Below are 72089 nucleotides of genomic sequence, written 5' to 3' on the forward strand. Positions count from 1 at the left end.
AATTAATTCTATTGTAATCTATATAGGTATACATTTTGTGGGAATTAATTAGGACAAAGGAGCATATTTTAATTAATTGATTGAAGTAAGAAGGGATGAGAAAATAATTCATCTACCTAAAATTTGGGCCAAATCCTATTCCTATCCAGACAAAAATACGTGGCCCAAAAACGCCCCCCAAAATCCCCAACCCGGCCCAACACCTAAACTACCTAAACTAAGACCCCGAACTTTTTCACTTCTAATCATCTAACCAAACGGCCCCCTGCTTCAACCAAAAAATTTCTAACCAAATAATGCTCTCTCTCCTCTCTCTCTTCCACTCGCCGCCACCCCCTTTTACCCATCGACCATCGGCTAAAGCCGATTTCGGCGACACCGACGCCGCCTCCCATCAACCGTCCCTTTCTCCGCTTTTCTTCAAGTGACAAGAGCTTCGAACGGCTCGTCAAAGTCAAATCGCCAAATCAAAAAGCACGCGAACATCTTTGGGATTCCAGACCGTTCTTCTAACAATCCATTGGGTAAAGGTTTGTTTCGGTCCGTGGAGCCTAAAACCATGAAGAATCCACTAAATTCGGAGTCCCAACGAATTTGTAGCCTTCAAATCACTGCGGCGAGAATCATCATTTTTTTCATCATTTCATCCTTTCAAAATTGCAGAGATTTTCCCCCTCTTTTAATTCGAAATTCCAAGGCAAAAAGCTTCTTAAAGAAGTTGTTGAAACGCCCCAATCTTCGACTATAAATACCGGCCTTTCGAGGGTCGTTTTAGAACAAAGTTGAACAACGAGAAAAATCCCTTTTATTATTCACAAGCTTCCCTCATAAAATTCCTTTTGTTAAAAACTTGATTACGTGAAAATCTTATTTTTTTACTCTAAGTTTTTAATTGTCGAAATCCGTTCTTTTAGTTCTCGGCTGAGGAAGGACCACTTCGAGCGGATTCGGAGATTCGACAACTAGCCTCAGTTTGCTGTCTCGAAGAAGGTAATCACACTCGTCTTTTCTTCGTCTTTAATTTCGTAGAAGTAGAAGTGTAGTTGTTCAAGTATCTCTTGTCGTTTGTTTGGTTTAGCGGATCGAAATGCAATCGGTCAATGGTTGTGGTACGCTGTTGATTGGTGGACACCAACTCGTTTATTGCCATGTTTGTTCTAAATTTTAGCCTAAAAAACGCTTAAGGAAATTGCCTACGCTTGAAGGAATTACTAACTACTTTGTCGACTACGTGTAGTGGTATTCATTTCATTTCATTTCAAAATATTGAGATCACGTTTCATAGAGAGTCAACGTATGGTCATATAAATGGTAGAATATGGATTGTGGAAGGTTGTTTGCCACAGCAATATAAAAAAATAAGCATGTGATGGTTTTGAATATAGGATAAAGATGAATCCGATTGAGTATTGTTCATGTTCATGCTATGAAGGGTATGGTTAGTTACTGTTAAGTCATTTATAGAGGATCCATCACACCAATAATAAAAACTGTTTGAGCATAGTTAACAGTAGTCACTGGTAACCTATCAAGAGGACTGCATTTTTAATTTTGAATCATTGTTTCAACTATGCTTCATATAAAATATGGCTGAAATCCCTAACTAAATCAACTTACTTATTCATTTATTTGCTTATGGAAATGAGATGTCAATATATGGGACTGTTCCCCAATGTGTTCCTAACAGCATGAGCTTATAAAGTGTGCTAGAAAAATTGTTAAGAACATGTTCAAATTAAGATTATTCGTACTTTTCTTAAACAATGTCTTTAGTCAGGTCCCTGACTAAATCTACCTCTTAGAAGGATAATAAGTGTCCTGTTGTTGGTAAAAAATTGGACTTTAAAAAAAAAAAAATCTGTGGCCTATAGTATTTTGTGAATATCAGAAATCGAGAAATAAGGTTGTTGTAGTTGTTTCTTGAGTATGTTGTACATGATATAAGGTTCTTATTTTAACCATAAGTTGCTACATGTGGTTTAATGGTAAATCTGATGGCATTTTGAGTATCCTATTTATATACTGAGAAAGGCATTTTGTGGATTTACACTCTATGATGGCTTGTATAGTATACTTGAGCTTTAGGTATAAAACTTTGCTTCCTTTAAGATCTATAATGATCAAGTTTGAGATTTTATAACATGAAAACATAATTGAAATTACAGGGTAGAGTAGGCTGCCCTATTTATCTTAGGTCCGTCATGTTATTCCAGGAAATGGCCGATACAAATTTAGAAGTGACTTTATTTTGTTGCTCTTAGAGAAGGATCTGGATACAAATGTATGTTTAAATCTCATGGTCGTGTGATTTTATTTCTCTGCCTCTGCTTTGAGACTAAGTCATTAGGAACCTGTTTTATAGCAGGTTTAATAATTATATAAGAACATCTTGTCGATTCTATTGTTTGGATGGCCTGTGTGTTAGTTGTACTCGACGGCTCGTAACTTCACTAACATTAGTGAAGACGGATAGCAGTACTAATTTATGGGCATGTTTATTAGATTTCATGTTAAGAAATAATCCAAGAATCACCCCTTATGTTAAAGTCTTCTTTCGTTTGAATGAATGTTAGAATCCAGACATTAGTGAAAAGTTCCTTGTTATTTTCTGTCCTGCACTTACTATATTTTTTACTCAGAGTTAGAAGGCCTTAGAGTAGTTGAGTTAGCATAAAAATCAGAATTTGCTTGAAGTTGTTGTATCCTGCATCACAGGTGACATCTCCTAATACCTCATGTCTGTATAAAACCAACTCAAATCTACCTCTTGTTTTCCACGGTTGTTTGATCCCTGCATTTTCACTTTGTCATGTCTTTGGAATTAAGTAAAATGGGCAAGTGCACAAACTGAACCTTCTTAGATAGAAACCATGTTGTGTGAATTCATGACCAAGTGGTACTTCTTCTATATTCTGGGTAAGTTTATTTCTGGGCATTGTTGGGACTGGAGCATGTTTAGCGCTATAAGAGTTATAGTCCAAAACAGATATTTCTTGTTTCCTTTGTGTGTCCCTAAGACGTTGCTAGCAGGAACTAGTAGAGCATATTGGGTTTGCTAATGTTTATTTTCTATCTCGTCACTAGTTATGTTTTGGTATTGCTCCTGCCCCCCTTCTTAAGTTTTGAAATAAACCGAGATTCTGAATGATAACTTTGTGCAATCTTTGAGTTCAAACAGCTTTATCATGTTTTCTTAGTATTTGTGTTCTTTTTCCCGGATGCAAACTATGGGTATTTTAAGTTATTGAATATACTCGGTTTATTTCAAATTTTTAACAACTGTGAATAGCATAAATCATTCTTTTTCGTAAATTAAATGGACTCCGTGTTGGAAAATTTCTAGAAATCTGTTTAGTCTTGGCGTATAATTGTATTTGTCTTGCTATTTAATTCGAGCTCTCATATAATAGTCATAAGCTACTAATCCTTATCGTTTTTTTTTTATTACATGGAATACTTGGAGCACGTTGGGAGTTTACTAGCAAAACTCCACGAGCAGTCCAATTGGGATGAGCTACAAGCTGCGTCTGCCCCGCTCCATTTTTGTCTGGTCACTATTTCTTACTTCTTGCGTCAGAGTCTCCTAGTTCGGCGTTGGATTCTTAAAGAAGTTGTCCAGCCTCTTCTCCCTTCTTTTGGCCTCGCATTTCATTGTTATCATATTTATTGTATTGCTTGAACTAACACTTGCCTATTGAGTTTTGGTGTTGATACACTTTTTGTTTGTGTGACTCATTTTTTTAGAACTTTCAGATGTAATTTGGCAGAGCTTAGTCTTTACTTCCCTTTCCTCTTTGGATATTGGATTGGGTATAATCACAGATTATAGGCCTATTTAGAATTTTAGTTTGTCTTCAGCCAATTTTCTAGGCTACAATTGTTTTTTTCCACAAAGAGATAAAATGTGAGTTTTTCGTACAAACTAATGGTCGTTGATCAGTTTTCTCTAGGGGATTTCAGCAAGAAATGAAAAATACTGATTTCCTTTTCCGCAAAGAAATAAAAGTGTGAGCTTTTACGAGTCCAAACGCAGATATTGAAGGATAAAATGAGACTTCTACAACGTGTTCCAGAGTTGAAAAGAAAAAAAGAAAAAAAAAGACGCAGATTTTCATGAGAAAAAATAGCGGCTGAATTCGAGCTTGGTCTTTAACAAGAACAGGTTTTCAATGTCTTTTTTTAGAAATTGTTTATTTTGATAAGCTAACATGAGCAGGCCTAAGTTCTGCAAATTTAATACAAGGAAATCACATTAGGGCTCAAGTATAGTGGTCTAAGTATTTTCGAGAACTACAAGGTATATACTCTACTTTATATACAAAGATACTATTTTACATGCATTCCTTTAATCATTTTCCTCATCACATGTATACATACATCCCGCGTTAATTATTTTCCTTTACCATGAGTATACCTATATACTATTTTCATAAACACGAATCATACATACACTATCTTATTTTCATCAATTCCCTTAGTCGTATTTTCGTAATATGCACATATATCAGTATTATCATGTCATCGATTTTAAGTATTCACCTAGGATATACATGTCACACTTATAACAATATTCTTATAATATATATATATATATATATATATCTTCTTATTCTATATTATACGTACTATTCTTATATAAAATAATTGTCATACATATTTTTCTCACGCACACATTAGCATTAACTACTTCCTTTATATATATGCATTTACTCACATAGTTATAATTACTTCAAAAACCCCTTTCGTACAAATAGTTTTGAGAGAGAGTAGTTTCTTTCCCGCAATTCTTTAAATAATAAATAAGAAATAATTAAATAATCCCCCTAGTGTTAATTAAGCTAAGTTTAAAGACTATCTTCGGATAGGCTCGAGGATGCTTAACACCTTCCCTCTCGGGAGTAAATAAAACCCTTACCTAGAATCTCACAGGTTTCAAAGACTAAAAATGGAGTTTACTTTTATATAAATGATTTCCTAATGTTTCCTAAAATTAGGTGGCGACTGCAAAATTTGCAAAACCAGAGGAAATATAGTCATAAGTTGTGAACTATTTCTAATCCGTTAAAAATAGGGCATGACAGAATGGCGACTCTGCTGGGGACCATACCTTAGGTTTTGACTTTAGTAGACTTAGTTTAAGAAGTAGATACTCGAGGGATGTTTGTTTATTTATGAGTTGCTACATTTCTATATTTGAAAGGACGCAAGCCAAACTTGGTTCTTTATTTGTTCGAGAAAACACTATTTATTCTCTTGCTTTCCTTATAATGTCATTGCACTTTCTATCGAGTCTTTGGCCGTACACTTACACACATTGTGGTTCACGCGAGGTGTTGTCTGACACACCTCCACCCCTTCTTTGGATTCTCTAGTGTCAGAGTCGGTACGGTAGTTTACTACGTACCTTCTCTACATGACATTCGATCCCGCTCGAAAGTCTTAGGAAAAAATCTTATTATAGAAAAATAAGTCATGCCGCATACACCTTAGGCGAGACAATCCAAGGTATTGTCGGCCGCAAATTGCAATCGCCCTTTGTCAAAGGTTTGAAACCTGAATGACATAACCATTTATGTGAATTGATGGAATGATCATTAAGAGACACAAGATGATTTTTTTTTAACAAACAATACTTATCATAACCTTTACCCTTCTTTTTCAGATGGAAATTAACCAAAACCTACCAAATATCCAAATGATAGTCTCGTCTCCTCACGACCTGCAAACTTGGTGGAGGAACATAAAAGTGGCACACGGAGAGGAAATCCGAGACGACATGCGAGATTCGTTAATGTCATTAATGAGTATCCGAGCTAACAAAACTCTCGCCAAGTGGCGGTAAATTTTGGGATCCCGCTGATGTAACCTTCAATTTTTAGATTTGAGATAACCCACACTTTAGAGGAAGTTGTGGATTCGCCAGAGCTTACCGTTTAAAGAATGCCGGTGTTACCATCATCGCTAGCGGGAGAAAATTCTTGCGTATTTTGGGATTTAATGTCTACCCGGTCTTGAGGAACGTGGAAAATGATCGAGTGAAGTTTGACTTTCTTTTTCAGAGATTTGGGCGCCAAGAAAGCTTTAATCGATATCGAGATGAGTTTGCGTGTGACCGCGGAAGGTGGGATAGTGCTTACAGTTTGTCAGAAGGTCTTCCAAAGAGAGCCTCCCTCGCCAATCATTAACCTTTATTTTCACTTCTGTCATGAATATCTCTCCGGGATCGATGAATTGACATTGGTCCCTATGATTCTCGCTTTAGGATGCCGAGTTTACCGGCTTGTTGGGCAGGCATAACTTTTCGTGGGGCGCAGGCCGGCATGCCCCTATACAAGCGTCTCATCACCGCATAGAGACGCCAGAGCACTCCGGGAGCCATACGGAAAAAGAATGAGTATACCGGCCCGGACTCCAGGGAGGAGGAGCGGACGCGCATTCTGCTCCAGCCTGGTGAGCATCCAACGGAAATACGCCGGTGGGAGAGCCTCGGTGAGAACCGCAAATTGAGACGCGCATTAAGTTGGACTGGCTGGGACGCTCCGTCTCATACGCGCCTTGAAAACTCCGAGGTGCTTTGGAGTTACACAAGATGTCCCCGGTCACTGTCCCATATGGCTCGCATAAAGATAACTATGATAGGGTGGTTCCAGTAATGCAGTGAGAATGCACCCAAAGAGAATGGTTGAACATGATCACGGTGGTATGGGTAATGAGGATTGGTGCCACCCGTAAAGTATTAGCACAGTATAATGTGGGAGGCTGGGGTCCCCGCCAACCGAAGACGGATTCGACGGCCCGCGTACTACGATGTAGCCGCTTGGCTTATAGTCAGATATTGTTTTCTCATGAACGTCAATAACCTATACGTACAGTGTGTAGTTCCGGGTTCAATAAACCATATGATACAATAGTTGAGATATTGCCCCTCATTGTTGACGTTCGCGAGGGCAGATCTCCAATCAGAAGCTGCTGGGGCCACATCGTAGTCTCCAGGCCCGTCGAATCCGTCTTCGGTTGGCAGGTTCCAAGCCTCCCACATTATACCAAAGTTAATACTCGGGGCGTGCACCAACTCTCGTCACCCATACCAATTGTGATCATGTTCTGCCCATTCTCTTTGGCACACCTACTCGTGCTATCGGAACCACCCTATCATAGTGCTATCTTCTACGCAGAGCTATACGGGGACCAGATCGGGACATCTTTGTAACTCCAAACCGCCCAGACTGAGAGGCGCATTTGGCTGAATCTCGTCCAACCCCGATCAACTCAATGCCGTATAGATTTGCGCTCTCCACCAAAGGTCTCCCCGACAACGAGTATTTCCGACCGATAGCATCTCCCGTGACCTCGAACCAAGAATGTGCGCCACCCTCCTCTCCTATAGGTCCGGAGGTGCAAGACCTCATTCTTTCCGTATGGCTCGAATTCGCTACGAGCATCTATGCGGTAATCCATGACGGGGAGTATAGAGAAGTGTTCCATGGCCCATAACCCAGCAAAGAGATTACACCCTCGAAAAAGGTATGCCCTCTTAAACAAGGTCGATGAGGCTCGGAGCATTTCCGCGAGGATCATAGGGACCAATGTCAATTCATCCGGTTCGAGAAGATATTCATAACAAGTGGCAAAAGGTTAATATTATTTCGGTAGGCTCTCACTTGGAAGCCCAAGACTCCCAGACAAGGTTATGGCGAAGACTCGTGGCCGCATTTTCTCCCACCTTCCGCGGTCACACGCAAACTCATCCCGATATCGATCAAAGCTTTCTCGGCGCCCAAATCTCTGAAAAAGAAAGTCAAACTTCGCTCGATTATTTTTCACGTTCCTCAAGATCGGGTAGACATTAAATCCCAAAATGAGCAAGAATTTCTCTCCCGATATGAAGGATGGTAACACTGGCATTTTTCCCTTAAATAGTAAGTCGGTGAATCCACAAACTTAAAAAATAAAAGTAGGGGGTTATCTCAAAATCTAAAAATTGAAGGTTACACCGGCGGGATCCCAAAATTCTATCAATGACTTGGTGAGAGTTTTGTTAGCTTGGATACCGTTAGTGACATTAACGACCCCAGATGTTGTCGATTTCCTCTCCTTGTGCCACTTTTATGTTCCTCCACCAAGTTTGCGGTCGTGAGTGAGATGAGACTATCATTTGGATATTTGGTAGGTTTTGGTTAATTTCCATCTGAAAAAGAAGGGTAAAGGTTATGATAAGTATTGTTTGTTAAAAAAAATCATCTTGTGTCTCTTAAGGATCATTTCATCAATTCACATAAAGGGTTATGTCATTCGGGCTTCAAACCTTTGACAAAGGGTGGATTTCTAATTTGCAGCGATAATACCTTGGATTGTCCTGCCTAAGGTATATGCAGCATGACTTATTTTTTCTAGAATAAGATTTTTCCTAAGAATTTCGGAGTGGGACTGAATATCTGCGAGAAGATATGTAGTAAACTACCATACCGACTCTGAAACTAGAGTGTGTGTAAGTGTACGGCCAAAGACTCGATAGAAAGTGCAATGACATTATGAGAGAACAAAATAGTGTTTTTCTCAAACAAAAGGAGCACAAGTTTGGCTTTGGTCATTTTCAAATATAGCAATGTAGCAACTCATAAATAACAAGTGATAAAATAAATAAACAAACATCCCTCGAGTATCTACTTCTTTAACTAAGTCTACTAAAGTCAAAATCTAAGGTATGATCCCCAGCAGAGTCGCCATTCTGTTATGCCCTATTTTTAACTGATTAAAACTAGTTCACAACTTATGACTATGTTTCCTCTGATTTTGCAAATTTTCAGAGTCGCCACCTAATTTTAGGAAATATTAGGAAACCATTTGTAAAAAAGTAAACTCCATTTTTTAGTCTTTGAAACCTGTAAGATTCTAGGTAAGTGTTTTATTTACCCCGAGGGGAAGGTGTTAAGCATCCCTTAGAGCCTATCCGAAGATAGTCTTTAAACTTAGCTTAACTGACACTAGAGGGGGAATTATTTATTATTTATTATTACCTATTTAAAGAATTGCGGAAAATAAACTACTCTCTCAAAACTATGTGTATGCAAAAGGGGTTTTTAAAGTAATTATAACTATGTGAGTAAATGCATATTCATAAGGGAAGTAGTTAATGCATGTATGCGTGAGAAAAATATGTATGGCATTTATTTCATGTAAGAATAGTATGTATAATATAGAATAAGAAGATATATGTGATATGTATATCATGGGTAACTAAAAAATAGTAATTGAAGACATGATAGTACTATATGGATGTATATAATGTAAAGACGACCAAGGGAATTAATGGAAATAAGGTAGTATATGTATGGTACGTGTTAAAAAAAATAATAGTATGTAGGCATACTCATTGTAAAGGAAAGTAATTAATATGAGTTGTAAAATTATATGTACTAGGAATGTATATTGTTTAAAAAAGTACATGTGCATTCTTTGAAGATTAGGTATAAATATGGTAATTGTATATAAAGACAGTATATATAATATAGAGTATGAAAATACATATTTTTTATGAGAAAATAATATATACATGGAGTATGTATATCATATGTAAAAATAGTATAAAGAGGTATACTTTTAGAAATAGCCATGGAAAATATCATAATATGTATAAGTATCGTGATATAGATAAGTACACACATAATGAAAAGATGATTGAAAAATAAGATAGTATAAGTGTGTTAAAATAAATTACGTACCTTGTAGTTCTTGTAAAATAGCTTTGGCCAATATATATAAGCCTAATATGATTTTTTTTTTTCATTTTCATACTTGAAAAATAAAGCCCGTTGGACGTTAGTTATCGAAATAGACAAATTTCTGGAAAAAATAATGATAATAATAATTGGTCTTGTTCCTGTTGAAAAAACAAACTTAAAATTCAGCCATTGTTTGTCCCATAAAAAAAATCTGCACTTTTCAACTCCAAAACACCTACATTTAGAGGTTTTAAAAGCCTCATTTTTATTCCTTCAATATCTACATTTGGACTCTTAAAAAGCTCACACTTTTCTCCTTTGCGAAAAATTCATACTTTCGAGCCTTTCATTTTATTTCAAGCCTTTCATTTTATTCATTTTTTGCTAAAATCTCTCGATGTTATACTTAACCATTTCCCCGCAAGTTCATACATAAGCCAGAAGCAAATATGCTACAAACATGATCCAAAAGAAATGTTAGTCTAGAATATATGTATGTGAATGTGTTAATGTGGAGACACAAATTTTGAAGAGAGGAAGAAGGATGTGGACTCTTTCGACATGAAAATAAGGGACGGCTATACACGAGAACGACTTTGCTGCTACTGCTTTTCGGCCTGGGCTGAAATCGGAGTTGCCATAACTCCAACATTCTCCCGAATGTGTTCATGCAATAAAAAAAAATAGGAGTTAGGAGCAATCTCAATAAAGGAAACACAATGAATAGGACATGGAATTTATACAACTTTTAATTCCTACTCAACATGTATTCAATCTTAATCCTTCCTCCATACGTGACTTCATTACAACAAGACTAGCAGCAAACATATCCTACATTCAAACCCTTCTCTTACAGAGAACTTCTTAAGGAAGAGGACAACTCTCTACTTTTTAAGGAAAGAAAACTGAATGTCCAGTTTGGACATTACCAATTAAGCACAAACAAACACATGATCTTAAATATTCAAACATATGGAGTAAAGTTTTATAAGCATCATAACAATATTAATCAACTATCGTACAAAACACTTACTTAATAAAGATGAAGAACAAAAGGAGATATTGTAAGAAGAGTCATGTCATTAGTTATCATAGTTATTAAGTTCAGGAAATAACCAAGTGGTAAATGATAGTATAAAAGGATATTTAGCTAATGAGTGATGGGGCTTGCATAAATGAAGTGGCTTGATTAAAACCATGAGAGGAAGTATTGCAATTACAGATTTACACAACGATTTAATTTTACCAGTTTCAAAGCTTTTAAAAGAAAGAAAAAAAAATGGATAGTTCAACTGGACAGCAAGTTCAGCTGACTTATACTCTTCAGAAAATATATGAAATGCAGGCTATAAACTAAGACTGATTCAATCACGATTCTAACAGTTCTTGTCTTAATTTTATACTCATTTTTGAGGTCTTGATTTCTCAACTTCTTGATGACATAATTGCACGCTTACAAGATAGACATTGTTCAGCCAAGACCGATGAGAAATTATATTGACAGATAACACTAAGAGAAGACTCATCAGCTTGTCTCTAAATCCACCTATGCCTTTCTTAGTACAAAAATAGGATATTCGAGATGCCATCAGATTTGCCATTAAACCACATGTGGTAACTTATGGTTAAAACAAGAACCTTATACAACATACTCAGGAGACAACTACAACAACCATCATTTCTCGACTTCTAATGTTCACAAAATACCACAGGTCACTACTTTTATTTTTTATCGAATTTTACCTACAAGCAGAACCTTTTAACCACAAAGCATAACTAGGATGCCATAAATGCTGTCGCAATAATAAAGGGGCCCGGATATACAACTTCCAGTAATCAAATTTCAAATTCTCAACAAAAGACAACTCAAATAGCACATTTTTTTTTTTAGAATCCTAAAAGAAAATGACAAAACAACCCCTAAACTTTAATAAATTAGACACATTATACCATCATTTCAAGGACACACTGCCTATGGTAAGAACAGCCACTGGATTCATATATGTGTTCAACATTCATGAAAGGGATAGAAGGAGAAGCAAATGGTTTAGAAAAAAAAAAAAAAGAAATTGAAGCAGTTGATTAAAAGAGAAAAGACTTGCTTGTTCAAACTAAATTTTCATATCAGTCAAAGAATGGACAAAAAGATTCAAACTTTTAGAATGAGGAGGAAAACAATAGCTTCAATCTAAGTGCTTAATCATCCTACTTAATAGTTTTAGTCATCATGTACTTAGCCCCTTCTTATTACCCTCGACTACAAATACTAGTTTCTAGTAAAGTCCCGATCTTCACACAGGCCACTAGTTATGCGAGTTGAAAGACTATATGAACACTTAATCACATAATGGTTTTCCAACAATGTTATATCAATAGTAAAACTGGAGATTTTGTAGTCATATGAAATGGGGAGAACGGTTTAAAATAAAAACCATTGATCACATTCTTAATACCAAACTCTAACCAATGTCATTTCACAACCTTTAGCATCTCATTCTGTTCCTTTTAAAAATAAAAAAAATGATTAACTACGGGGATGATCGCTCATAAAAAACAGAGATTTAACAGAGAGTTACATGTTAAGCTTAAACAACATTTTCAACCAATGCCAAAGTCTCCCGCAATCAGTTTTTCGGGGGTCGTTATTGTTAAACGACTTAGTGGAATCTTACCCTTAAGCTCTAGATATCCTTGAAGTCACTCACAATCTTAATTTTAGCCATGGCAGTAAGCAAATTCAAGCTTTTGGAGACAGAATTCAGACAATGCAAAAACAAGTTCTTCAAACAGCCATATACTTAGTTGATTAGGACAGAATTTCAACTAGTCGTATGCATATTCAACAGGTTGCTAAATGCTTCCTTTAAGCATTGTTAATTCATGATGGTTATGTGCATATTGACTCTTAATGAGAGCAACCAGACAAATAATCCTTCGAGGAAGATAAAAAGAATATTTAAAGTGAGCGACGAAGTTGATCACATATTCGACGGATTTAATCAACAAATTTTCCCTAATCAAAATAGTAACCTCTTTTTTTTTTAAATCAAAAGAGTAACCCCTTTTCTCTAATCAAAATGGTAACCCTTTTCTCCAATCAAACTAGTAACTTTTTAACCGGAAAACAGTAGCCTTCCTAGTTAAAAACAGTAGCTTTTTTTATTTTATTTTTATATATATATATACATCAAAACAGTATTAATCAACTATGCAAACTTCAGGAAAAGAAAAAATCGATAAATAAGAGTCATCTTAGGTTAAGAAGGTCTCATGGACACGGTAAATGAAAAGAGATGTCATATACACACAAAATTTGAACATGAATCACGTCTCAAATATGATGTGGTGAAAACTAAATGACATCTTTAGCTTAGTATTTAGGCTTGACAATAATCAGATAAGAAAGAAGGAAAAATACTACTGGACAATCCATACTTCATGTATGAGAGGAACAAGCGGATCAAGGTTAAATCTTTCAAAAGAGAAAAAAAAATTTGACAAAGCAAAGTGCCTTAGCCAACTTTCATTTTTTTACTAGTTTGAAAGAAACCCACCAGCAAACTAAACCATGAGTGTACTCCTAGCAACTTAGTGAACCTTAGATAGACTAATCCAAAAACCAACTCCAACTACAAACAAGATCAACCCGGAACAAGTGTGTCAAGTGTTCCCAGAAATAGTCCCAGCCAAACAGAAATATCAACATAGCAGTTTAGACTTAAACAACCAACAAAATGAAACTGAAACCAACAAAGTGAAAACTGAAACAGATGGGTTAACAACAGGCACTAACTCAACTAATTTTGGAGACGACATTACTCAAAGAAATAATAATTCAAGATAAGAGTGCCGTCCCCATAAACATGATTTCTAATGCAACAAATCTCACTCTTCAAATAAACCTATTGGAAAATAGCTTATTCCCATTTCATATTACCTTCATAGTATAACTTTTACCCGCTAGTAGAAATACAAAAAAAATCCTACAAATAAGATCATAATATCCTACACTTTGAACCATGGTTAAATATGCGCTTATAGAAATAATTACAGAGTCTAACAGACTTTAGCATTCTTTAGCCATCATCTTTAATGCCTTTTTAGTTAAACAAAAAAAAGTACTTTTTTTTTCAGACAAAAATCAGTAAGATGATAAATCCTGCTAACATTTAGATAAACAAAAAGCACTTTTGTTCTAAAGGAAACAAATCATATTTCAAATCATGCTAAAGTATAAACCACTAATCAAAATGAAAATACACTTCTTTATATATGCATAAACCTTCAGTTTGAATTCCAAATTATCCCGTAGTGAATCAGTACTTCTTGAACACATGTTAGACTAGTAGATTTTATTAAAAGCACCAAAGAAGCACATATTTTAACTTGCACAAACACATGATCTGAACTATTTCTAGATGAAGTGGACAACTTTCTAGGCATGATAACGATTATGCAGAACGTATGAACAAACAACCATTTGAACCTGTCGCTTATTTGCTTTCTTATTTTTTAACGAACGAATAGCTTTCCTCTAAGATCTACAGTGCGTTCACGATTTTAAACAAAAGAGATAAAACAAATTCGGATAAACATGTCAAGCAGAGATATACACAACGGCAACATAGTTACACATTTTTTGATGGATTAATTACTAATTCTACTAAGTGTGATTAGTCGTTTTACACCAGCTCGCAACAAATGAAGAATGAACTCATTCCAGCCAGCCAAACCAAACAAACGATGAGAAACACTTGAATGACTACATTTCTACTTCTGCTAAAATGAAAGACGAAAAGAGGACGAGTGTGATTACCTTCTCCGTGACAGTGAACTGAGGCTATTATCGTCGTCGAGTCTTCGAATCCGCTTGAAAAGCTTGTTGTGGAGTCGAGAACTTGAAAGAAGATTTTGATAACCAAAGAAAACTTAGAGTTAAGAGGATTTTTTCTGAGAGTAAGAAGCTAAAAAAAACAGTGGGGAATTTTCAAGTTGTTGAACTTTGTGAAAATAAAGAGATTTTTTTTTTCAATTCTGAACTTAAGGGAATTTTTTGCTGTCAAGAAAACTTATGAAATAAAGGGATTTTTTCAATTGTTCGACTTATCTGGAACAGCCCAGGAAGGCCGTATTTATAGGCAAACACTGAGGGGGTTTCAACAACTTCTTCCAGAGGCTTTTGCCTTTAAATTTCGAATTAAAAGGGGGGAAAATCTGAAATTTCGAAAAAGAAATGATGAACACAAAAAAAAAAGACGGATTTTCACCTTTTCAGAGAGATTTGAAGGCTAGAGGTCCGAATCTAATGGTTTTTTTCATGGTTTTAGGCTCCAACGGATTGGAACGAGCCTTTACCCTATGGATTGTTGGAAGATCTGCCTAGAAACCCAAAGATCCTTGCGTGTTTTTCGATTTGGGGGTTGATTCGACTTGGACGAGCTGTTCGAAGCTCTGTCACTTGAAGAAAAGGGACTGGGGTTGATGGGAGATGGTGTCAGCGACGCCGAAATCGGCTTTTGTTCGCTGGTCCTTCGGTGGAACTGGCGGTGATGGTGATTTTGGTTAGGATTTCTTGAAGAGAGAGGAGATGAGTGAAAGGAAGGCTGCCATGGCTGAAGAGAGAGGGAACATTTAGTTAGATTGGGAGGATTAGTTTAGTTGTAATGAAATTAGGGATTAGGCTTCTAGTTGGGTTGGGTTCTGATTTGGGATGAAAAATGAAGGGCAATTCGCAGAATTGCCCTTCTTTTCGGGTGGTCTTTACATTTTGCCCCTCATATTTTAAATCTTTAAATTTTGCGCTTATTAAATTTAACCCATAGGTTCATTCGAACCCACGTCGGTCAAAATTTTAAAAAAAAATCGCAAGGCGAGTTTAAATTTCGCTATGCTGGACCCGCATACTTTTTGTTAAGGAATTACCAAAGTTATCTGGACCTTATACTTATGCCTTGTGCGTACTTGGCATAAGTATGCGGTCCGTATCCTTTGATAATTCCTTCACAAAGTTATCGGTCCCGTAAAAGTTTGCCCATTAAAAGTATGCCCCCACCGGCATAACTTTGTGAAGGAATTATCAAAGTTATGCCGGACCCGGCATACTTATGCCTTATGGGCAGACTTGGCCTAAGTATGCCGAGTCCGGCATAACTTTGATAATTCCTTCACAAAGTTATGCCGGGTCCGGCATAAAAGTTCACAGCACTTAGTAGGAAATATGTTCCCTCTGATTCAATGCAAATTTGGTCTTTCAGTCGCATTACAAAACAAATCTGTGGTAGTATACGAATCATTTCCATTTTATATAAGTGTTCAAGCACTTGACCGGGGGAAAAGAGTAAACTTATGCCACAAAGTAGAAATAAACAAAATTTAGATGCATATGTTACGTGTTTGAGGCCAAAAGCTCACCATTACGCAATATTTATCTTTCGAGTTTACGAGAAAAATAGAAGAAGGAAAATATGTTCGATAAATATGAAACAACAATAGGAAAACGATAGACAATATAAAAGTATGCCCCCACCGGCATAACTTTGTGAAGGAATTATCAAAGTTATGCCGGACCCGGCATACTTATGCCTTATGGGCAGACTTGGCATAAGTATGCCGGGTCCGGCATAAAATTTGTAATTCCTTAACAAAAGTATGCCGGGTCCGGCATACACGCGACCCAAATCTTGTCTTGCGATTTTTTTTTTAATTTATGCTTGAGCGGGGGTTCGAACTCGGAACCTAAATGATTTCGGCGGAAAGCTCAAAGTTGCAATACAAAGGGCAAAAATTAAAGACCAGCAATATGAGGGGCATAATTTAAAGACGCACGAATATGAAGAGGCAAAATTTAAAAATGAAAAGAAGGGCACTCCGCGCAAAAAAAATGAAAAATGAATTGGGGACTTAGTTAGCTATTGTGGGCCGGGTTAGGGAGAAGTTGGAGCTGGGCTGTTTGGGCTTAGAGTTGTGGAGATTTGAGAATTAGTTTGGCCCAATTCAATAGATGAATTTAATCATCTGAATTCCTTTTCATTTTTGAACTAATTAAAATATGCTTTTTGTCCTAGTTAATTCTCGAAAATGTGTACATATGAAAATTATAATACAAGTAATTTAATATACGTGTTTAGTTTAAAAATAGAGTAAAAGATGATTAATACAGTAATAAGTAGGATTAAAGGAAAAATGTCAAAGCCAATATTGATATCGGAATACCAACATTATTTTTTCGAGTGATTTTAATTATAAAAAAAAAAAATGATGTTTAGTCATTTATGATTATAAATATGAATTTTTTTTTTTTTTTGTCATTTCTAAGAAACGATAAAAATGTCCTTAACTTTAGAGAAATACATCTCGGAAAATAGTGTAATAATTAGTGAAAATATTCCTAGCTCCTTTTGGGGATTTTTCAAGACTGAGAAGCATAGTGAAATTAACTAAACAAAAAAGGAGGGCCAAAATTGGATGTCAACAATAGTTCAAAATTTCTTTGATAGTACGAAAACTCTATGCGTATCCACACCGAGACCGATCTTTGCTATCAACTCCTTTATCAACGGAACTCGCAAACAAATTGGATCAAAACTATTGTGATGGAATTTTTCTCAAAAATCTCACTCACAATAAACGGTTGTCAATAACTTCTCTCTTGATTTGGTGTAATACTCACACACTTTCAACAAAGTGTAATTCACTTAGGGCCTGTTTGGAAAGCCACCTGGTAATTGGGATTGGTGTAATTACTAGGGTAGTAATTACACAATAGTGTAATTACAACGATCTGTTTGTTTGTCATAACGCAATTACAGTGTCATTACAAGCGTGTTGTTTGGTTGCACAAGTGTAATTACACAGTTAGTTTAATTTAAAAATAAAATTTAATTATAAAAAAATTTAAAATTAATATTTAAAAAATATTTGCCTTATGATATCAAATTAGTTATTTAATAACACGTTGTTTCTTGAAAATATATTAATTAATAATCATATATTTGTAACTAATGTTGTAAAAAATAATTGATATATATATATATATATATATTTCAGATTAATAATATTTAATTTTAATTAATTATAAAACTTAAAAGAAGACTTTTTTTTTGTGAGAACGTCATGGATTGGATGTTTGGCAAAAAATAATATTTATGAATATAATGCTATAACATTATTGAAATGTTTGACACAAAAAATCCATCAAATGTAAGTGAAAAATAAACAACATGCAATGTGAAAGCAAATAACTTAAAGTTGAAGATATAACCTAAATTCAAAATCTAAAAGAAAACGTTTAACATAATACTCTTATGTCAAATTTCAACATTGCATAAGTAAGTTCCAACTTAACTTAAGTAAATAATTCAAAAGAAAGGGAAAATATAAGTCTATAATCTCATTCACAACGAAATTCTACTTTAATAACACCACTAGTTATATGCCAAGTTTGTTAATGAGTCATTTTTTCAAATATTAAGAGGTGTACTTTCAAAAATTAGAGTAATAACACGGTTATGCTAAATGAATAATAAAAAAAAATACAAGAAATTACTTGAAAATAAATAATATAAAAAGATAAATAATTTTTAAAAAATAAAAACAATTAAAAAGTAAAAATAAAAAAGAAACTAATATAATAGAAATAAAAAATAAATTAAAAATCAAAAGAAATTAAAATAATAGAAATAACAAATAAATTAAAAAATAAAAGAAATTAAAATTAAAAAAAAAAAAAAAATTAAAAAGTAATCCTGTAATTACAGGGTGTAATTACACCCAATTCTCAATTACCTTCCCCCCCGGGAGAATTGGAGAGTGTAATTACACCCTCTCAATTACACCAAATTTCCACTATAAATGCTTGGTCAAACTGTGTAATTACACCCAACTAGTATACGTACCCGCGCAATGCGCGGATCGTTTAAAAAAAAAAAAAGAGCGGAGAAAGATAATAGAAACATACCAGAGATAGATAATAGAAACAAATTGTGACATACTGCAGATTTTATATTTATATATATATTTTTTTTTGGAACAGTCTTATTACAAACTAACATTTTCTATTATATGTAGCTATCACTGTTTCATTACTGACTATTTTTTCAAACAATATACAATCATTTATACTCCAGAGGACAATATCACATTAAAGGCATGCAACACAAATGTGACAATTATTGTGGACATACTCCAAAAATGAAGAAACCTCTAGAACGTGATATTGTTCATTGTATTGCTTTCGAAGGGATTTCTGAAAGCAAATAATATCCCTCTTCTAGCTGCAAAGCAAGAGTAGTGCATAAAACTTTTTATTGCTAAAACATCCAGCAAAAGAAACACAAAGAACAACTATCGAAAGAAATCTACTACACAAGAAAATGCATATATACAAACCCCCACAGTAGCTACTGACAATTGATTCCATATACCCGACAACCATGAAAACTCAGCTTCTTATCAATATGTTCACACATCACATTTGGTTCAAATCTCATTTCATGCGAATAATAAAACTTGAAAAATCACACATCACTTATTTTGAGTCAAAAACCTGGCAGCAAGAGAAGAAGAGAAATTAACATCAAAAAGTTCAATTTCTTCATCAGGCAAAAAACCAACCGACTTATTTAGCTTGCTAATCAATCCAACGGCTTGCCACTTCTTTTTACAGAAAGTCGTCCAACATGACAACAAAAAGGAAATTAAAGAGAGACCAAAAAAAACTTCATCCACAACATGACTTCTCATATACACAGCTCCAAACTTTAGACAGATTTTTAGTTGTGAGAGATGTAGTACATATATTTTTAGAGTTTTTTTAAAACTTTAATCTGTCAATTTTATTGTAAAAAAATCTCCTATTAACCCATAAGGTCTGAAAGTATGCCTCTACATTAATATATCAAACAAATCGATCAACTTATTTGAATTATCATCATTAGAGCTTTCAAGTACCTCAATTATCAGGGGTTACTGTTATATTCCGTATTTTTTTACGTTAGCATGTGTCGTAAGTAAATTGAGATGAACTCGGACGATTGAGGACATTTGTAAGATAGTGATGGTTTAAGACAAGTGTTATGTAAGATCCCGTAAGTTTGAACCCTTGGAACTGATATGATAAGTATTTTCTTTTATGTTAAATTGAAAAGGGATTTATAAATGTGATTTTATATCTTTGTTAAAATTACTACTTTTTGGATAAGCTTTAAATTGTATCTATGACATCAGGAAGTTTTTAAATGATATTTTATTTAACATAGGAATAGAAATCACTTTCTCATATGAAAAGTTAACTTTTCCCGTTTTGACGATTTATAGTACAAAAAGTTTTTACTCTTGAGATTAGATTGGAAAATTAGAATTTGATAAAATACATTTTCTCGATGTTTTAATATTTATGAAGAATTAGTATATGTTTAAATTTTATATTTATGATTTATTAGTAAAGTGAGTGGGATTATAGAAAGTGGTTAATTAAAGAAATATTTGGTGTATATATTAGGGGACAAAAAGGTCCACGTGGCATCACTGAAAGAGAATTAATAGGTGACTATACATAAGGTGGTGGCTATTATTAATGTTAGGTGTTGAGTGCATTGACAAAAGGGTCACACGTGTAAGGGCAAAAGTGGTACTTTCCAATTTTACATCTTTTCCATTCTTTTTTTATCTTAACAAAACTTTCCAGCAACCATTTTTAGACTTTGGGAAATTTCTTAGAATATCAAAAACGTGACCAGCAACCATTTATTTTATCTTGAATTGTATTTCTTGCAACATTTTACTTTGGGACAACTTAGTTTGAAGGAGCAAAACCGTGTAGCTACTTATGAAGTAATGTTGTGTTCCTTTTCAAGTTGTCGTAGTCGCGTGTTTCTTATAAGTTCGGGAAAGAGTTGGCTGGTTCCCTTCATGTTTAAGGTATGTAAACGCTTCTTAACATTGTAGGTAGACAAGATCGCAGGGATTGTATTGATATGTATATTGCGTATAATTCCCGGGATGGTGATCGAAAGCCGCGAGTTCAAGTCATAGTAGTTGTATATGAGTAGATTATGGGTTGTTTCCTTATGGTATGGAGATTGGTGGGAGTTTGGTGGCTTGTGTAGAGCTTGTTTGTTGGTAAAAAGATGGTCGGGTGTGGAGTGAACCATTGTACATATCCTCGGGAGATCATCGCTCTTTGATTGGTTGACGATAGTGTTAGAATAGATGTAGTATTTTATTGATCTGTTGCTGATGTTATTATTGGTATATTAGCTGAATTTGGAATTGTTGGGTTGGTAGGATTATAGAGGAGATGCTACGCAAATTCCGTTAGGCGAAAGAATAAATGATTGGTTAAAATAATCTTGTTGGCCTAGTCTTAATCCCTATATTGTTGATTGTGTTCTAGTTGACTAAGCTCGGGGGACTCGAGGATTAGCTTGAGGCGTAAATAAGGTATGTAGGGCAAACCTTTCTTCCTTCGGCATGATTCTTGTTGTTATTCATTCTTTATGTACTCCATATGATTCCATTCTTAGACGAGTAAGGTCTAAATGTTTCTTGTGATGGCTGATTGATATTGTACTCCTATTCTGTTCCGAACGGAACACCCATAAGGTGCCAAGTTGAGTTGTGTATATGGTTTTACTAATGATTTCGAGGAAATGAGTTTTATACTAAATGAAACATAAAGTTTGATTTTCAAAACCACTCCGAAGGGGGTGCGAGATTTTACTACTTCATTACATTTACGATTTATGTTTACATTCCATAGTATCATCCCTTTGTATTGATATGATCATTTATTCTTTGGGTAGAGCAATAAGATGAAATTGAGTAAAATATAAGTAGTAAAAATTTCATAACAATTCTACCCTCAAACCTGGAAGTATGTCCTCCTAAGTCTAGTGAGATACAAATTTGATAACTTCTTATGAAAGACTAAGGCTAATAACTGGATTGTGATGACTTGATTAGTGACTTATGATATGAATTGAAATTGATATTTGTGGATTGAGTTTGTGTTGATATGATAGTGATATTAAGCGAAAGCGGCCGGCAAAGGGCCATCATTATTAAGCGAAGCGGGCGCCGAAGGGGCCATCATTCTTATGCTTGGAAGCGGCCGTACGAAGGACTATTGTGATACTTGCCGGAAGCGGTACATCAAGGAACCATTATGTTAACATGTCGGAAGCGGCATGTGTGTTAGATTGCATTATTTACTTAAAGATTGTTTTAAGACTTCGTGTGCACATTTATGTTTCTTCCAGCGAAGGTTGCAGGTATTGAGTTAGATTGTGATTTTTTCTCTTTTAAGTCAAATTATGATTTTGACTTGTTACCACCTTACATACTCAGTACATTGTCCGTACGGACGTCCTTTTGCCTGGGGACGCTGCGTTCATGCCCGCAGAATTGTTGCTTGGCGAGTTAAGTGTATAGTTAGGATGCTTGGACGTCGGTCGGGATTGGCAAGTTTCACCTCGTTACGGAGCCGTCTTTGAATCATCTATAGATATGTATGATTATAGGTATGTCAGGGCCCTGTCCTGACTCATAATGTCCAGTTTACTTCTTAGAGACTTCTGCAGACAGTGTCCTGTGGTATGTTTATCGAGATGTCAACAAAGTGATGTCAGTGGAGTCATTTGTGGATTTTAAAAGAGTATGTATTTTAGATGATTTCAATTGGTTTAAAGTACTTATTTGATCGAAAGTTTTCATAATCGTTATAAAGATAATGATTTCTATTTGGAAAAGTTTTATGTTCTTAAAAGTTTTTGAAATGACAGGCTTTGATAGAGCGAATGTCTAAGGGTTCGCTCGACTCTGATGAGAGTCGGGTACCCGTCATGCCCTACCATTGTTAGGGTGTGACAGTTACATGACGAAGTTGTCACAAAGCTAGCTGCATATGCACTTTAATTATTTTGTTCTAAGAAATATTGATATTTTTAATAATCATTTCTTTAAATTATGTGCAATAAGCAATTAAATTTTTCTTCTCTTTTGTTTTAGTATAAATTTTGATCTTTAATTTTAATTATTGAAATTACACACACCAAAATTTTATTAGCTTGCCATTTGATTTAATATCTTCACCCACTAATATAGACATATGTAAGAAAATTTACCTTTGAAATAATTATTTCTTTTATTTATAAACTGTTGTTTTATTACTCCAAAGTCTTTATCACCAAAACAAAAAGAAACTCCACATCCCATTATAAAGTTGTCAGTATAATTTTAGTTAATTTAAAGCTACTAAATATCAAGTAAGGTCCTAAATGATACAAAGTTGATCAACATTTTGGTATAGCTTCGTCGATTAATATCCTTTTAAATATTTGTGCTTACATAACAATAATGCACATATACTTTTCTATATAAATAAACAATTAAAAAACTTACGCCAAGACAGTAAATTTATAAGTGCACATAATATTGAAAAAGGTATAATCAATGACATGAGATATAAGAAAGTTGGGCTTATGTTAAATCTCAATAACTTATTACTCTTCGAAGAAAATAATTTGAATAAGCTTAGAGTATTGTGTCTCTAGCAATTTGTACCCTTTTATGATTTTTCTTTATATATTATTTCCCATGCTTTTACATTCTTCCATATCTAATTATATTCATGCTTTCTCTTTAATTATTGTGGTTACTGAACTTAATTATACTAGTATGATTTAGGCTTCTTATTTTGTTAAAGAAGCTGTAGAAAAATATAGCAGAAGAAAAGTAAATTGGGGAAACCTTCTGCTAGGAAACCTTCTGCTAGCCCAAGATCATTAACTAAGATCGGAAGATTCAACTAAAGAAGATGAAGCTTTGGAAAGGAGAACTTTGTAATGGAAGAAGACTCTCTTGAATTGGCTTGAATGACTTACAATTGGATTTTTATGGGTTGATTACAAATGACTAAGGCCACCCCTATATGTACTTGTGTAGGGATGGTTCTAGAAATTCTTCTAAATACATCCATTAGAAAAATCTAGTTATTTTTATCTCCTACCACTACTCTAGAATATCTTGATATTATTCTGTATACAAAAGGATCTAGATAATTCTATCCTCAACTACAAATTTCTAAGTGTCTAGAATTTCTAGACATTTCCTAAATACAATATATATCAAAGATATTACATTATAGCTTTCTAGAAACTCTTCTAAATATCTATGATATTTATTCTTCCAAAAAATTAACTTTAATTTTTCACAGAAGCCGTTTTATTTTTTAGGTTTCATTTTTAAAAAATAAGAAGATGACTTTAAGAGAAACTTACAAAAATAACAACACGCTAAGAAAGAAAACAAAACAAAACAAAAAAAAAAATCAAGGGAAAATTTCATAAATGACTACATTTTGAGGGTTAAAAATGCGCATAGCTACATTTTGCTTATTTACAGCTCGTAGCTATTTTTATGTTAGTTTGTATTCATTTTTTTTATTTGTATTCAATTTTTGTTTTCGCTGTATTCATGAATACAACGATTTTTTTCACTGTATTCCTGAAATGATGTATTCATAAACGAGCTCGCTGTATTAATGAATACAATAAGTAAAACTAAACACATAAAAACAAAGATACACCAAATATTAACAAATACACCACTAAAAAAATGAATACAATCTAAAAATTTAACAAAAAAACTCAAAAATGTGAATACAATCGCTGTATTCATGAATACAATCACTAGTTCCGGCCAGATCTGGAGACGATTTCCAGCCGGTCCCCGAAAATTTCAAAACAACAACAACAACCCTTATGCGCCGCCGTGGTTGGCGGACGGAGCGGATTCGGTGGAAGCAACACTTTGGTGGTCGGGGCCAAATGCGAGGCTTTCTTTAAGGCTACCATATTTAAATTTCAACATCCATTTTGGTTAATACATATCTCGAAGAATTGAGTGCCAAGCTGCAATCTTGGTGATCAATGGGTTTTGGTTGCTCCGCTTTTCACGCTTTATTAAAGCCTAGAATCCCTTCTAAGTACATCATCATTCTACTTGCCTTATTTGTATCACTTAGCAACCAGTTGGGGGTTATATGAGTAAGTGGAACAACAGTAATTACTTCAACTGCCCTTCTCCAATGGCCAAGAAGGGAGAAGAGGGGAAAAAGGAGAGAAAGTTCAGGGAGAAAAGAGATGGGCGAGAGAGAAGGAGAGAAAAGAGGGAAGAGAGGAGTGAAGAGAGAAGAAGGGGGAGGAGTTATTGTATTAGTTAACTTGTGCAATTGAGATACAATATTTAGCTACTAGATGTAATTAAAGTAAAGTGTAGTTACCCAAAAGTAAATACCACTTATATGTTCTCTATCCAAGTAAATTTCCCAAAAATCAATAACAAAGCAAGAAGCGATACCTCGGATGAATATGTGAGAAAATTCTAGTTGGTATTTCCCCTAATAAGTTCTCTTTTAGGTAGGGCTGGGCATAAAACACCGAAAACCGAATTACCGAATCGAACCGGGGATTTCGGTAATTCGGTATTTTGGTTTTCGGTTCGGTTTTCGGTAATAAACTTAAAAAAAATCGGTATTCGGTATTCGGTATGCAATAAAAATACCATTCGGTAATTCGGTATTACTGAATACCGAAATACATACTAAATAAAGGCCCATTAATTTAGTCCAGCCCAATCCTAATCCCATTGCAATAGCAATTACCCATTGCCATCAGTTCAGTCCATTACCTAAAATCCTTAATATTTCATTCCCTACTCCCAGCGTCAATAACAATTAGCAATTAGCAATTAACAATCCTTCTCTAGACCAATATCAATTGCATATTGGATAAATTTGCCGCATGTAGTCTGCAATTCTAAATCACGTCTTATCTGCTGCAAAATGATACTCGTAATAATGTTATTACTTTTGAGTTTCATTGCAAATCAGTAGTTTACTTCTTGAATACATCATATTGATGAAAGCAACTAAGTTCATTAGGCTGGTTCTGTTTTTGCACAACTAAGTTGACATATTACTTTCTCGACTAAAATGTGTGTATATGAAGGCTTCAACCTAATCAATTTCTTGTTTGATACCTTAAGCAGTGAAGTTCTTGTGATGTAATACAGTGGACTTCGACTTCAATATGGTATTACCGAATACCGTACCGAACCGAAGTTTAATTTACCGATTACCGAATTACCGAACCGAAGTTTGAAAGTTCGGTATTTGGTATCTATTTTCAATTACCGATTACCGAATTACCGATCCCGAACTTCAAAAATACCGAACCGAATACCGAATGCCCACCCCTACTTTTAGGCATTTCTCTCAGAACCTGCATGTAAATGTCTAGGAATTCACAGTAGAATTTTTTTGTAATTAGCAACCGATAAGTACTTATTTTGGGATTTATTGAATCATCTGGTTAGGGAAGAGTTGCAAGATCGACAAATAAAGTTTTTTCTCCCTATGAATATCTGTTACTCCCTGAGAAAAATAGTAATGTGGAAATAGCATTAAAATTACAAATTTAACAAAATGCTTAAATTAGACTTGTATATACTCCATCCAACAGCATGATGCTCTAAGCCCCAAGTCTTTTAGAAAAGTACGATGCTCTTAAAATTCCATACGGTGAAGGAGCAATCACCAAGAATCATGATACATAAAACAATGCTTCTCATTGCAAAAAATAAAAATAAAATAAAAAATAAAGATTTCCGAAAACAAACTGATGCTAAAATATTATTTTCTGTAATCACATTTTGCTCTGGTACAAAATAAAAATTCAACATACCTGATGTTACACAATTCAACATTCTTTATTCTTAAACTGGAACAATGAAATGCAACAACAATATAATGGCATGTGATAGTCATAGAAGTGAATCATTATTATCCTTTCAAGTTCGACAATGCAAGATTAATAAGGATTTATTTGAGTATGGAGGATGAATATAGTGTCGGTTACTAAAGACTTTAAGATGAGTATGTGAAGGAAGTGGGGAGGCTACACGTTGTTTGAGGAAAGCTATTCTTTGGGTAAGTGTGTGTGGGGGGGGGGGGGGGGGTATGGGTAGTTATTGCAAATTGCATTATTTTAATTGGTGATTTATTTATTTTTTAAGAAAAAAAAAAACACATGAGTAAACTAACGTATATACTAATAGATTATTCTCCACAATACATTTCTGTGGGTAAATATTATTGCTATAAGTTGGCACCAAAATGTGGAAGTTGCTTGGCTCTATCTTGGGGATTTTTTTACTTTTTCTTTCATAATTAAATACAAAATTTGAATAACATATATATTTATTTATTTTTAAATTCAAATTAAAAAACAATAACTAATTTCTAACTAATAAACTTTTTTTTGGTCCTAAAACTACCGCGTGTCATTATCCTAAGCTGACACTTGTCAAAATCCTAAGACAAACTATCCTCTCTTTAATAATATATAGATTGCAATTACCTGGGTGACTTTCCAAACAGGCCCTTAATGAAAAACTTTTATGGAGCTTTTTCCTCATCATCCTTTATATAGCATTACCATACAAGTCTAATTCCCTAATTAGACTTTAAGAAAATTTTCACATTGAAAAAGTAGAAACGTTTTCCATTAGGCAATATCCATGTACAGTAAAACCAATTCCAAAGACGTTGGGTCATCCAATTTAAAATTGGACTCGAACTCAAAGTCCTCCTTTCTAATAATACTAGTGAAATTCTCTTTGCGCAGACGCAAAATACATTGAAATTTGCAATATGAAGACTTACCCATATATAGTAGTACTTAATACTGAATTTGCATTACACGGGCTCTTAGCTTGACTAACACACATCATAAACTTTAATTAATAAAAGAGACCGGAATCAAATTTGTTTGCAAGATAAGTAGGTTCTTATACATTGCAAGGGCAGTAGCTGAGAAATCTTCAATCAAGTGGTGTCATCAAACATCACTTCAATAAAATTTACTAGTATAGATTAATATTTTCTTTCACTAAAATGCTATGGGTCGATATCACTTGAAAAATAATTTGAGATAAATATTGATGTGGTATAGATAGTCATGGGCCCAATACAAGGAGATTAAAAAAAAAAACAGAAAAAGAAAACTAGAATGTCACATCTATGATTTATATCTGTAACTGAAAATAATTTTTAAATCTCGTTTGTCGCTACACTAAAAGCTTCTTTCCTGTCAAGGAAACTCAATAATCAATTGTATAACAAACAAAAACTACTCCCTCCGTTCACTTTTACTTATTCAGTATTTTAAAAATATATTTTCACTTTTACTTGTCACTTTTAGCATATCAAGATAAGATAATTTTTTTTTTCTATTTTACCCATAGTATTAAAAACTCACTTCAAATCATTTTTCAAGTGTAATAAAAAAATGCACAATTTAATATGGGTATATTGGTAAATTATGCACTTCATTGATTATTTCTGAAGGACTGTGCATAATCAAAAGTGAACAAGTAAAGGTGAACGAAGTGAGCATTTTTTTCAAAATTTCCGATGAAGAGAATTCAATTGGACGTTTTGACTTCTTTAGCTCCACTGTTGAATACAGGAATTAAGTCTTAGTACTGATGGACATAACGATGTGATAATGCAAAGAATAAACAAATTATCATATCTCCTCTTCAATTTTGTATTCAAGGCTGATTTTTTATTGATTTTAATAGCCATGTTAATGGCTCATTAAGTTCTCTTAATGGCCGAGTTAATGGCTTATTAATCCTCTTTGACCCTTTCAAGATTTTCAGCCCATATAAAATTACCTTCTTAGTGAATTACATACACACCAAAACATGTTCTTCTTCTCTTTCTCTTAAGTTATTTTTGGGCAATTGTTTTGAGCAAACTCCAAACTTCCAGCCACTAGTGCAACTGTGTAAGTGTTTGGAGGTGTTGTGGAACCTTGGGGATCGACCGGCTACAACGATTTGCACCGGAGATGGGTCGTAATCGCTTTCAAGGCAGTGGCTTGCCACGACGCAGTGTTGATCAATAAGTTTATTCTATCATTTTGTTCGTTTTACTGATTAATATTGTTAATATTTCCAACAATTTGAAAGCGATTTATTTTATGCAATATTGATAAGTAGCATATGGAGAGGTAAAATAATTCTATACATATTTTGGTGATGAAAGGTAAAATACTTTTATTTCCTCTCTAAGAATGTGTTCATGGAAAAAAAAAATGAGAAATCTGTTTTGTCTAAAAAAGTTATATTTTTTTTTACATGAATAAATTTGAGTAAGCGGATGATATGATTGTTGTAGTCATTTCTCAAGTGAATTTTGTTGCTAATGCAAGAGATTGAGTGTTCGACTCTTATGCTACTAAGCAAAATTGTGCTAACGGAATTTATTTTGTTGTCGCCCAAGTTGAAGAAGAAGAATGATTTATTTATGTTGGTCATTCAAGAACTACTCAAGTTCTTGAAAAAGAAAAGTTCTTCTCAAACTCACATAGGAAAAAAAAAATAGTGGCTTTAACCGAGGCATTGCATGTTCCTAATATTCGATACAATTTGGGTGATGAGGAATTATTAGAAAATGTTGAAATAAAGATTTTTGTTTTAACATGTTATGGTTGTTTTAACTAAGAATAATATATTTGTTTTGCAAATATTTTATTATCTCAAAAATAAAAATAAAAAAAGGATATATATTGTGTGTGTTTATCTTGGTAACAGTGAAACCAAGAAACAAAATTCCCTTTTCTTCTCATTTTCATTAGCGTCGGTTTTATATTTAAAAGTATGGGGTTTCTAACTAATGTTAAGTTGTCTGATTGGGAAAAGAAACGTATAATTCTGATTGTATGCTTATGCTAACAGTTAATGTTGCATATAAATTGTGTGCTGTTAGTAATAATGTGAACACGACATTATAGTTTGGAAGAGAAAAATAATATAACGTTTTTGTAGTGAAAAAACTGTTAAGGATTATAAATTCACAAATGTCTCTAAATATTTGGTTTAGTGGACTGATACGAAAGTCAGATAATGAATGTTACACTTGATATAGCATGAAGGAAATCGAGACCAACGATTTTCCTTAATAAAAAAATTCATATTTCAACAGGAAGACAACGATGACTCAAAAGTGCAAGAGAAAAGGTGACAAAAATCGGGTTTCACTTTCTTCGAAATCCACTCTTATTTATTTATAAATCTACTCTTGTGTTTCTTATGAAATATTAGTGATGTAATGTTAGAGTAGATGATCCATTTTGTGATGATCTTGAAATGCGTGACATATACATATGTTTATGGTGATTTGCAATTTTATTATATTTTAACATGAACTTGTTGCATAAAAGATCATGTGGAGCTTAACTACAAGTTATGGAATGATGTGAAATATTTAAATTGGAAGGATCACGTCTATTCTTGATCGTTGTTCTACAATTTTGTGATCGCGTGAATAAGTGATGTTTACACTTAAAGATTAGATAAAGATTGGTGAACTTTTACGATAATTTAATGTCTCTTGTGAGAAGTCTCAAATATCGTTCTTTGTGTATTATATTTGATGATTGAAAATGTGAATTATCTGATTATTGATAATTTTTCTTGAAGAAGACTTTCTTGGAAAAAGGTTACCATAGTCGAGGTTTAATTGTACTAAATTTAATATAAGAGATCATTAATAATGAAAGTGTTAAAGTGCGGCATGGTAGGCTAGATCATGCTAACATTGCTTCTATTTAAATACTTAGAAATCTTAACGCCTGCAATGAATCATAGTGAATTTTCTAAGTGCCCAACTTGTGTAGAAGCAAAATATTGAAAGAAGCCTTTTAAGTCGTTCACGAGTTGAAAAAACAAAGTTGGTTGAACTAGCGCATTCAGACTTAGCTAATTTCAAGATTTTTCAACTTAGCAGAGGTGGAAAGATATATTACATCTCTTTTGTGGATGTCAAGGTGATGAAGAGTTGAAAAATCAGCGGATATCAAGGTAGAAGTTTTCTACAAGCTTAGTTGTGAGTTGAAATGGTAAAGCACTTTTCTATTTATCAAACTCAAGAGATGAAAAGGTAAAATTATCTTTTATTTAAAACTTCTTCATTATTGTGTTGATATATTTTCATGAGTATAAAATATTATTCTCAAAAATAGCGGAGATTAATGACATGAGAAAAATATTCATCATGAAAAATATTATGATTTTTAGCTCTAATATTGACAGATATGCCATTGTGGGGGAACAAACTAAACCATTTTTTTTTACATTGTGACTCACATGAGGCAATTGAATTTGCTAAGAATAGTGTGTACAATGAAAAAACAAGCCACATTTGCGTAAGAGGTGATGTTGTCAAGCAATTGTTGAAGCTTGGAATTTGTAAGGTCCGAGAGAAATTTGGCGGATCCTTTAACCAAAAATTTGACAAAGAGAATAATCATTGAAACGTCGAGGGGGATAGGACTAAAGCCCATGGATTGAGGTAATATGGTGGATACCCGTTTGTGGTCAAACGAAGCCATATAGGAAGTCAATATGCACTACGTATCCTATCCCCATGGAGTGTAGTAGTGTTTCGTACGGTTGAGTTTTACTCTTAATCCATAGCCCGTTGTGGGGGTGTGTTTGAGACGCAGTTGATGGATTTTGCTTGAGTTTTACTCTTAATGTTTCGATAACCCGTTGTTGGTGCTATTGAGAAGCACTTAATGGATTCACCACTTGACATAAGAAAGATTGAGCTTGTTCTGCTCTTAATGATTCCATAGCCTTAAGATGGTCTATTTGAGATAGACTTGATGGAATCACCTACGTGAGTGTAAAGGTGTGGCCGCCTTTTATGAAAAATTTGGGTTGTTTTTCTAGAGCATTTATGAGACCCGAGGTTTAGTGCATGGCCATAAAAGCACATTGTTAGTATCGCGGAGTTTGCTTAAAATTAAGGATATAGTATGTGTTGTGGGGGTCTCAACTTATGTCCATTCAGTTCAAGAGTACTTCACTTTGTGGATATTAATTGTTATCTCATTTCACTACGTATTAATTCAAATCGAAAGATATTAACACTTAAGTACATGTTCCTCATCTTTGCCCAGAATTGTTCTTACTCTTTTATCTTTGCATTAGTGGAGGATTGATGGGCATAACCATGTGATAATGCAAAGAATAAACAATTTATCATATCTCCTCTTCATTTCTCCTCTTCAATTTTGTCTTAAAGGCTGATTTTTTATTGATTTTAATAGCCATGTTAATGGCTCATTAAATTCTCTTAATGGCCGAGTTAATGGCTTATTAATCCTCTTTGACCCTTTCAAGATTTTCAGCCTATATAAAATTACCTTCTTGGTGAATTACATACACACCAAAACATGTTCTTCTTCTCTTTCTCTTAAGTTATTTTTGGGCAATTGTTTTGAGCAAACTCCAAACTTTCAGCCACTAGTGCAAGTGTTTGGAGGTGCTGTGAAACCTTGGGGAGCGACCGGCTACAACGATTTATACCGAAATCGCTTTCAAGCAGTGTTGATCCGATAATTTTATTCCATCATTTTGTTCGTTTTACTGATTAATATTGTTAATAATTCAAACAAGTACTCCTAACTCAAAAGCATGTACAAGTCGAATTTATAATAATAAATGAAGCGAAAAATTTACATGCATGTTCGCCACTGCATCGAAGGAAGAAACTGAGAATTAAAGAAAATTCAACGCGATCACGTTAGCTGTTGCTGTCTGTATTTGATACCTCAACACAAATTGGATGGCTGCATTGTGGGCTTAAGGCTACTTCGCATACTCCATATTTGGTTCATTGGTCAATTCAGGCGTTAATTACTAAATGAGTATTTATAATCTTTATTTATTTTGTAGTAGCCTTACTGAAGTAGTAGAAGACAAATTAGAGGAAAAAATTTAAAGTATGGCGAATTTGATTATGTATCAAACACATTATATGAGAGAAGATTAAGATTAACCTTCCTCCACTTCTTGTCATCTTCGAGCCATACAAGTGACAAATGTATAAATTGAGTGCTACTACGTACATCAATGATGTTTTTAAGTAGCGCTTGGATTTGCATTTTTGTAAAAACTTGAATTTGGATTATTTTTATTACAGAAAACTCTTTGATAAGTACTAAGTAGTACTACTATTTTTTTCAGAAAATTATTATCTGTTTTTCTAGTCTTAGACCAAACAACGCTAGTTTTCGTTGGTGAAACGTTTTTTTAAAATGGAAAGCCGTTAATAGTTAGGACATAGGATTGGTTTAGTTCAAGACAAGGTTGTTTTAAATTATAATTCTGAATTTCTAAAATTAAAAGCTATTCTGCTTAAAAATACCTAAATTAAGTCAATCCAAACAGGCACTAAATAATATTTTCTTCGTCCCGATTTGTATGACACAGTTCAAATTTTGAAAGTCAAACTTCTTTATTTTGACCGTGATTCGGACATACAATTTTTAAGTTCTTTGAAAATTAATTTACATAGTTAGACATTACATAAAAAGTACTATATGTTACAATAATTAATAATTTAAAATATTTTAAGGGCATACGAATTAATTCTGGTCAAAGTTTTTCTTGTTTGACTCTGGAAAAGCGAAATATATTGGGACAGAGGGAGTACCAAAATTCTGGTAAAAAAATTATATCAGTATTAAATGGATGATAAATGAAATTTCCAAATTTGGACTTAATGCATATGCAACCCCCTAAACTTGTCCCCTTTATCCATTTTGACACCTCAACTAAGTGTTGTTCCTATTGAACCCCTGAACTTGACCTCAAGTGTGTCTATCAAACACAATCTAACTTACAGAGTAACATATATGGGGAGTTTCATTCTCTTTAATCGTGCGCGTGGATGGCAATCGCATCCTACGTGAAAAATTCAATCAATTAAAACACCGCACCCATTTTAATTATACACATCAGTTAGGAAGAAGTGTGCTACTGTGTTATACAAGTGAAGAAGCACCAATTAAATAACAAAACCGGAAAATAAGAAATCAAAATTGGAAACTAAAAAAATCGAAAAGCGAAAAATAAGAAATCAAAACTGGAAAATAAGAAGCCAAAAATATTAAGCAACACTAGATCCTATTATGTTATTCCAGAATCTCAAAAAAGCATCAAAATCTATCTCAAAAGGCTGGTCTTCAATTCCTGGTTGGCCGAATTGCTTGGTTCTTGAAAAAAGGTCGTTATAAACATATTTTAATTATGTGTATAATTAAAATGTGTGGGGGTTTAATTGGTTGAATTTTTCACGTATGATGCGATTGATATTCACGCTAAAAAAAATGAAACTCATCATATATGTTATGTAAGTCGGATTGTGTTTGATTGACACACTTGAGACCAAATTCAGAGATTCAATTGGAATAACACTCAGTTGAAAAGTCAAAATGAAAAAAATGGGCAAATTTAGGGCGCTGCACATGTATTAAGCCCCAAATTTAATATTTGGATTAATATCCTACGAAGAATCTGATTATCCCAACAACTTTTCATTTTGCCTCCCCCACCCTCACTCAATCACCCTAATTTACACTGTTGTCCTTTTCCAGTTCCAGTTTGTATTAAACTACAGAGGTATCATTGTCACAAAACCCCACAAAAATTTCTTCCTCACTGAAGCAAATGAATTTGGATTTTGGATTTATTTCTTAATATAGACTCTTCAATAGCAAAAACAGGTTTTGTAAGCCATCAAAGCTTCGATTATAACGAGGTTGTCATTGCTTCAAACATTTCAAGACTTTGGTTTCTTGCATTTTGCCCAAAGTAAGTAATGGCAAATTCATTACTCATTTCTGGAACTGAAAGTTTCAGTCTTTATAGAAAACTTTCCCCAAATGGATCAGATTTCAATGGTAACAAATTTCCCAAGTTGGGTTTATCAAGAACCAGTTATAAACTCAAAACCCTAGCTCCACTAATGTGCAGTATTTCAACAACATCTAGGCCAGCTTCAAAACCAAGATTCATACAACACAAACAAGAAGCTTTTTGGTTTTACAGGTTTTTATCAATTGTGTATGATCATGTGATTAATCCTGGTCATTGGACTGAAGATATGAGAGATGATGCACTTGAAGTAGCTGATCTTAATGATAGGAATTTAACTGTGGTTGATGTTGGTGGTGGTACTGGTTTTACTACATTGGGCATAGTTGAACATGTTGATGCTAAGAATGTTACAATTCTGGATCAATCGCCTCATCAGCTTGCTAAAGCTAAGGAAAAAGAACCTTTGAAGGAATGTAAGATAATTGAAGGTGATGCTGAGGATCTTCCGTTCCAAACTGATTATGCTGATCGATATGTGTCTGCTGGAAGGTTTATGTTGCTTCCTTTTTAATTTTTTCTAGCTCAATTTTGTTTGTTCTTACAACCATTCTTTATTACGTATAGTGTGTTTTCGAGTTGCTTATAGTATATTCCTGTCAGCCCAATTTATGTGGCACCGTTTGACTAGACATGATGTTTAGAAAAAAATGAAGACTTTTGAAACTAGTGGTCTAATACAAGAGACCTTTGACATTTGTGTGGCTATATATCATTTATTAAGCGTAAAAGGGGAATTTTAGAGTTAAGTTTTTTCTAATTATGGTAAGGTAGATAGACTAAAAAGGAAAATGTACCACATCAATTGGGACAGAGGCAGTAGTAGATTGCCGTTTGGAGTTTTGGATGTTACAGCTAACTCAATGTGATAGAGTGGTATTACTAGTAGCATTAGTCTTAGCAAGCACCGTTGGTTGGATTCTCCACATATTTGGACTCTTATGTCCATTACTTGTATGTTCAAATTTCAAAATGCTTGAACACGATTCTTAGATCTATTTGAAGGAGTAATGGTCATTTTCAAGCACAATTTGTGCTTCCCTGCCCCTTCTCTACCCGTTTTAGATGGTATATCTGTAATGTGAACTGCTGGAAAGTTCTATGCATGTCAAACAATATGAAATAAATCGATTGACAATATATAGAGGCACTCACAAGCCATATGGATAATTTATCTGGATTCTCGAGAAGTAAAATTCTTATTGTGGCCGTAGAAATGTTCATTGATTTGGGTTGATATTTTCACTCTTCAATTGAAAAGCTGTATTGAATTTCTATAATCCATCATAATGAAGTTTCGTGATCGCTATTTTCCTTAGTATTGAATACTGGCCGGACCCACAACGTGGAATCAGAGAGGCATACAGGGTTCTGAAACCTGGAGGAAAGGCATGTTTAATTGGTCCGGTGCACCCTACCTTTTGGTTGTCTCGTTTCTTTGCTGATGTGTGGATGCTCTTCCCTAAGGAGGAAGAATACTTAGAATGGTTTGAGAAGGCAGGATTCAAGGACGTCCAACTGAAGAGGATTGGACCAAAATGGTACCGTGGGGTTCGTAGGCACGGGCTTATCATGGGATGTTCTGTGACCGGTGTAAAGTCTACACCGGGCGATTCACCACTGCAGGTAATTTCTCATGTAACTCCACCAGTGCCCTAAAACGAAATTTACTTATTTAGGAGTATATAATTGATTTTTTCTGACCTGATGGTTTGTTTCGTCTAAGGATAATTACATTTTTGGACCACTCAAAAGAATAATAGCCAGCAAATCATAGGTTTTGTATATTTTGATCAAGATATATGATATGACCTGTTAAATATCTCTTTTGACTGTTGCAATAAGGGTTGTACCCTGCATTGAGTAGTAGTATATTCCAGTAGTTTAGTTAGTTACAATCTTTCTATATTGTCACTTAAGTCCTATTATTTCTTTTACACTTTAGTCCCTCCCCAGTGGAGTTGGTTATATGTAGCTCACTTCTCAGTGAGCAGGGCAGCTGATTAATGAGAATTATCTTACCTTCTTAGTTTTATTTCGATTTCCATTTATTTTCTCGCAATTCGATCTCAGTTCACATCAATATAGGTCTCATATATTAGGTATAAATATACAGGTTTTCTATATTTTGACTAGCGCCCGTAATTAATTTCGGCCGACGGGCCAAAAATGAAAAAAAAGCCTTTCTTCATTTTTTTTTGGTGGGGGTTCAACATACTATTTTTTGGTTCCTATTTACATGTGGGTTCGAGTAAGCAGTCTGTAACATCTAGATAAATTTCATCGTTGTTTTTCCCCATGATATATGAGGGAACCAAATTCACCCAAGCGCATTACATTGCCGTAAAATGTTAGATGGCTCCTTTAACTTCTTAGCAATTAACTGTAGTCTGCTGAAGGAATTTTGATTTGACTTTTGTTGGAATATAGGTTTAGAGAAGGGATGATGAAGTTCTAGCTAACATCATGATACCATTCCTTTAACAAATAGCTATATGTTCACTGTTGTAGTTACAAGTTCTAATTGGTTGCATTGGAGTTGAATCACGAATGGATGTAATAATTTTAGGCTTTTTCTGCATCTCCTCTTATGGATTCCTGGGCTTGTTCTGCGCCTCTTTTTCTTTCTCTAGTTGGTAAAAAGTGTTACAAGTTCCTTCAATTTCTTATATTTACCTTGTTGTATGCATATTTGCAGCTTGGCCCAAAGGCAGAGGATGTGACAAAACCTATAAATCCATTGGTCTTTATGCTGCGGTTCCTTCTGGGTGCAATGGCAGCAACATACTATGTTTTGGTTCCAATTTACATGTGGGTTAAAGACCAGGTTGTTCCTGAAGGGGAACCTCTGTGAGAGAGCGCGAGCAAGTTACTAATTACTGGCTGACCTGTTTCTGCTGCTGCACCCGGTTCTAGTTAACGCAGTTCTGTGCTTCTGCGAATAAATCTGTTTTAATTGCAAAGTGTACTTTTTCGATAAATTATGTTTGACATCTTCGCTTGGCTACTGACTGCAGTTGATATAGTTTTCGGTATGTAGATTGAACTCGCTTTTTATCGCTTGCCAGACTTAATTTCAGCTTTAACGTTTGAATTTGGATCAGAATGTTACCTCTCCAATGCTCCTATTTGTTCTGCAGTAAATCCTTCCCATAATCAAGAGAGGGAGAGGTCAAGGGTTAAAAAGTCGTACCTATATAGTCGCCTTAGTCAATCAATAGTTGGGAGCAACTTGAAGTGAATTTCTCAACTGTTTTTACTACAATCGCGGAGTATGAGTATCGGAAATAACCTCTCTACCTCACAAAAGTAGGGGTAAGGTATGCGTAAATCCTACCCTCCTCAAACCTCACTTGTGGGATTAAACTGGGTATGTTGTTGTTTGTTGTGGTACATGAGTATGGCGGAGTTGACCAACACCAATCAAAGGAAAGATGAACCGGTAATGGACTAAACTGTAAGATCCTTAAGTCCAGTAAATCTACATTGAAAAAGATAAAATTATCTGAGCAAAGACCTTTCGATGCAATGACTAAACTTATTGTTGTCCAACTGCTTCGCTAGCAGAGAAGGTGAGCTATACGTGCTTCCATGAAAGTAAAAGTTTTGTAAATAGATAAGCCATCAACTTATTTATAGTTGTGTATGTATTTTAATTGCTGCTATAGCACAATTACTGCTGAAATATTGGGCGATTAGAAGATATGAAAACAAATGAATATTATTGTGGTCGACTTTAAATGGTTAGTTATATTCATATAATTAGTAATACTATTAATATAAAAAAGAATCAAAGTTATATTTTGACTACACGTATGTATTGGGGATACATCATACATTCTTTTTTCGATAGCATTGTGAACGCAAATCAATCAAACAAGGGAAGCAAAAAAGGTAAAAATGATAATTATTGTACTAAAGCGCCTTAATTTTTTTTAATAGAATTATTATATTAATATAATCTCTCCCCGTTGACATAAAACTATGACCCCATGACGGGTTCCCAATGAAAGATCCTAAAGAAATTAACTTTTGTTATTATCGCCCTTCTTGAAGTGACTGTTGATGACATTTTTCCATGTCTCGATCTGCACAAAGAAAAAAAAAAAAAGTACAAATCACTATATTTATATGGCATGCAATTTTTATTTACTTTAATCACAAAAATTCAATGAAAAAAAAAAAATCGAATGAGAATTGACCTCTTTCTTCATACGGGCATTTTCCTTGCGTAGTTCTTCTAGGGGCTTTTGTTTTAATTTGATGTCTTCATAGATCTTAGGATTACAAGTAGAGCAAATAACATGTTTTTGCCTTTCCCTCATTGTCGAATATTCGTAAGAGAATTTTGCATTTTCAAAGTGAAGCTTATCATTTTCTCTCCTACAGCTGACAAAGCAAAAACAAAAGTAATTTGTAAGCCTCATAAAATTTAAGATAACTAACATAAATGAAGTGAGAAAAGAACGAGGAAATATTAAGGAAAGTAAAAACTCACTCTTTAAGTTCTTTCATTGACTTCAGAACCTTGACTCCCAAATGCCATTGGTAAGACTCTTTCGACCTTGACCTAATTTCTAAATTTCTTTTGTTGCGGAAAGATTGAGATTGACAAACTTAGTTCTGACAAAACATGACTTGAAAATATATAGTATTTTCTTAGATTTAATTATTTTAATAATTTACCTTGTTTTTGAATTTTTTCTAATATATTGTAGTATATTTTGAATAGTATATATAAAGTATATATTAGTATTGTTCTTCTTTTTATACTAGTGATATATTAGCAGGATTTTTTTTTTGTATATTAGGATTCATTAAATAGAGAGATCCCGCATGGTGTTTTAATTACAAAAGACTTATTATTATTATTATACCCGATAAAGATTTCAAATAAAAAGAAAACGGTAAGAAAAATGTATAATAAGATAATCAATTATTATTCTTTATGTCACAAGTTTGAATTATTTTCTTAAGACAGCCATCTCAGGAACTCCAGGAACTTAATTAATTAGATTGGCTTTTTGGGAAATCGTAAGAAAAAAGTATGACAAGATAATCATATATTATTCTTTATATCATGAGTTTAAATTGGGACGGAGGGAGTAATTAGATTGGTTTTTGAAATAACGACACATGCTACTAGAAGAAAGTCATTACACGACTAGTAAATTTTAATATTAGAATCGTTCGACAACAAAATGATATTTAAATATTTAACTTGACGAAATCTAAGTATGGAATGTCGAAAATGAAAAAGAACTAAAGAAATTAAATTAATTTGGCAATTTATTTTGGATGAAACACCAGGATGGAAACCCAAGGCCTATCGTAGTTAAGTAAATGTGAACCTAGCCATGGGTGTGTAACAACCTAATTTTCGATTTGCATTTGAAAATTGAGTTCTGAGTGTACGTATAAGTTCGTACTAGTACCATTTATGACCGCGGGGTTTAGGAGGTTACCCAAGGCTCAATTCAGACATGTTAGAACATAAAACGCAGTTGGTGCACAGTTTTAGTGCACGCCGCGATTGCAAAGGGGAAAGACCAAGATCGCGGTGAAGTGTTGACCAATCAAGCCGGGGCCCAGTGCCTCGCGAACGCGAGATATGACCGCAAACGCGGAGGTCAAATAAGTTGAGCCTCCGCGATTGCTCACTGGCAACACAAATATGATGTTGTGTACCACAATATTATTCTATACCAAATCTAACATAGGATAACTACACGGAGATTAACGTCGCCAAATGAAAAATACCTAATAAACCTGCCTATAACTTGTGCATAGCTTTATCTACACCAAACTTTTGACATCACCGACTATCACCTTATGACCAATAATGACATTTCTGAAAAACTAATCTGGACCTTACTCCAGGAAATGGTAAACCACAAATGGAGTTCTTATCAGAAGCTTTGCTGCTACAGTAGTGTGTAAATAAGATAATCAATGTTGAACCACTAGCTTACTGAAATACAAAAATGATAAAACTGAATTGACAATCCCAGCTAAGAGAACATCTGATGAAACATAGTTTAAACCTAGACCATAAACTTTTCGCAAATCTAGTGGCTCGTATATGAGCTTGAAGGGTACATATTAGTTTGTCCCGGTGGGACTGATATCCTCATATGAGACTAGACCCCTCTGTCGAGCAGGGGAGGTTGATCTCGAACTACTAGGTGATGCAGATCCTACTTTTCTACTGTGCTTCCTTGGAGCAGCATCGCGAGATCGAGGGCTTTTAGATCTTGAGCTTGACCTCCTAGTGGGAGAACGCTGATCATCCACACGAGGCCCAAGACGAGACTTCAATCTGTCACTGATTTTAGGGGAGCGACTGCGTGAAGGGCTCCTACTTCGACGCCTCTCACGCCTAGGGCTGTGAGAAACACTCCTACTTCGACTCCTGCGCCGGTATCTACTGAACAAAGAAAAAGAAAATGGGGTTAAGGGATGTGAAGTCATCTTTACATGCTTAAATCCTAAATGATACAAAAGAGTTAACCAAAAATCATAGACAGAAGAAATTGAAGGAAAACCTGGGTGGACTTCTGCCTCTTGGTGACCGTCTGTACCGTCCGGGTGGAGAGCGCCCAGAATAGTTTCTATAGCTTGAGTACCTAAAAAGATAACAATGTATTTAGCATGCATAATGGATTTGCCCCTATCACATACATTTTTACTTTTGAACTCAATTTACCTATCACGATTCCCCTGAAAATTTCTCCCACCATGGTCATAAGGTCTGTAAGGTGCACGCTCAGGAGATGGGGTGCGATAGCGTCTTGCAAATGAATAGCGATCAGTGAAGCCACGGCCTTTCCGGATTCGTTTTGTTCCTTCTGGAGAACGGTTTTCAGATAAATCCTTGCCAGGACTAGAGCGAGATGGCTGAGTAGCTTTTCGTGAAGGACTCTTTGATAAACTTCTCTCCTTTGATCCAATTTGATGACTTCCATCATTTTGATCAAGCCTGTCAGGTACTTTTGCTGGGCTCATACTTCGACTGCTCCGGCGGCTGGGCCTTGGCTTCCCCTTAGGACTTGGTGCTGGGCTCCTGTTTATCATGCAAAGAGAGAATTCACTTGTGTGTGAAAACATGTCTAACTATTATGAAGCATTCAATAAAGCATCCAATAAAGCCAAGGAAGGGACCTGGATCTGCTCGAATTATCAGATTCATGAATTGTGGCGAGAGTCCTTTCAGTTTGTACGTCTCCACCATTACCGTTATTTGGAAGCTTACCATTCTTAGATATTTCACCCTCTTCAAGATTCAGTTGCTGCTTCAAAACAGCTTGTCCTTCGAGAGGGATTGATGATTTCTTCCCCAAACCTGTAACATAAGATCAACGAATAAGTCGGTAAATCTTCTTATAATTCATGTCTTTCCACCTTCATGAATAAAATTAAAAGTGACCTTTTCGTCCAGAATTTCTGGGCCTGCCATTTTCATCATCAGAGCTATCACTGCTGCTACTACCACCATTGCTGCTGCTGCTCATACTCCCACTGTCTGTGCCACTAGAACTCTCAGAGCTCCTGAATGCAATGAGAATAAAATAAATCTACTGAACCACCAATTGAATACATCTTAATAGCACAAATAATGGCGGACCGAAAATAATACCACTTGCGTCTTGATCTTTTATTTCGATGAACTGTTCTCCTCGACCTCTTACTGTCTTTTTTCTTCCCACGTCGACTCTTTTCTTTCTTAGTCGGCCTCTTCCTCTTCTTACGCCTTTCATCACCTGAAGAACTAGAAGAATAGGAGTCCAGCTTAGAATCTGAGTCAGAGTCTGAAGAGGAATCAGTATCTGTCTCAGAACTGTAAGAATCAGATGAAGAGTATCTCCTCTTTTTCTTTTTCTTTCTGTTGGTGGATGCTTTGCGTTTCCCCTTTTCTTTACCGTCTGAATCATCATCAGAGGAAAGAGCTCTTGCTGACTTTTTATTTTTCCCTGGAGATAAGGCAACAACATACAAATGAGCAACAGAAAGCACTCTCTTAGATGAGGCAGTAACACCGCAGTAGCTAAAGTCACCTTTCTCTGCTTTGGTTGTATCGTTACTTTTCCTTTCAGATAGTTCACCGCAATCGACAATTTTCACAAGCCCAGAAGGCTTCCCATTGTCTGTTCCCACCTGTTCAATTTTCCTCACAATATCCATTCCCTTTACAACTTTTCCGAAAACAACATGCTTCCTGCAACAGAAACATATATGTCAAGGTTGTAAGTGAAGGAGAAAACGTAGTTGTAACTGATGTGCCCTCATATATCAGATAAGTACCCGTCGAGATGGGGAGTTCTCTTAAATATAATGAAAAACTGGGATCCATTTGTATTAGGACCACTATTTGCCATCGAGAGAAGACCAGCCTCAGTGTGGTCAACTTTGAAGTTTTCATCTAAATGGAGAAAAAAATACCATCAGTAACCAACCTATTACCATTCATCAAACATTCAAAACATATACTAATGTACCTGGAAATTTCCCTCCATATATACTCTCTCCACCAGTGCCTGCAAAACATTAAAAGTCCGTGCCTTACTTTCTGGGCAAGAGGTTGAAGTTAAAGAGTCCTCTGCACCATTGACAGTTCAGAGCCCAGAAGGGGAAAAAGCATACCATTCCCTTTGGAGAAATCACCACCCTGTAGAAAACAGAAAGAGGTCATGGGACTGATGATTATTCCCCAATATATTGAATAAAGGGGGAAATCAAGAAGCCCTATGTAGATTGCGCAAGAAACATAAAGGCAAAAATAGCTATATTCTTAAATGCCTACTATAGTCATCAAACCAAAGCCCAAACAGCTCATGAAGCGGATCAGCTGATATTAACCTCTCTACACAATTATTTTCTCACATGAGAATTGAGATAAATGACATATACCACAGATATAGATATGCACTGCTTCACAAGAGATCCATAAAATATGTAAAGCAAACCCTTCTTAATCCCATACAGTGTTTTAAAAGGCATTTTTGGGGCGAGCCCCGGGGTGAAGCGTACCAAAAATGCTCCGAGGCATACGTGCGGGGCGTAAGTATCGTGGGGCGTACGCCCCAACCTTCTGGACATTCGCCTAGGCGTAAGCCCCAATATTTTGGGTGTTCATTTGGAGCGTAAGCCCCAACAACTCTTTCAAATTTGAGCCAAAATTGCTTAATAAATCTTTTTTTAAAAATTAAATATCCAAAAGTTAATTCATAGTAAATTCTCAAACTAGAAATCTCAAAAAGTCAAAAAAAAATAATAATAATTGTTTATTCTAATTTCATAATCTTTTCTCATTGTTGTTTACATAGTAAAAGATACCCAGTAAGAGTTTTGTCCTCCAATTCTTACTCTGCTTCCATGCTTGCATTTTCCATCTTTATGCTTTATTTTCTTCAAAATCTTTTTAGCATTCTTCAATTTATCTTTTACAAAATAGTTTTTAGTTTTAGAATTTCATTTGGTATCGCTCTAGTTTAGATAATGTTCTGAAGACTCTATTTGTGGCTATTTGTATTAGAATGAGTATAAATTTGTTATCTAGTTTTAGGTTTTAAAACAATAACTTTATAGTTATTGTCATTTTATCTTTGAATTATTAGGATGGAGTATCACTTTTATACCTCTAATTATTTTTTTTTTAATTTTTTTTTTTGATGACATGGGAACCCGCAGCCGCTACCCTTCGGTTGCGCACAGGGTAAACCCAGTTTTATACCTCTAATTATGTTTCATCGTAGTCATGTTATTGGTGTAATGTATCTTTAAGTCATTCACTTTTTCAATATTTTTTTAATGGTTCGTGCAGATGTTAGCATATTAATAATAGATATATACATTTTTCTATTTTTTTTTTTTTAATAATTTTAATTTTTTTTTTTTTTATATTTATTTTATTAATTTATAAAATATTAAAAATTAAATACCCATGGGGCTTATGCCCTGCCGAGGCAAAACGCCTTGCCTTACGCCCACGCCTTTTAAAACACTGATCCATACATCAGGAGAGAAGCTAACCCAAAAAAAAAAAAAAAATAACTCATGATATTGGGGACCAGTAAGATGGGGCTTTATGATTAAAGAGTATAATTCTCTGTCGATGTAGAAAAAAGAAAAAAACTAGTGAACTTCAAACGCAAATTCCGGAATTATCACATATCAAGCTGGTGGAAACAATTGCTCTTCCTATGAGACATTAGATTGGGTAAAATAAATATAAAGGTACATCAATTCCTACATTGTTTATTCTCAAAGGACAAAGAATACAAATATCAAAGCGAGGGAGAAAGCGTACATACTTGTGCCATAAACCCTTTTATTACGCGGTGAAATAAGCATCCTTTGTAGTGCAGAGGTTTCCCAGTAGATTCTCCAACTCCCTTCTCACCTTCAAAACATAACAGACCATTGAAATCACAACATGTATAAGATCAACCAATTATGCTCGTGAAATCATGCAAGCACTGAAAGTCAATAAAAGGAAAATAATATTAATGTAGAAAATGAAGTTACCAGTTTCAAAAAAACAAAAAAAAAATATTAATGTAGAAAATGAAAACCGATGAGAACAAACAAAACACCCATACACAATGATTCATTGTTATGCAGGTATATTTGATTTCTTAATCACTCAATGCACGCATGAATAAGAAATATTCAAAAATTTAAACAAAACTTGCCCTCACCCCAAAATAAGACAAAATTAGCCGTGCTAAGAAAACAAACATTGGGGCTAACTCCACCCTAATAGTAACTCATGAAATGAGGTTTATTTACGACTATATATGGAGACAACAACTCATTCCCTTAACCAATGTGGGATTTCAATGCCCCCACATGCCCGGACTTGAACAATTACAGAGGTCAAGCTAGGCCCATGATCTATTTCTGTTTATAAACGTGGTGCTCGGGCCAGCTTGCGCGCATCTCGACTAATTCCACGGGATACCCGCCACTCCCACCAGAAACTAGTCCTAGGTAACTCTGTCCACCCAGGCTAGGATATATGGGAAGAAATCAACTAGTCTTTTTTGTCTCTATTGGGAATTGAACCTGAGACCCCATGGTTCTCAACCACTTCATTGACCACTAGGCCATACCATTGGGGTCCCATGATCTATTTTTCTTAACATAATAACAAAGCCAGACATCTCTGTTCTTGTATTTCCCTACTTGGATAACTGCCGTGTGGATAACATAACATATGGTGGGGGGATCCACCACTAGAAAACAAACCGCATGGATAGGTCTAATACTGATGTGTTAAAAAAAACGAACATTGGGCCTAAATCAATCTCAAAAACTAGCTCATGGTTGAGGATCCAAGACCATATACCATATAAGGAGACAACACACTCTTAACCAATGTGGGGCACTCTCATAAGCAGCATGACAATTTTTATTTTATTTTTTGATAAGGAAAATTAATGAGATATACGGCCCATGTAGGTCAAGCAGCATGACAAATAATCATTCAGCTCTAGATTACTCATCAATCGACCAATTCCCTTGACCCTAAGTAACATTACCTTTCCCCATCAGCACACTTTTACTCATATTTTCATTGAGTAGGATAAAGATTCACAGAACAATAGATAGTCTGACCTTTTCTAAAGTAGCATCTTGGAAGGTGTTCATAGGCCTTAATTTTGGCAGGTTCTACAGGGAAGATATGATTAAGGCCACGGGATTTCATAAAACAATGGATAGTCTCACATTTTCCATAGCAGCATTATGATGGTGTTCGTCACTGGCCTACATTGTGGCCGGGGCGGGGGGGGGGGGGGGGGGTGTATGGGGGACCTCGAGCAAAGTAACCATCTAGCATGAAGCAAATAACATCTCGAGCAATATACCTGTGCAGAGTGACCGAAAATTTTCTGCAGTCTTTGGGACGATATCTGCAAAGAGCTGCACAGTTCCAAAAAATAAGGCTAATTGGAATGTATGACATATCGTAACAATTTCAAGACGTCGTTTCATAAGAAAGAGAAAGGAGAAATATCCAAAAAAAAAAAAAAAGGGAAAAACCATGAAGGTTGGTAAGATTTAGTTCATATATTACCTCAATAACAATTTTTTCTGCAGCATTTCCGTCAATTGATACATCTAAGAATACGAGAGGATTTTTCTTCTTATTCATCCTGCACCTCAGACCCTAAAGATGTTGAAATATCATTTAAAGTCAGAACATATTTTGAACAACAGAAATTCATTTATTGTTAGATTGTTGGATCAAATGATAAAACTATCCTCACAAATATAGAATTCTTAATCATAGGCATCACAGAGAGAGGGGGATAAAGGATGACAGGAAAGCCACAGGAACATGTGAAATGTTTTTCCATGCGTAGACAGTAGATTGGTCCATTGGAGCAAAAGTCAGTGCAACCATCTCAACAGCAGCCAATGGCTACCAAAATCTTGAATGAGACGCTACCTACCACCATTTGAAGCTACCTAAGTAAGACTATGAGGGGAGATGCTAGTGAAGCATGGTACCCTGTAGGGGTGTCAAATGTAGCCCCTATAAGTGTATCCTGCCCACTCGTCCAAAATTGAGCAGGTTGAGTTTGGACTAAATGCAAATATCAGCCAATTCAGGCACAAACCAAATTAACCTATAATAGTAGTTTGTCAAGTAACAAGAAAAGATATCATCCACAATTTCATCCACTTTTCCTCTCTAGAAATTAGAAAGAAAATAGAAGTTATTTTTCTTAGTGTTTAGCCAAACGTTAAAAAGTGCTTCTAAAGTGCATTTTCTCAAAAGGGCTTTTCAAAAAGTCCTTTTGGGGGGAAGCTACTTTTTTTCAGCTTCTCAAAAACAGCTTCTACTTCTACTCAAAAGCACTTTTTCTTCTCTTAAAAGCTTGGACAGACACCTCAATTTCGAAGGAAAAAAAAAGAGGCACTTTTGGCCTTGGAGAAGCTTGGCCAAACTATTAGTTTGATTAGGTAACTAAAGAAATTATAAAACAGACAAAAAACTAAAGAATGTATGAATTGGATGGGTTGAGTTATGACCCGTTGAACCTGAATTTTTTTTTGATTAAGCACCGGGTGTCCGAGTCTCTTTGAGCCCCGACTAATCCCGGGGGTGCACAGGCCCTCGGCAAGGAGTTTCCCGCAAGTGCACCACGGGTAATTCGGGTTTCCCCGATCCGATGGCCCTCAGAAATTGTTTGCACCCAGCGGGTTTCGAACTTGAGACCTTGAAAGGGAGCACCCCAAGGCTCAAGTCAATTGCCACCAGGCCAACCCCTGAGGGTTGGCCTGAATTGGCCCAAGCAAAGTTCAAATAAGGTCATGACAAGTTTATTGACCACCACTTTATCCTGCTAATTTGACACCCCTAGTACTTGTTAAAACTATTGCACTTGATTGCTTACAGTAAGTATCAATTTGACTCCTCACTCCTGTCACCAATGGGAATTATGCTCAGGCATGAACCTATCATAACAATTTCTTGTCAGTAGTATGAAATATTAAACCCCCAAATGTCTGATAACAAATACCACTACTAAGATTACAACAACAACCCAGTGTAATCCCACAGGTGGGGTCTGGGGAGGGTAGAGTATATGAAGACCTTAATCCTACCTCGTAGAGGTAGAGAGGATGTTTCCGATAGACCCTCGGCTTAAGTAACTACCACTACTAAGATTGAAGCTTAAAAAGTGAACAGACAGACAGAGACAGAGGTCTTAATAAACCCAACATATTTCTTTGTATGGAAGAATAATCAAAAGGTCCAACATTAAGCTCTAGCTCAATGGAAATCAAGACACCTTAAAACTAAATCACTTCAACCAAACCAATACTATCATCCACAGAATACTGAGGAAAATTTACGCAAAAAAAAGTCAACTTTTTTTTGTTTTCGGAGACAAGGGCAAACTCCTAAACCCCAATAAATTCACAGCAGCTACAACACAGATCAGCAAGCACCGGACTAACATTGTGAAAACGCATAATTTGCAAACAATGCTGAAGACAAATTAAGTGGACATAAAAAAAAATTTAAAAAAATTCTTTTTTTATTCTTTTGAGAAAGGGGCAAACTCTTAAACCCTAATAAATTCGCAGCAGCTAAAACCCAGATCAACACACACCGAGTTAACATTGTAAAACCACATAATTTGCAGAAAACACTGAAAAGAAACTAAGTGAACAAAAAAAAAAGATTCTTTTAATCTTTTGGGGAAAAGGCAAACTCTTAAACCCTAGTAATTTTTTTTTTAATCTTTATCACTGTAAACCCGCATAAATTTGCAGATGGGTCTGCACATAAAGCAAGATTTCATCATAACTTAACAATTGCACAAAAAAAATAAAAACAAGAATAGCAAGAAACAGAAGAAATCAACTCAAATCAAGAAGTTAAAAGAGTGTGGATTTACTAACAAGTGCAAATTGGGTATTCCACTAATGAAGTTGAAGTCCAAAAGCTGTGTATTATTATTATTATTAGCTTAATATCAAAGAGAAGCCTCCATTTGTGTATTCTTGGAGGCGCAATGGAAGTGATGAAAGCGAGGGTGTGCGTGTGTTGTATAGACTACAGAGTTGTGTTTCACTTGTCTTTAGTAAATTTACTCCTTACCACCCGTGTTTTAAAAGGTGGGGGCATTTGCATATGCCTCGAGCCCATGATTATTTAATTTTTAATATTTTATAAAATAATATAAATATTACTATTATATATAAGAGGAAATGTGAGGACTTTTGTAGTCCTCACAATAATTTCTCAAATTTTTAAAAAAAAAAATTCATTAATTACTTTTATGTCCTAATTTTATTTATTTAAGTCAATTTTTTTATTTTTTGTTTTTAAAGTCTACTTTTCAAAAGCTATCGGTTTGACTTTTGTAGTCCTTACAATAATTTTCAAATTTTTTTAAAACTTTTTAATTAATTACTTTTAGGTCCTAATCTTATTTATTTATGTCAATTTTTTTGTTTTTGTTTTTAAAGTCTACTTTTCAAAAGCTATCGAACCTCCTACCTCATTTTTCACGTTCTTTGATTTTCCGATTGGTGCTCGATATCCGCATTTGAGCCCAATTAATCCGATAATCGACTGCATCGCGCCTATTCGGGGGGAGCGCTTCCTCCAAAGATTTTTTTCCATATCCATTCTTTAGTTAAAATATCTGCTTTTATATCTTGAGTTTGGGCCCGGGCTTAGCACGGGCCTCACATACTAATAAAGGTAGTACAGATCTTGTTGGATATGCAGATGCAGGTTATTTATCTGATCCACATAAAGCTCGATCTCAAACAGGCTATCTGTTTACGTGCGGAGGTACTGCTATATCATGGAGATCAACAAAGCAGTCCATTGTTGCTACTTCTTCAAATCATGCTGAGATAATCGCTATTCATGAAGCAAGTAGAGAATGTGTGTGGTTGAGATCAGTGATACATTTCATCAGAGAAAGATGTGGCTTGAATTGTGATACAAAAATACCCACGCATTATATAAGATAATGTTGCATGCATAGCTCAATTAAAAGCGAGGTTTCATCAAAGGAGATAGAACGAAGCACATTTCACCAAAGTTATTTTTCACACATGATCTCCAGAAGAATGGTGATATTGATGTGCAACAAATCCGTTCAAGTGACAATCCTGCAGATTTGTTCACCAAATCTTTGCCAACTTCAACTCGAGAAGATGATATTCAAGATTGGAATGCGAAGACTCCGACATCCGAATCTTGGTCTTGTCGTGGGGAGTGAAATACGCGTTGTACTTTTTTCCTTAACCAAGTTTTGTCCCATTGGGTTTCTTGGTAAGGTTTTTAATGAGGCTGACTCTTAAAGCGACATTACTAGATATGTGTACTTTTTTTTCCTTCATTAGGACTTTTTCCCCCACGGTTTTTCCTAATAAGGTTTTAATGAGACATCGTCTATTAATGACATCCAAGGGGGAGTGTTGTAAATATTATATTGTATGTCCATTTTACTTGGCCATTTAGTCATTAAGATTTTATGGCTTGTCCTAGAAGTATTATGGCTTATTTTAGAAGCCTTTCAACTATGGCTTGTCTTAGAAGGCTTTTTCCTTCTCTATATATAGATGAGCTTGTTTGTATTGGAAGATATATAGAAAGGAATACACAAAACAAAAGTTAGAAGAAACAATTGATATAGTCTTTATTTTATATCAACTATTATATAAGAGGGAATGTGAGGACTTTTGTAGTCCTCACAATAATTTCTCAAATTTTTTAAAAAAATTTCATTAATTACTTTTATGTCCTAATTTTATTTATTTAAGTCAATTTTTTTGTTTTTTGTTTTTAAAGTCTACTTTTCAAAAGCTATCGAGCCTGGGGACTTTTGTAGTCCTTACAATAATTTTCAAATTTTTTTAAAACTTTTTAATTAATTACTTTTAGGTCCTAATCTTATTTTTACTATTATATATAAGAGGGAATGTGAGGACTTTTGTAGTCCTCACAATAATTTCTCAAATTTTTAAAAACTTTTTCATTAATTACTTTTATGTCCTAATTTTATTTATTTAAGTCAATTTTTTTTGTTTTTTGTTTTTAAAGTCTACTTTTCAAAAGCCTATCGAGCTCCGGGGACTTTTGTAGTCCTTACAATAATTTTCAAATTTTTTAAAAACTTTTTAATTAATTACTTTTAGGTCCTAATCTTATTTATTTATGTCAATTTTTTTGTTTTTGTTTTTAAAGTCTACTTTTCAAAAGCTATCAAACCTCCTACCTCATTTTTCACGTTCTTTGATTTTCTGATTGGTTGCTCGATATCCGCATTCGAGCCCAATTAATCCGATAATTCGCATCGCATCGCGCCTATTCGGGGGAGCGCTTCCTCTAAAGATTTTTTTCCATGTCCATGTTCGAACCCCTAATCCCTAATTAAGAGGAGGAGCTCAAATTCCATCCGCCGCACAAGTTAAATTATGTATTTGTCTTAAAAGTTCATTAACTATGTATAGATTATTTATTTAGAACTAAATAACTTCGAAAATTAGGATACATAAGTTATAATTTCATCAAAATGGAAGTTAAAATATTAAAGGAGTGGAATGAAAATTTTGCTTTTATATAATTACCCACTTGTGGGACTAAGACGGGTATATGGTTGTTGTTGTTGTTGTACACTTGTACTAACACAAATTATATTTCTTTAGTTAAAATATCTCGCTTTTATATCTTGAGTTTGGGCTTTAGACGGCCTCACATAACTAGTATATATAGATGTGTTTAACCTTCACAAAAAAACTAATGAAAGTAATTCATTATATACAACATAATTTACAAGTATAAATAATACAATGAAAATTATGAAATGTAAATCAACTTTAACATCTTAACTCTCAAACAATGATAAAATCATAATTTCTTAAAACAATATTACTTTCATACTATTCATTTTATTTCCCTATAAGCAAATAATCAATAAACTTCATCAGTATTATAATTAAAACATAATTCCTTTATGACTAAAAATAAAATTACTTTCAAATAGAGTAATAATAAAATATGATAATTTTGATACATATGACAAAAGACCAATGACAAGTGAAAATATACAATTCGGTTATGTATTTTTAAAAGAAATATAAAGTGATATTCACCGTCACGATGTTCTCAAATAATAAATATGCATATTACGACTTGTTATTTGAGTTACACCTAATCATCTTATTTCTGTAGATCAAAAACTATTAAGTATCATTCATTTGTTAAAGAATTATAAGAGTGAACGCTTTTAATTAAGGAATTTAACATATAATTGGTGTAAGAACTGTTAGGCGAGCCCGAGCGTTGAGCGTTAGGCGTGTTTAGGGCGTACAATCGGGCGCTTAGGGTGTAAACCTCACATGAACTAAGCCCCGCACGTAAGCCCGAGGCGTTTTGCTAGTGCCCAGCCCCTGGTGGAGTCCTGAGGCAAGTTCTGAAACTGCCTTTTAAAACACTGCTTACCACACACAAAATTATTACTAGTATGTTATCGTCCAAAATTAACAAAAAAGACGGAAAATTAGGTTTCCTATAATTAATTTTTCAAACTTGAGTGCATAGACGATGTAAAGAAACTCTATACTATAGTAAATCACTTAATACAATTATAAATAATTATTTATAATAAGTAAATAGTAAATTGAGAATAACCTTAGATAGGAGGGTATGGAGAACTCAGATTAGGGTAGAAGGCTAGTAGATAATCTCGTTTATCCTTTCATATTAGTGTCGCATTATCGCGCTATAATTTCTTGTGCTTTGATTTCTGCTACTATCTGTTATTTCCTATACTTTGATTATCTTATTTTATCTGTGATAGCTACTGTCCCTTTGTCAACTACTTCATCATGGCTCAGTCGCTTTCGTTATTTTCATTTTCATATCGCTTTGAATTTCTTGGCCTTATCTGACCTCTGTTTATGTTTTCTATTGAGCCGAGGGTCTTTCGGAAACAGCCCGTCCTACCGTTGGTAGGAGTAAGGTCCGCGTACCCTCTACCCTCCCCAGACCCCATGTTGTGAGATTTCACTGGTTTGTTGTTGTTGTTGTAGTAAATTGAGAATAACACAAATAACTTGCAAGACAAATTTATGCGAATCATGTTAATATCATTTATATTATCAACTTATATGAGATAAATTCTTTTCTGAGTAGAATTTCCTGACTTATACTTTTATCAAAAAAAAAATAAATTATAATGTTATCGCAACTAACACCTGCTTTGAAAAAAGAGTTACACCTAATAATATTAAAAAGTGGGAATAACAAAAATAAATTGGACATTATCACAATGAATTCTTTTCAAGTTCAATTGCTAGCGATCGTGGGCTGTTACACTCACCTCTCATTTAAAGATGTTGATGAGATCTATCCCATCACCACATTAGGGGAAGGTACTAGCTTCAATGTCACTTGTAATGATCTGATCTTGTTAAGGTATAGTCTGCTCTAGCTCACCCTTAGGAAAAGTGCACAGACAGGCCATTTCAGGACTTCTATTTAATGCTTTCATAAGTTTTTGAAATTTTAGCCGCTTATAAATCAACTTTAGATGTACGAGTTTGAAGTTTTAAAAACTTCATGTATGTCGTCTGAAGTTTGCCTTTGTCAAAGCCAATGTATGTCTAAAGTTCAAACCTTATACATGTCTGAAATTAGACTTGCCAAAAGAATTTCAGACAAAAATGTCTGAAGTTCGGCTTTACAATCCAAACTTGGTAGTCCCAAATTTTAGATCCGTGTGCCTAAATTTTGAACTACTAAACGAAGAGATTTAAAACCGGTCTGAAATTTAATTTCAACCTCGAATCCTTCAAACCACTTCAATGTTTGCTTCATGATTGAAAATCACTCTCAATAAGCAATTAGATTCTATAGTGTAAGTTCATCTTTTCCAAATATTCTTCATTTTTCAATAAGCAGTTAATTTTAAATTCAAAGTTAATTCTAAACCGTAAATAACTTGTATACCCGGGGGTACGTCTACTAAGGGTTTGAGGCAGTACCTGTTGGGATATATACTATTAACCATGTATTTGAATATAATATTTATTATAGAACAATTATTTATTCATTGTTTAATAAAGAGTTAAATAGATCATGTACTAGTGTATGTGTGTCCTTTACTTATATAGTAGATAATTTAGTGTATAGAGTTTAGCTTATACACGAAAAATTAAATCCTCGGTTCTTATAAGTATAAAATTTATGTTCACAATCTAAGATGGAAATTGGACAAAGCCATCGGTATGATTGTAGCACAAGATTAATATAATGTATCTTCATTATGAGAACGGTATAGTTCTGTCTTCTTGTGCTAGTACATTTTGTATGTATTGAACGGACCAAGTAGAGATAAGTGTTTTTGTCGAATATATAAAACAAATTCTCTAGTTCATTAAATGTACTTATACTCTTAATCTTGATATAATTATTATGATCAATGTGATTTGTTCATTATTTTGATTTATTAAAAGGTACGACTCAATCGAGGGTCTATGTATTCCCTAAATTGGATAATGGCAAATTACATTTGTGAAATAATAATTAGTTGATAGAATCCATGTCTCGACTTTGAGATTAATGATACCCTTTTATAGATGCTTATAAGTCTCATGTGAAAACCCTGCAGGTGGATTTTGTATCCGTCACATGATGCAAGTTAAGCAAAAATATAAAGGATTCAATTAGTCAATGAATTAAATTGTCAGTAATTTAATTTAATTGATTAAGCATCCGTAATCTTAACATGGGGAGTTAAATAAGTTTTAATGTATGATTTCAAATTGAACCGAGGAGTGCAATACGATTTTTTAGTGGAATAATTCGTAATTTATTATGGTAGGATTAATTCAGATTTTTTGAATTAATTCCATAATAGAAAGCCTCGTTAATTAAATTTTTTGGTCCCTGCTGTGCCCGAATAATAAAGAATTAAATGAAATATTATTTCTTGGTGGAAAATAAAGACTCAACAGGTTTTGAAAAAAGGGTGAAATCCCTAAAACCTGTAGTTATAAAATAGGGGTCTTATTCCATAAGGAGGATAAGAGGTTTTACAAGTTTCTACACTTTTTCCATAGAAATTCGCCCACACGAATTTCGTAGATTCTGACATTATTCGGGTTACACAATAGAAGACCGTGAAACTGGAGGATGAATGCATCGATGGTATTTGCTCGTGCTTGAAGGTTAGATTTAAGGTTGCATTCACGCTTCAAGAGATAAGTATCAATTTTATATTTGATTAATATCTTGATTATGTGTTATCTATATTACATACAAGTTCGATCCTGACTATTTGCTTCCGCTGTTTATGTCTCTACTCCATCAATTGACATCAAGAGCCTGCTTGCATCTAAATAGATAACTTAGACGAAGATATATATGTGTGTGTGTGATTCATGATTTTTAGTTCTATCGCGATAAAATCATACGAAACGTGCAGCTGTTATGAACTGTTGTCGGTGGCTTTTGTGACGGTAAGAATTTTCTAGTTTCAGAGAATTTGTGAGTGTTGATTTAGGCAAATTAATGAAAACAAAAGAGAAAAACGGAGGATGCTGGTTGATAGGCTGCGACGAGAACGTCGCGGAAAGCCTGATCAAGTAATCTTTTAAGGTTTTTCTAAAAATTGTTTTTGTATTAAAAAGAAAAGGAGAAGAAAAAGAAAAAAAATCTTGTCTGCTAAGATTTAATAGCTTTATTTTCTTTTTAACAAGACCAATCTTTAAAAAAAAAAAAAAGTGGCAATGGTTGACGGCGCTAGGGCGCTGGCAGAAGCATCTTAATGCTTCAATTTTTTTTTTCTTTCCATGATTGTTACTTAAGAAAAGGCTGCTGGATTCTTTTAAAGTGGGATCTTTAAGGCAACACTATTATTTTTGTTTTAATCATGAAAAGGGTGTAGCTTCACCGCAAGTATTTGGATTCAGCTAATTGATATCTTTGTTTCATTGTGAAACAGAAAAAGATTTAGCGTATTTCATCTCTTTGGTTGAATAATTATATGAGTGTTGTATTATTACACATATAATTTTGTATTAATAAGAATTTATGATTAATAAGTAATTACTATTAAAGTGGATTATTTATGTGGAGTCATTTAAAAATTCTTAATAGGTTTATACATGTGAGATTATATTGATACATGAATGGAGAATTATGATTAATATATAGGATTCACTAATGTGATTTATTTATTTGAGTCATTGCATATTCTCAATGTATTGTGGAGAATTGTCCTGAATAAGTGTATACTAGTGGTGGTGTTTTATCTACTGATAGAAGATGTGCCTTTAGATACTAGTAGCGCTTAATGAAATCATGAGAAGAGATATTGAAGTTTTCATTCAAAATGAGGAAACATAATATCTTGGATTCTCGGGTGTATTGATCGGGAGGGTAATTATTTGAAAGAAGATTTTGTGTTTCTTATTGAAAGGAAGGACACAAAGTATGTCTTGTGCTCAGGAATAATTATAAAAGAGAATGAAAATTAGAATCGGTTTATTTTAAGGCCTAAAGATGCTTAAAACAATTGTTTTTTCGAATTTGGTCATAGTTTTGGAGGTCAAGAATTTCACAAACTCTGATTGACCTGAAATTTGGTGCGTTAATCGGAAACGACCTAGTAAAATGTGTTATTTCGGCATTTTGAGGTTGTTTAGATGAGTTTTAGGCAGTTCTTTCAGATTAAAATGTGTTTTAAGTATGAAAATTATTCTTTATGTCGGTTTTATTTATGTTAAATAACGGAACATGATTACTAATGATGATTTAACGTGAATTGATATATGATAAGGACAAGGATCAGATTATTATTATTTTTCTTGAATCGCCTGAATAAGTTATTTTCCGAATTTGGTCATAGATTTAGAGATCTGGAATATTACGAACTCTGATTGATTTGAAATTCGGTAGGTTCATCGAAAACGACCAGTAAGATGTTGTTTTTCGGTGATTCGGGGTTGTTTAGATGGTGTTTTGGGCAATTTTCATTTTCTGAAAAATTAATTTTTTGAGAAAAATTACTTGCTTATGATCTAATGGTGGTAGGGATTCTTCCTTATGGTTTTCATGACTAAGTACTAGTGAAATAATAAATTAATGTGTTGACTTTAGGTCTTCCTCCCCATCGGATAGATTTATTATGGGTTGTCACTAGGTATAATCACTAGTTATTGATAACTTGTATTAACTCTCCATCTGAGTTACATGTTGGGTCAATGGAACTAGAGATAATGATAATGATATTCACTTGGCTTAAATTAGCAACATACTCTTTGTCTGAGTTAGCTCTGATTTTAAATTTATAGAGTGAATATCTGGTTTCACATATATATGTTACATGAATTGTTCTTTTATATTGAAAATTGTTGTTCAAGATGCATGGATATCTATGTGGTGTGTTTTGAATTTTATATTCAATGATTACATAAACATGCTAATTTCCAGAAAGCAACACTGAGATTATTTAAACATACATGCTAATTTCCAGAAAGCAACACTGAGATTATTTAAACATACTTTTAAAATTTTGTTCGTCGTTCTTGATTCATGTAGATTAGTACGCTAATGGTGATGTGTGATAAGAATTACTGAAGAAATGTATATGTTTTTAAATTCTATTTTGGCTGGAAAAAAAAGTATTTTTCTTATCCGAATTGATCATGGTTTCGGAATTCTGATTTTTGACGAACACTGATTGACTCGAAATTTGGCAGGTTCATCAAAAACAACCCACTGAGCAATATGCTCGTGAACTGGGCTCTTTTTAGGCCATCCGAGGTCGTTTAGATGAGTTTTTGGTCGTTTTTCTGTTTTCTGGAATTTTTTTGTTAAATAAAACTTTTATTTCTTCAAACAAAGGGTGGTAGGGTTCATTCTCTATGGTCTCCGTTGTATATAATAGTGATATAATGATTTTATATGTTGATGTAGGTCTTCTTCCCCATCGGATAGATTTATTATGGTAAATTACTGTGCTTCAGTCCCTAGTTAATTGATAGTTTGTCTTGACTCTCTAACTGAGTTACACGTTGGTTCAATGGAATTAGGGTTTATTAAAAGTGATATTTACCTAACTTAAATTAGCAGTTTACTCTTTATCTGAGTTGGTCCTGGTTTAATTTATGGGGTGAATTATCTGGCATGACTCATATAGTTTGCATGAATAGTTAAGTTTCCCTATCGAATCTAGCTATTCAGTATGCATGGTTGTATGTGTGATGTGTGTTTTGAATTTTATTATTCTTACTACATAACTAATGATCTATTTAATTACTATATCTCAAATTCTCAATAGACTTTATCCAGCCCACTTACTACTAGTCGAATTTCTTCGATAGAGATAGAGAGATTAATTAAAGAATGCATTATATGTAACTTTTGTTAGAAAGAATTTATTTTCAGTTTCTAACCAAACAAGAGATGGATAGTTAGTTTATTTTTCTTGTAACTCTTGTGTTATTGAGTTTGATAAACATTTTATCTCTTGTGGTACATTGATGCATGGACACTTTAAATTAATAACTCTTCTGAACTGAATAATGTTAATCTGTCCCATAAGAGAATTTATTTTTCTTTCGTGAATTGAATGGACTTATCTGTGGCACTTGTGTCTAGGTCATTTTAATTTAAATAGAATTTCAAAGTTGGTCAAATGATGAACTTTTGAGGTTCATTGAAAGTGAAAGCACTACCAACTTGTGAGTCTTATTTAGAAGGAAGAATGACTAAGAGACTTTTTCTTTTAAAAGGAAATAAAGTTAATGATAAGTTAAGCTAATCCATTCTGATTTGTGTGGTATAATGAACTTCAAGACAAGAGGTGATTTTGAGTATTCTGTGACATTCATAGAAGATTACTCATGATATGAATATATTTATTTGATGCTCTATAGGCCTGAATATTTTGAAAATTTCAAGGCATTTATAGCAAAAACGAAAAGCATCAGGGAAAATATATTAAGTCATTGCGATTTGATCGTAGTGGCGAGTACCTCTTTGTAGAGTTCATTAGTGACTTATTAGATAGGGGATTGCATTTTCAATTGTCTACACCAAGTATTCTACAATAGATTGGTGCGGAAGAGAAAAGAAATATGACTTTTGAAGGTGGTAAGATTAATGATTGACTTATTTATATTTGCTTTTTTGTTTTGGGATATGCTTAGAAATTGCGAGTTACATTCTTAATTTAATTCCTTCTATGTTAGAACCTTTGATACCCATAAAACAGTGGATTGGATATAAGCCAAATTTGCAACATGTTCGGATATAAGGTTGTCTAGCACACGTGTTCAAAGGGAAAACAGATAAGTGGGAATCAAGAACGGATGTACGCATGTTTATTAGATATCCAAAGGGAACGAAAGGAGGTTTATTTACTGTCCTAAAAGAAAATAAGGTAATTGTTAATACAATTGCTAGATTTTTAGAAAAGGACTACTTAATAAACCAAGTTCCTAGAAGTAAACTAGTTTTCTAGGAACTGAGCAAACAAATAGCAAATGAGTCATCTAAAACTCAGAAGTTCAAGAACATCTAACCAACAAGTCAAGGTTGACGGTCCATTGCATTTACGTAGAGGGAGAAACGTTAACAGACGTAAGGAAATTCACCACCTCTAAGTACTAGGAGTGATGTTGAGCAAATAACACCATATGAATGCGTTAATATTTTAACATTGAAAGAAACATGCTTGATAGTGTGACTATAATAGTAGTAGTACTTAGTCGTAGTGGGAGAATGATAACCAAGATCGGTTCGGTGTATACTCTTGGGAGAATTTCATGATAGGATTCCTGAAAAGAAATACATTTTTTGGAGAGTTTCATGATAGGATCCCTGAAGATCTTAGTACAGAACCGGTCAGTTACGAGGAAGGACTACTAGACGAATTTGCATCGGAAAACAACTTGGTAAGTTATATTTTGCAAAGAGCTTATTGGCTAAGACTTTTGGTAGTTGTGCAAAAGGAATACATGTGAAAGTTGTAAATGCATGGTTAAAAGTCTAAGTGGGAGATTGTTGGGGTATATACCATTAACCATGCGTTTAGACATGGTATATTCTAACAATTGTCATGGTTAAAAGTCTAAGTGGGAGATTGTTGGGATATATTCTATTAACCATGTGTTTGGATATAGTACTTATTATAGAACAATTATTTATTCATTGTTTAATAAAGAGTTAAATAGATCATGTACTAGTGTATGTGTGTCCTTTACTTATATAATAGATGATTTAGTGTATAGAGTTTAGCTTATACACAGAAGATTAAATTGTCGGTTCTTAAAAGTATAAAATTTATGTTCACAATCTAAGATGGAAATTGGACAAAGCCATCGGTATGATTGTAGCACAAGATTAATATAATGTATCTTCATTATGGGAACGGTATAGTTCCATCTTCTTGTGCTAGTACATTTTGTATGTATTGAACGGACCAAGTAGAGATAAGTGTTTTTGTATTGAATATATAAAATAAATTCTCTAGTTCATTAAATGTACTTATACTCTTAATCTTGATATAATTATTATGATCAATGTGATTTATTAATTATTTTGATTTATTAAAAGGTACGACTCAATTGCGGGTCTATGTATTCCTGGTAAATTGCATAATAGCAAATTACATTTGTGAAATAATAATTAGTTGATAGAATCCATGTCTCGACTTTGAGATTAATGATACCCCTTTATGAATGCTTATAAGTCTCATGTGAAAATCCTGCAGGTGGATTTTGTATCCGTCACATGATGTAAGTTAAGCAAAAATATAAAGGATTCAATTAGTCAATGAATTAAATTGTTAGTAATTTAATTTAATTGATTGATATCTGTAATCTTAACATGGGGAGTTAAATAAGTTTTAATGTATGATTTCGAAATTGAACTGAGGAGTGCAGTTACGATTTTTTAGTGGAATAATTCGTAATTTATTATCGTAATTAATTTAGATTTTTTGAATTAATTCCATAATAGGAAGCCTCGTTAATTAAATTCTGTGGTCTCTGTTGTGCCCGAATAATAAAGAATTAAATGAAATATTATTTCTTGGTGGAAAATAAAGACCCAACAGGTTTTGGAAAAGGGTAAAAACCCTATAACTTGTAGTTATAAAATCGGGATCTTATTCCATAAGGAGGATAGGGGGTTTTAAAAGTTTCTACACTTTTTCCATAGAAATTCGCCCACACGAATTTCGTAGACTCTGGCGTTATTTGGGTTACACAGTAGAAGACAGTGGAACTGGAGGATGAACGCGTGGATTGTATTTGCTCGTGCTTGAAGGCTCAATTCGAGGTTGCATTCACGCTTTAAGAGATAAGTATCAATTTTATGTTTGATTAATATCTTGATCATGTGTTGTCTATATTACATGCAAGTTCGATCCTGGCTATTTGCTTCCGCTGTTTATGCATGTATTCCATCAATCTCGTTGGGTGTGCGAACAAAGTACCACATTGATAACTGAAAAGAAAAGGGAGCTACTTATAAGGAGTTGGATACTCTTAATGATGTGAGGCCTTTTGGGAAAAACCGTGCGGCCTTGGCCCAAAGCGGACAATATCACATCATGTTAAGAGCATCTTTGAGTCTTTTAGCCCAACAACTGGTATCAGAGCCAATGGTTTGGCGGGATGAGTATAAAGATGGCGGAGTGTGGCGTGGGGCCCGGCTTAGTGCCTTTGCCCGTCTATAGGCCGGTTTACGACCTTTACCCGTAGTTTTGAAAACGCATTCACAGCCTTTGAGCTTCGATGACCGTAAATACTCTGACAATGTGGATGACACACAGATATATTGAATCTCTGACCCGTGGTATGATAATCAGCCACGTGGAACTTAGTTCGAGGGAGAGATTGTTGGATGTGCGAACAAAGTACCACGTTGATAGCTGAAAAGAAAAGGGAGTTGTTTATAAGGAGTTGGATACTCTTAATGATGTGAGGTTTTTTGGGGAAAACCGTGCGGGCCTAGCCCAAAGCGAACAATATCACATCATGTTAAGAGTATCTTTGAGCCTTTTAGCCCAACAGTACCACTCCACCTGCAAGCTTGGACAAAAACACTATGTATATCCACATAAAATCATATCAATAATTCAATTGGCACCCAAACTAACAAATGTCGTCATGGCGCCAGTGGCAAGGAGCGAAAGTTGAGTTGTTGGAGATGACGCTTTGAGCAGATTCGCTACGCTTTTGTTAATTTTTTGGCTTGCGCACTAAAACCAAATAGACGACATACCTACACCGCTACACGGTAAAGTCCTCACACCTACACTGATACATGATAAAGTCCTCCAATTTAGGAACTCATTTATACCAGTTAGTATATTTTACATCTAAATATATACTTTACTTTAATGAATGAGACTCCGCAACTAACGAGTAGTGGGTAAAAATTGATTCCCTTTAGCATGATATTATCTCCCTCATTTGTTTTAACCTATCTTTGTGATTTTAAATTAAAATAGTTATATGAGGATCAATTACTAATTCTATATACTCCTATTTGATTTGAAAAAAGTACCTACGGGTTAGGATTTAAAATTACGGGAAAAAGAAAAATTAATGATTTTAAATGCTATAAAAATTGATTTATTTCAAAGAAGCTTAAAATGGTGAAAGTCAGCTGCATCATTTGAATATGACGTATTTCTTTGTTCTATTTTATGTATTATACAACATACTCCTAATAAAAGAAGTTGAATAATCAAAAGGGTTATATGAGAGAAGAGAGAAGATAATTATTTGAAATTTTATATAGTTTCATTTCTTAATTTTTTTTTATATATGAATATAAAAAAAATAAAATGAAAGTAATGTTAATAATATGTCACGACCCAACTAGTGGATCGAGCGGGCACCCAGACTAACTCCCCTGGTGGACGAACCCTTCCCTTATTCAACGTCTAATTCCAACCTAAGAATGTAAATAAAAGGATAAAATAGTCTCAAAAAGCATGCGGAATACTAATACAAATCCCCAGAATTTGGTCTAATTAGTACAATAGCTAATAATACATAAGTTTGGAAATACAAGTCTGAAATGCTGAAACTGTCTCAAAATAGGAAATAAGACAAGATAGAGGAGTCTTCGGGCAGCGGGATCCATCAAATGCTCACCCCGGAAACTATGCAAGCTAAGCCTCGGGGTCACTCACGAGGTGTGGAGGTGGAACATGCGACGAACTCTGCACTCAGAAAAAGAGTACAACAAGGTAGTATCAGTACAAACACCATGTACCGGTAGGTATCATAGGCCAACAACAATTAGATCACATATATATAAGAAAGAAACTGAAAGATATAGGCATGCTAGCAATCAAGTACACATCATAACACAATCCAAGATCAGAAGAACAGACGTGATATAAATGCCATAGCAGAATCAATGATAAAGATGAATGAAGTAAATGAGTGCACATGCAATGCAATGAGATGTACTGGCCAACTGTTTATCTCCGTACACACATGCTACAGACGGTTATCCTCGACGTCTCGATACTCATGACCCATGCATGTACCAGTCACTCCGCACACAACCTAGAGATGACTTCTGTTAACACCTAATTTTTACCTCATAAAACTCGTATTTTAATTTTCGAATTTTCCGAGTCCAAGACGGAGTAAGGATGCCCTTAAAAAATTTAAAACCCCGAGAAAATTGCAAAAATTGACGTTTAATTATTATTTTCCTAAAAAAATTAACAATCACAAGAAATTATGAGTTATTTACTTTCATAAATAATTCAAAAAGAAAATACGTATCCTGCTCCGTCTAGCTCGGGAAAATTGTTAATTAAGACAATGTATGAATTACGGCTTATTTTTTAACGCATTTTTTCACATTCTCAAATATTCTCCGGAACTATATTAATATTAGGCTTGTTTCAAAGATAAAATTTTAAATCTACGAGTTTTAAATTTTAATCAGCCTAAATAACTATTTTCATTTAAGTTATATGCGGATTTCAATACTTAGTTTTTATTTTTTGATTTAAAATGGAGGGTGGGTAAGGGAGGGGATTGAATTAAACCTTTTAAAAACTAAAGGGGGGGACTTTTAAAAAAAAATAGGGGTGGAAGTTCATTAAAATAAACATTCCACCCCCACTCTCATTTTCCCCACCCCGACTCCCCTTCTTCCTTCTCAGGCGATAATGGCGATTCCTAGGGTTTCTTTAGCGATCAAAATCTGCGGCGTTTCATGGCTGATTCTCGCCAGATTTTTGAGGGTTTTTACCCTTTGTCTTGTCTTATCATCATTCCCAGGTTTAATTTTGTGATTTCACGATTAGTTAGGCTCGAATTAAGTCGATTAATGGGGATGTTGCGCAGATTCTCTGAGTATGTGGTTGCCATGAGCGGAAGCAAGAGTTCCTAGCCAACTTGTGCACCACGTACAATAAACAGAGGACCTAGGGTAATTTCTCAAAAGACTTTGTATAATTTAGGTACTATTTTAGGATTTATATCCTATTTGTACAACGTCTACGTTGGATGTACTGGTTTTTTTTTGTCCTATTGGTGACTAAGTGTACTATCCTAGTATTTTGCTGATTTATTTTTATTTGAATTTTAGGATATAAATTTGTTATATTTTGTGATATGTGTTGTTTTATGATTGGTAGTAGTACAATCAGTACAACTTGTTGAGGAATTTGCTGAGTTGTTATTGAAAATTTAAATTTGTTTTTCGAATAAGGTTGAAATGGGGGGAAATTTGTTGAGATGGGCTTTTTCCCATGATTTTCCCTAAAACCTATTTGGCTATTCCTATAAATAGAAAGAGATAGCCATTAAAGAGGGGTTCCCTTTTTTTTTTTTTTTTTGGAAAAAACAGAAAATCCTAAATGGTAAAGAATCATATATATCTTTCATCCCTTATATACTCCTAGATATACTACCTATATACAAAGAAAAACCTGCTGATATATCACTATAATCAAAAGAAGAACAATACTAATATATACTTATATATAGATACTATTCAAAATATACTCCCATATATAAGAAAATTCAAAACAAGGGCTTCTTTAAAGAATCTTGGGTGTTGGTGCTGAAGTTGTGATCCAATCTCTCTTATTTTGATCTTTTGGTTGCCCCACAAAAAGGTATTATCCTATTTTAGCCTTTCTTTATTTCTTGTTTCAACTTGTTTGGTGTATTGTCTGCCTATGTTTGATTTCAAAGCTACTTTAAGATTCTATTTGAAGAACTCAGTATCTGTATCTATTTATATGTGGTTTTAAGTCTATTTTGATACAAGTCTTGTTTAGTTACTATTTCATTAAAACATCAAGGCTGTCATGATATAATGGGGATATAATGAAGGTAAAAAAGCAAAAGAAAAGATTTTTAGTAATTAACTTTTGAGTATTAAGGTTTACTAGGTTAAAATGAGTCAGGTGTTTGCTTTGGATCTTGTTTACTGCCTCATTTGTTAGTCTTAAGAGGCTGGAAGGGTATTTTTTTTCATTTTTAAGACCATTTGGTTCCTGTTTCTGTAGTTCCTGAGTACCCTTAGTCCTGTTATGGTTATTTAGTTCATCTTCTAGTTATTGGATGGCCTTTAATAAAGTGTGGATCACCTGGTTTGCTTTATAGATGTTTGCCATGTGTTTATCATCTAAAAACTGCTTAGAGTCTTAAAGTAAGCCTGTTTCTTGTGTTCATTAATTAGTAGTTAAGTTCTAGTCTAAATGGTATCTTAAAGTGATATGAACATCTCTGAAATGGTTAAGTGATCATCAAATAAGAACTGGCTTCAAAAAATGAACTTAAGGCTTTATTATCTTTTGGAAAAAGTGACTTGTTTATGTACACCTCTGGGTTTTGTTTGAATCTGCCTTGTGTGTAAATTTCAATGATCTTCTAGGATTATTTAAGTTGAGAAAATAACTTTAAAACCTCAGAATATGATGCTCATACCTTTATTCATGCATATTTGAACTTGAAAGACATTTAAACTTCTGCTTGCTTGGTATTATGTGTGCTAGAACTTGTTTTCATTCCTTTGAGATTATTTTCTTTCCAAATCTGTAAAGAATGACTTCTCATTCCCTGATTCTTCTTTACTTGACTTAAGTGACATGTTAAGATCATAAGAAAGGGACTTCTTGCTTGTCTTTATGACTGTTTGCCTTATTTGATATGCATTTGCCATTTTTTTTAACTTGGCTAGACATCTGAGAGGTAGAAATGATCTTGTATACTTGTTTGAGGAACAGGAGAATGGTTAAATGTGGATTAAAGACTCTAAAAAATAGAAGAATTTGTCTAAGAGTAGGAACTGGATAAGTCTATGATTTGTCTAGTTTGTCCATTAGAATGATTTGAATCTCTTTAGGTCTTGTATGTGTATCAATCTTTCATTTGAGTCATTGCTGATATATTCTGTGAGTTTTCCTTGGCCAGATAAGTTCTAAATAACCATCTTGTTTGCCAAACCATGTTGACACTAACTAAAACTAGAATTTAACCTCAAAATGGGATTCTGAAAATTGAGCATAGTGATAGTTTCATGACTTTCTTTCTTTATTTTCTTATGACTGATCCCGCAACTTGCATATGCTATCCTGTTGACTGTAATTCTCTTGAGCATATCACCTTGTGACCTAGGACAGTGGCATGAACCTCCTTTGAGACTTGTAATTGTTTCCATGAGAGTTTTCCATCACTTATGATTTGCTTTGACCCTACTTGACTGATGTTTATTCCTAAGGATAGTCTTATATTCCCTCCTATCCTTGTGGATTTTCTGGTTCTGATTTGACTATCTCTTACATCTTAGTTGAACTCTATTCCGATCCTGTAGTTGTGATTGAATCTGTTTGCCCAAATCTTAAAGTAAAGAATTGGGAATAGCAGCTTAAGGCTCTCTCTTAATGTTCTCTATAAGACTGCTTGTATGTTGAGGCAATGTTTGTGATTAGCTGAGCTTTTATGACCTCTGAATGAACTTAAACTAAGATATAGAGACCCGAAGAACCATGGTAAGGCTATACCCTATAACACGGGGCACTTTGAGTTTACTTTGGGTCTAATGATCATGTTTTGTCATCCCACTACTATCTAGATTGCTAAAAATAGGATACAAAACTAGTACTAAGTCCTTCACAACTTGGTTTGTGGTTAATGTATTTACCGAACATTTAGTAGATAGTGACTTAAGAGACTAGGTGGTAGGGGTTAAGAGGGTCAATGATAGGATGATGACGATTAAGTTGGTCGTTGGAGGGTTTATTTTGCACATTATTAGTGCTTACGCGCCTCAAGCGGGCTTGGGAGAGGAGGAGAAGAGACGTTTTTGGGAGGATTTGGACGAGATGGTGGGAGATATACCATCCACCGAGAAGCTATTCATAGGAGGAGATTTCAATGGACACATCAGGTCAATTTCGGGGAGATATGATGTTGTACATGGAGGTTGTGGTTTCGGGGACAGGAACGGAGGAGGAGTTGTACTGTTGGATTTTGCAAATGCCTTTAGGCTGGTGGTAGCCAATTCGAGTTTCCCGAAAAAGGAGGAGCACTTAATAACCTTTTGTAGTTCGGTGGCTAAGATGCAAATAGACTTTTTACTCCTTAGGAAGGGTGATAAAGGTCTCTGTAAAGGCTGTGAGTGATTAAGTGAGAGCCTAACGACCCAGCATAAGCTCTTGGTGATGGACTTGGAGATCAAGATGAAGAAGAGAAAAAAGGTCGTGGATGACAAGCCTAGGATCAAATGGGGGAGTTTGACCATGACGGGTGCCTTGGAGATGGGGGAGAAGTTGAGGGCTATGAGAGCTTGGGAGAGTAGCGGGGAGGCGACCGACATGGGGATAGGACGGCCAGTTGCATTAGGAAAGCAGTTAGAGAGGTGCTTGGGGTCTTGAAGGGTAGTCGTTGTCGGCACCGAGAGGACTGGTGTTGGAATGGAGAAGTACAAGAGAAGGCAGAAGCAAAGAAGGTAGCATATGCGAAGTTGGTAGATAGCAAGGATGATGAGGAGAAGCAGACGAATAGGGAATTGTATAAGAAGGCGAGGAGGGAGGAAAAGTTAGCGGTTACAGCGACAAAAACAACAGCTTTTGAATGCCTGTATGCAGACCTAAAGGACAAAGGTGGGGATAAGAAGTTGTACCGACTAGTTAAGGCGAGGGAGAGGAGGGCGCGTGACTTGGATCAGGTGAAGTGCATCAAGGACGAGGATGGCAAGGTACTGGTGGAGGACGCTTTCATTAGACAGAGATGACAGTAATACTTCCATAAACTCTTGAACGACGAAGGGGACAGAGACATTGTGTTGGGAGATTTAGCATACTTCGAGTGGTGTCGTGATTTTGGATATTGTAGGAGTATAAAGATTGAAGAAGTTAAGGTTGTTGTTTGTAGGATGAGTAGGGGAAGAGCGACCGTGCCCGATGAGATTCCTGGGAATTTTGAAAGACTGCAGGCAGGGCAGGTCTGGAGTGGTTGACTCGGTTATTTAATGTCATCTTTAAAACGGCTAAGATGCCTGAAGAATGGCGATGTAGTACAATGATTCCATTATACAAGAACAAGGGTGACATTTAAAGTTGCAACAACTACAGAGGGATCAAGCTGCTAAGCCACACTATGAAAGTGTGGGAAAGGGTGGTGGAGATAAGGGTGTGGAAAGACGTGTCTATTTCAGAGAAACAGTTCGGATTCATGCCGAGGCGCTCTACTACAAAAGCTATTTATCTTGTACGAAGACTGGTGGAGCAGTATAAGGAGAGGAAGAGGGACTTACACATGGTGTTCATCGACCTAGAAAAGGCATACGACAAAGTGCCGAGAGAGGTTCTATGGAGATGCTTGGAGGCTAGAGGTGTACCTGTGGCGTACATTAGGGCGATCAAGGACATGTATGATTGGTTCAAGACCAGGGTAAGGACTATGGGAGGAGACTCAGAGCACTTTCCAGTTATGATGGAGTTGCACCAGGGATCAGCTCTTAGCCCGTTTTTATTTTCCTTGGAGATGGATGGATTGACGCGACAAATTCAAGGTGAGGTACCATGGTGTATGTTATTCGCGGATGACATAGTCCTGATTGATGAGACTCGCAGCGGAGTTAACGCTAAGCTGGAGGTTTGGAGACAAACTCTAAAGTCTAAAGGGTTCAAGTTGAGTAGGACCAAGACAGAGTACTTGGAGTGCAAGTTCAGCGATATAGTGCATGAGGCTGACGTGGAAGTGAAGCTTGACACCCAGGTCATACAGAAGATAGATAGTTTCAAGTATCTTAGGTCTATTATAAAAGGAAATGGGGAGATTGATGATGGCATCACACACCGTATTGGTGCAGGGTGGATGAAATGGAAGCTTGCCTCCAGAGTGTTGTGTGACAAGAAGGTGCTACCAAAACTCAAAGTAAAATTCTACAAAGTGGTGGTTAGGCCGACTATATTGTATGGGGCGGAGTGTTGGCTAGTCAAGAAGTCTCACGTTCAGAAGATGAAAGTAGCGAAAATGAGAACGCTGCGATGGATGTGTGGGAACACTATGAGAGATAGGATTAGAAATGAAGTTATCCGAGACAAGGTAGGAGTAGCCTCGGTGGAGGACAAGATGCAGGAAGCGAGGCTGAGATGGTTTGGGCATGTGATGCGGAGAGACACAAATGCCCCAGTGCGGAGGTGCGAGAGGCTGGCTATGGACGATTTCAGAAGAGGTAGAGGTAGGCCAAAGATGTATTGGGGAAAGATGATTAGACAGGACATGGTGCATCTTCAGCTTACCGAGGACATGACCTTAGATAGGAAGATATGGAGGACTCAGATCAGGGTAGAAGGCTAGTAGGTAGTCGCGTTTATCCTTTCTTGCGAGTGCATTGATCTTTAGTTTCTTGTCCCTTAATTTCGGCGAGTATCTGTTTGCACAAAATGGTTTATCATGGCTTATTCACTTTCGTTATTTTTATTTTCATAATTGCTTTGAATTTTTTACCCGTATCTAACCTTTTCTATGCTTTTTCTTGGGTCGAGGGTCTTCCAGAAACAGCCTCCCTACCTAAGGTAGGGGTAAGGTCTGCGTACAATCTACCCTCTCCAGACCCCACATTGTGGGACTCACTGGGTATGTCGTCGTCGTGTTTACAGTTCTCTGTGAAGATGGCCTTAAGTCATGTTTGGAAGCTGATTTGTAATTTGAAATTCTGAAAATTGCTTAAGTGTCATTACTATTTTTGAAAGTAGGAACTGAATGAGTTTTATGACCCATCAAGCTTGACTGAGCGTCATAAAAGGGTTGAAATGATTTAGTACATAACTTATAGGACCCTGAGATTACAGATTGTTAATATAGCAGCTAAAATGGGAACTTGTTTTGTTAAAATGAAGCCTAATCAGTTCTTAAATGCTTATATGTACCTATTTGAAGTCTTAGGAGTAGAAATAACAAAAAAGATTAGAAATTCCCTTTTATTTTGACACTTATTCCTGTTCTGAATCATCTAAGGCATATAGGGATAGAAAGGAACCTATTTTTGCCCTTGAAGGGATAAATTGTGGCTATGTGCTATCTTGAAGCTTGGCACTGCCTTGAATCCATTTGGTTGTTCTAGAGAAAAACTGAGTTTGCTATTTGCTAAAATTGACTAAAATTGTAAGAAACAAACCTGTTTGACTTAAAGGTTGGGGATTGTGTTATGGATTGCAATTTTGCTTATTTTCCCAAGTCTAAAAATTTGAAACTGGGTGAAATTCTCCTGTGTCAAGACTGATCTTTGTGATTCTTGTTAAGTGTTGTAATGCAACTTGAATGAGCTATTGAAGTTGGAATTATGAATTTTGTTTTGCCTATCATTGATCACTAAGCTTGCTTAATTAATGGACTACTAAAACTGTAAAAGTAGCTTTAAACCTTTTGTGAAAGTGTGTGCTTTGGTTCACTTGATTGCTTGTTTTTGACCCTATATTTAGATGAAGTTCCCTTAATAGTGATTAAGACTTGATTAATAAACTGGTTCTGGACAAAAAATGTACTTGGTACAACATATAGTGTTTAGGGAACTCTGTGAAGGTTCAACTTTCCATTCATTTAGATCCTTCCTTGCATAACACCATAAGGTGTCTCTATTTGCTTTGAAAAATACATTACATTTGGTTCTTTTTAAAAAAAGTTAAAACTGACTTGAAAAAGAAGAAGAGATTCAGTGTGTGAACTATTTAAACCATTTGTGTGCTTACTTGCCTCACTTCTCCATGGTTGGCTATTTCTTTTGTTGTGACACTTAGAATCTATGAATACTTTACAAAGCTGGAAACCTTGGGTTTGTTTTAGCTTGACTTAACCTGTGCTTAGGGACTCTGTGTGCATTATTTTAACCTATTGGTATCTCTGAATATAACTAAGAATGAAGATTTGATATTTGAACTGGAAAGGTTGAAAAGGTAAACTAAAAATATTTGTTTGCAACTATGCTCATGGAAGCATTGTATTAATCCCCTCAAACTGGAATTTTTGAAAATCTCTTTTTATTTTTTATTTTTTTTAACTAAGAGTTGCTCTCATTCTAGACTAGATTAATCCTAAGCTTCTTGACTTAGAAACTGCCTGATGAATTGAGTTTTGGGATGCTGATTTGCTTAGCTTAAACCATAGATCTTTTGTTATTTGTTTTACTAAAACATTGCTTGATTTACTTGCCTAAAACTTGCCATTTGAGAAGGTAAATTTGCTTACTGTTAGTGTGTGCCATTCTTTGGGTTTTTGAGTATTTTCTCGGGAGTTTTGATGTTGTTTCTGGGTAGTTTTGATGAGTTATTTGAAGGAAGGATATGGGGAACATATATGGTATATGGAGGGTATGCCTCCCAAAGGGGTTTTGCTCTCCATATATAGGTATATCACAGCCCTAACACTTAGAAAGTTCTAAAAAATGGAATAGTGTATCAAGTGGTATACCTTGCATACTACTCTTTGACACTTAGAAAATTTTCATGAAAATAAGGACCTGGGCTCGTTATTTGGGCCTGTCACTTGTGTTACTATACTAGGCTTATCATTACTGTTGCTTTGGGCTTA

The 72089-nt window shown here is 34.8% G+C and overlaps 3 protein-coding genes and 1 long non-coding RNA gene across 8 annotated transcripts; 2 read left to right on the forward strand and 2 right to left on the reverse strand.

Moving 5' to 3' along the window:
- The first annotated feature begins 34192 nt into the window (after positions 1–34192).
- Positions 34193–37620, forward strand: LOC132051491 (2-methyl-6-phytyl-1,4-hydroquinone methyltransferase, chloroplastic-like). Its single transcript, XM_059442590.1, has 3 exons — positions 34193–35006; positions 35834–36140; positions 37213–37620. Exons 1-3 carry the CDS (start codon positions 34459–34461, stop codon positions 37366–37368), a joined length of 1011 nt encoding a protein of 336 aa, XP_059298573.1. The 5' UTR covers positions 34193–34458; the 3' UTR covers positions 37369–37620.
- Positions 37621–40337: 2717 nt separating this feature from the next.
- On the reverse strand, positions 40338–49111 carry LOC132051496 (peptidyl-prolyl cis-trans isomerase CYP63). Of its 5 annotated transcripts, none has more exons than XM_059442635.1 (14): positions 48933–49111; positions 46591–46669; positions 46382–46436; positions 44825–44913; positions 43155–43179; positions 43010–43048; positions 42816–42933; positions 42569–42729; positions 42151–42484; positions 41941–42062; positions 41676–41856; positions 41221–41577; positions 41060–41140; positions 40338–40941 (listed from the first exon to the last, which is right to left on the reverse strand). In XM_059442635.1, exons 2-14 carry the CDS (start codon positions 46666–46668, stop codon positions 40617–40619), a joined length of 1965 nt encoding a protein of 654 aa, XP_059298618.1. In that variant the 5' UTR covers position 46669; positions 48933–49111; the 3' UTR covers positions 40338–40616. The 5 variants fall into 5 exon arrangements, with proteins under 5 accessions (XP_059298618.1, XP_059298608.1, XP_059298599.1 ...); XM_059442625.1 differs by having other exon boundaries at positions 46591–46683; XM_059442616.1 differs by lacking the exon at positions 48933–49111 and adding an exon at positions 46784–47516 and having other exon boundaries at positions 41941–42059; positions 46591–46683.
- Positions 43715–44815, reverse strand: LOC132051514 (uncharacterized). The gene is made up of 2 exons (XR_009413744.1): positions 44245–44815; positions 43715–44149 (listed from the first exon to the last, which is right to left on the reverse strand). It is a non-coding gene; the product is annotated as an uncharacterized LOC132051514 (long non-coding RNA).
- Positions 49112–67264: 18153 nt separating the features above from the next.
- Positions 67265–67678, forward strand: LOC132063088 (uncharacterized). Its single transcript, XM_059455519.1, has one exon. The coding sequence runs from the start codon at positions 67265–67267 to the stop codon at positions 67676–67678; it is 414 nt and encodes a 137-aa protein (XP_059311502.1).
- The last annotated feature ends 4411 nt before the right edge of the window (positions 67679–72089 follow it).

This window comes from Lycium ferocissimum, chromosome 1 (genome assembly GCF_029784015.1).
Source record: "Lycium ferocissimum isolate CSIRO_LF1 chromosome 1, AGI_CSIRO_Lferr_CH_V1, whole genome shotgun sequence".
Classification (NCBI taxonomy): domain Eukaryota; kingdom Viridiplantae; phylum Streptophyta; class Magnoliopsida; order Solanales; family Solanaceae; genus Lycium; species Lycium ferocissimum.

Bases quoted from the DNA above. Each gene is read 5' to 3' on its own strand.
- LOC132051496 (XM_059442600.1), bottom strand. From the start codon at position 46,873: ATGGAAAAACATTTCACATGTTCCTGTGGCTTTCCTGTCATCCTTTAT. The intron at 46,437-46,590 runs GTAATATATGAA...GGAACTGTGCAG, and splicing joins CAGAAAAAATTGTTATTGAG to CTCTTTGCAGATATCGTCCC. The intron at 41,578-41,675 runs GTCCCTTCCTTG...CATGATAAACAG, and splicing joins GATAATTCGAGCAGATCCAG to GAGCCCAGCACCAAGTCCTA.
- LOC132051491 (XM_059442590.1), top strand. From the start codon at position 34,459: ATGGCAAATTCATTACTCATTTCTGGAACTGAAAGTTTCAGTCTTTAT. The intron at 35,007-35,833 runs GTTTATGTTGCT...TATTTTCCTTAG, and splicing joins CGATATGTGTCTGCTGGAAG to TATTGAATACTGGCCGGACC. The intron at 36,141-37,212 runs GTAATTTCTCAT...GCATATTTGCAG, and splicing joins CGGGCGATTCACCACTGCAG to CTTGGCCCAAAGGCAGAGGA.
- LOC132063088 (XM_059455519.1), top strand. From the start codon at position 67,265: ATGACGATTAAGTTGGTCGTTGGAGGGTTTATTTTGCACATTATTAGT.